Source organism: Dendrobium catenatum, unplaced genomic scaffold (genome assembly GCF_001605985.2).
Source record: "Dendrobium catenatum unplaced genomic scaffold, ASM160598v2 fragScaff_scaffold_1056, whole genome shotgun sequence".
Classification (NCBI taxonomy): domain Eukaryota; kingdom Viridiplantae; phylum Streptophyta; class Magnoliopsida; order Asparagales; family Orchidaceae; genus Dendrobium; species Dendrobium catenatum.
In genome coordinates, this window is record NW_021319518.1 from 6,451,780 (window position 1) to 6,507,484 (window position 55,705).

Below are 55,705 nucleotides of genomic sequence, written 5' to 3' on the forward strand. Positions count from 1 at the left end.
GAGGACTCGACTCAAATTAATCTAGCTACACTTTAAACAAAGCCCAAAATGACTAAAAGAACAAATTCTCTTTGGTTTTATATTCATCCAAAAATTCTTTTTCATCTTTAGGAAGCTAACACTTAAAGGGAGAAAATCCAAATGAGCAAAGAACTAATCAAAGAAAACTACAAAAAGACACTTAAAAAAAAACCTTTCCAACCCAAAAAGCTTCCTAAAGTCCAAACCCCAAATTTCGATCCTTTAGAAACTATGTGATTCAATAAGAAATCCAATTCATGCACTAACCATCGGATTGCTCTAAGAAAAAACTACTAAGGGCTTTACTACACTAAGCAAATTACCAGATTTATAAGAGCCTCAAAATTCTCCATAAAAAAAAAAACTTTAAATTAAGTACCACACAAAACCTTACACAAATTTCCTCCAAAATTCTTCTTTGTTTTCGACCAAAATCCTTTACAAAAAAAGACTAACAAATCAAGGCGCCTCTTTTATATTTGTGTGGGCGGTAGAAAAAAATAAAAAACTTTCCAACAAGGAGGTTTTATAAAACCACCTCAATTGTAAAGCATTCACGAAATTTTCGAACATAACCTTCTAATACAAAAACAAATCTAAAAACCATAATAATCATTTCAAACATAAAAGCAAATCAAGACTTCTAACAAAAATCAAGCTCACAAAAAAAAAAAAACTCTTCCCCCCAAAAAAACCATTCCAAGACAGTTACTTCTTACTCATGCAAAGAGAGTAAGAGAGCCTCTCAAAATTTAACACTTATGGGCCGAAATGCATTTAGAAAAGAAAAAGAAAATTCTTATGCCACTGTTTTTGAACTCCCAAAGTTTAGAGAGGAGAGCATGCTAACCTACAAATGACCAAATTCCATTAAATTCTATTATGAGAAAAAGTTGTTTCTTACACCTCAACCCACCTACCCCACTTGATGCAATAAACTTTACATATTATGGAAAAATAAAGACCGACATAGCATCATAATTTTATTTCATAGAAAATTATAGTTTCAATAAATTTTTGTGTCAAGAATCAATTCTATTAGATAAAGATTTTCCTCCAAAAAGCCATAAACCAGAGAGAACGGAAGTAATTCAAGAAATAAGATATCATCATATGCCCATTCATTACTAGCGAAATGGAATCTCCAAACAAACTCAAAAACCTTTGACTAGGAGAATGCAAACTCTCAAAAATCTAAATGAACTACTAATGTAACCAACCAACTTCTCAAGAAGAAAAAAAAAAAAAGAAGCTTTCACACAGGAAGACTTCACAACATAAAACCAAAAAACCTTTATGCAATTAACCTTGCAGTACTGATAGTCAAGAAATAGGATGAGCTAAGTCTTTCAACAAAGTTAACAAACCTCACATAGCATAGCACCAAATATATCCATGATATTTAAAGTCCCACCAATACATGCGAACAAACATAGAATGGAGTTAGCCACTTTCTACACATTTCATGCTAGGCTCTACTTACAACAAATTTTGTTAACAGAGAAAAGCCTCATTCAATATGATATCCAAAAAATATAATCTTATTCCAAAAGCCTTAAAGCGAAGGCAAGAGCAATAAAGACATGAGATTTCACATAAGCACAAAGTATCACTTCATGCATATCTCTTACCAAATCAAGACATTGAGGTTAAGCATTCATGGTACCAATAAAAGCAAATCTTCCTCGTAGTGACATCCACCAAAACATTTAATATGCGAATTTACAAAGCTAGTATAAACCAAGTTAAATATGAAAACTAACGATTCGGGACACCTGGCTGATTCAACCCAACTAATTGCAAAACCACACCAAACTAGTTCAAAATCTATGCAATGGCTATCTCAACAATTACCCATATATGAAGCAAAAATGAAATTTAAAGCAAGATGATTCTCAGATTTTGCGCAAAGAAGAGGTCCATCTTCGAGATACCGCATTAAATAAATCTCATTTGGATAATAAATCAACACAAATAGTAACCTTTCCAACAAACTGTATAAACCTAGCGTGAAAGGGACATTCAATAGTAAGAGCCATTCCAACAACTTATTCAACTCATCACAGTATGACTTTTTATCATCACAAATTACCTTCATGATAATTTTGATACAAAACAAGTCTTTATGAAATATCTATGAAAGTTTTCTAATCAAAGTCATCATAACGAACTAATAAATGAAATATGAACTAAATAGTAGAGATGCAAAGGCTCCAAATTTCTCAATAATGCCAAACATCTTTCATGTAATAAGATCCCCAAACTCTTTCTAAACATTCAATCTACCATATAATGTTAACCACCCAAGTGTTCATGAAACCAATACGTTGTATAGAATTTTAACCTCATTCGTAGCCTATCTCAACACTTGTAGCATTCTCAACACTTGTCGATCAAGCGGTACCAAATGAATGGAAAAGATATACACCATTCCAATATCAATGCCAAACTCATTTTTTTTATACTTCTCAAGAAAGAACATAAAAAAGAAATATGACCTATTTTATGCCGATGAATAAATTTTATGCAAGTAGCCATTGTAAACACGCATAAATTTAGTTTGACATGCTTTATATGTATGCTCACTGCGATGCCTACAAATATCAACAACCCAAGTTTCATTAATTTAGCGTGCGCATAGCGACCCAAAAAATCTGAAATGGAGAAAGCTTCCACAAATCATGTAAGCCGACATCAAGTCGACTAAAAAAATGCTAGAAGTTATAACATCGACAAGAAGACTTTTTCAAAGTAACGAGCATGAGATGAAACCATACATAATTAAGCTCTCACCAATGTATATTCCAAATGAATTCAAGTCGCAAATTGAAATAAGAGATATCTTGCCCAATAATGATTCACTAAGCGAAGAGAGAAACTTTCATATGTTAAATAATTGTTTGCCACAATGCCTCATGTTCTATATCACATCAATTTCTACAGTTCTGAACAGTAAGTATGGAGCATTTCATCAAATCACAAAACAAGAGCTACTTGACCAATAGAAATATGCAGCTCCTAGCCTAAGTTCTCATATAAAATCACATGTGTTTATGCAAAGGCCAAGCAAGGTTCATCCATAGAGATGGTTATTAGTAGAGCATAGTCAATTGAAATAGTATTGGGCCATGACAAGAGAACAAAGCAAACTATCATTTCATCTCAACACAATGCTCAAACTCCAGTTCTTCAACATTCTCAAGAAGTGCAAAGGAAAAGGATATGATGTAGAATTCTTGCATCTGAACACATTCCCTTTGGTCAAGAAAGCAATTATCCAAACATCACAACCCTTCCTCAATGACATTTGAACAAACACTTGATATGCAATGCCCATTAAGTCACCTAAAAGAAGCTAGTAGATAAGATTCAATTGCACACCTAATAGATTTTGCATTCTCTAAAGTAGTCTAAGCACAATTGAATCTCATGACTCTCATGACAAATCAGCTCAATAAGGGGAACATGAACAAGTATGAACATAAAAAAAAAAAAAGGTGAAGAGGATTTTTTCTCAGATTTTGCAAAGGTTTTGGAATGCTCCCATGAAACTTATCATAAAGAGTATGCACTTTTCACTAGAAATCAAAAGAATCAAAGTGTTGATGAACATACCGCAAGCCATAAGTTTCAATCCAACACTTTAAGCTTAACCAAAAAATAAGATAATATAAAATTCTCCCAGGATGGCTAACTTGCTGCCTCATTAAGAACTATCTCATAAAAAATTTTAAATTAAATGAGAAGAAATCATGGTAGTTAGAGTATGAAGAAGAAGAATAAGGCAAAGGGGAAAAGAAAGGGAGAGAGAAGAGGTAAGGAGAAGGAGAAGAGGGGAAGAATCTCTGCCTTGCAAAGGGAAACGACCTAAGCGAAGTTGATGGCGTTCGGGCTCGGCTAGAGTAGACGACGGAAGGAGGTGCTTTGGCTTGCACGCGAGGAAAAAAGGACGGGGAAAACGCTCCCGGTGAAATGAAAAATCAGTACTGGGGATGAGCGACGTAGGCCGGCTTGCAAACACGAAACCAAGAGCCGGAGTTGGAGGAGGGCCTTCGCGGGTCGCGACAAGGCCATAGTGTTCGGCCCTTCTGCATAGAGGCCTGGCGGCTAGGCTTCGTGAGTAAGTAGACGAGAGGGAGAGGGCGCTCGGCTCTTGGAACAGGAGGGATGCGACTGAGAGCGAAGAGGGACGAGATCAGGATTCACGAACTGGGAAGGGAGCAAGATAGTCTTCGGATCACTTCGTGCTTCTTGGTCCCAAAACCGAGAGTAGAAAAGCGTCTGAGAGATGGAAGATTAGGGGTCCGTCGTTCAGGTCCTCGGGGACAGTCCTGGAATCGCGAACAGCAAGGGGAAACCAGGGTGGCTTCGGCTTTTGGAGCTCATGGAGGATTCGGACAAAGCCTTGTGGCGTACCGACCTCCTAGGCTGGGGCAAACTGAAGCATAAGAGGGGGAAGGAGCTCGGGAGAGAGCGGGATCCCCACTACAAAAAGGAAACGAGAGGTCCCACTTTTCGGGAGAGAGAACCCTGCGTGAATCAGGTCTTCACACCGCGACTGAAAACTGCGCAACGTCGACTCGGAATTTTGGGGAAATTGGAGTCGTCGATGCGATTACCAGATTAGGAAAATTAAATTCAACATATTAGCCAAATATATGGAAATTTATTTGAATTTAATTGAATTGATTTGAATCTTAGATTTGGGCTCAAATCGATTGTGATTTGAAAGAACGATTCGGGTCAAATTAGAACTCGGTCGCCAGTCAAAAAAATAACTCGGGCTTGAATGAATACGGATCCAAGTCAAATTAATAACCAATTCTGGATGCGATTCGAGTTTTGAATGGGCTGGACGGAGGTCTTAATCAAGTTGATCGTAGATGCCGCTCTTCAGATGGGATAAATCGAAGGTTCAACAAACTTGCGGGGTGACAATGCGACGCCAATATTGGCGTTGCATTGTTTCTCCCGCGCTATTTTGCTCTCTTCAACCGGAAAAACACGCGAAAGAGAGAAGATCGTTACCTTCGCAGAAGCACATTAAAATGGCGTTCGATGGAGCAGCACCAGGCATTTTGAGTTTTGTTGGTATTTTACCGTGAAAAATGGAGTCTCCCGTTGGAGATGCCCTTAAGAGCTAAACATACAACTTCTCCAAATTAGATCTTCTATTATGCTATAAAACTATTTACGTTATCTTATTTGTTGTATGTCCTAATATATAGCCAAATTTTATAGCACTTTAACCTCCAACACAATTGTATAAATATGAATTCTAAGAGTGAGCTCTTGTTTTACACTTTTGTTTAATTAGAGCAAATTCAACAATGTCAAATATTATATTTGTTGCGTCCTGAAAAATTTCGCGCGGTTAGAGAAAATTCATAAAGATTATGCCTACTTTGTACGAAGACCATAACACAAAGCAAGATGAAAGAGCTGAGGGTGTAGCCCATTTCATAAAAGACAATCAGTGTTTTTTACGTTGGAAACCCCTAAAAAGGGGGAAAAAAACCACGGGGCTTGGCCCATTTGAATGAATTCCACTAAGCTTGAATTGATTACAAATGAAGCCCAATCCTGGGAGGAATGGCCTTAGCATCGAAGTAACTAAATATTACATCATATGAAAATGGCATTGAGTGTGAGAAGTTGGAAAGAATCAAGTTGATATGTTGTTTGGGGCAGCAAACCATAGTCGACGAGCGATGAGATCGGAAGAACCATATTCGGCGTGTGACGGAAGCCGCGTAAGGATCGTAGTCTGTGAGCGACATAGGTCAGAAGACAGAAAAGACGGGACGTTGTATTGCGACGGAGGTCTGGAATGGATCATAGTCACCGGGTGACGGAGGTTAGAAGGACTGCTTGTTAGCAGACACAAAGGTCAGAAGGATCTAGTCGGCGGGCGACGAAAGGTCGGAGGACCGTTAGTCGGCTAGCGACGAAGGTCGGAGAACGTAGCGTGCGGGCGACGGAGGTCGGGAGGAACCATAGTCGACGAAGAATGTAGTCGCGGCAAGACGACGGGAGGTCCCGATAGAACCATAGTCTGTCAAACGACAGAAGATTGGAAGACGGTAAGTTGGATGACCAGTTGGTTGTGGAGGACTATAGTTTGGCGGACAGCGCAAAGTCCTGCGAGTGTTTCGCAAGACTGGTGGAATTCCGATGGCGGACGGCGAAACTTGAAGTTTAGCGATATCGACGAGCGAAGAGATTTGTCGCGGACGGCAGTCTGATGGAACTGTATAGAAGTCCGGCGGCGATCTACGAACTGGTGGATAGTCGACGGCGGTCGGGAAGAACTCCAGCGGCGTGAAGTCCGGCTGTGGCTGGCGAACTTGGCGGAAGTTCGTTCGGTAGTCGATTTGATTGGCTTGAAGTCCGTCGGTGGTCGGGAAGGGAACTCCCGGCGGGTAGGTCGGTCGGGAAAATCGGCGATGGTTGAGAGAATACTGGCGGTGGTTGGCAGGAACCTTGCGGGTCGGTCGCGCGGGAACTCCGGCGGGGTCGGCAGGAACTCCCGTGGAAGTTCCGGCGATGGTTGGCGGCAAGAGAGCTCCAAATTCCTCCCTTCCTTCTCCTCTTTTCTCCCCCTCTCATGAGAGAGTGGGCGGGGCTATTTATAGTTTTTTTTTAGAGTGAGCATGACTGTTAAATTATATGAAGGATCAAGGTAAGTTGGGAGTGGTTGGGATGGACGGCCCGATTGTTGAATCCTTTTGAGCATGAACCGTTTGATGGACAGTTTCAATGTCTTAGTGATGTCGGCAATTCAGTGATTCTTTGCGGGCTCGTTGATTTTGTCTCGTCGAGCCGTTCAATTCGACTATAACTCGCCAAAATCGGAGATCGTTTTGGTAACTCAAATTGTGGTTCTAACCTTCCAACACGCTTTAGGTCTTTGATTTGGACTCATTTGGGTCGGATTGAGTCAAATTTGGGTCGTTGGGTTCGTACTTTGAGACGCTCAGTTTGACTGTAAGTTTTGCTGAAATCGAAGCAGTGACTCCGGATTTAATTTTTGAAGTTTCCAACTAGCTTTTGCCTCGAGATTCGTGCCCGATCAAGATTAATTTTGCATGACGTAATAGTTAGCCCCCCGTATTTTCGGACGCTCGATGCTTCAAAAAGTCCGAAAAATATATATATTTGTCCCTTTATTGAGCTTCTTCCTGAATAATAATAATTATTATTATTATATTAAAGCGTATGATAAATTGAGACTTTTGCCTCATTTTTGTTTAATATGTGATTTGATAACTCTTTATCATTAATTTAAAATAGGTTATAATATATATAATATATATATACTATATGATTATAAAATTAACCATAGTATACATAATGATATTATAGAATATATAAGGTGTTTGCAATTGTTACAAGTGCGTCAGAAAAAATACAGACTATTTTTTAATAATCCGTCTTATATAGTATTATATATAGGTTGGAACTCATCTATATCCTTCAGAAGATAGTTATAATTATGAACGGTGTATGTTTTTATAAGTAGTATGCATATGATAAAATACTACAGAATATCGACGTATTAAAACTCTTACCATATAATATAGGAATGCAGATAGATTATATGCATATATTACAATAAATTAATAATCTTCTGTTATAATTATAGTTTTTAATGAGCTTTTAAATTAATATTAAATTAATTGAAGTTAATACCCTACCGTTATAATGTATAGTGATAACAATTAACTTAGGCCTTTTGGCTTTCAGCTTTTGAATTGAGGGGCTTGTTATGGTCCGCTCAAAGCCTTTTTTTTTTTTTTGTGACTTTTTAAAATTCTGCCAAAATAATAATAAGAATTATGAAAATGACTTATTTTGAATTCTTATTATTTTATTCTATATGAGGATAATGAATTTCTTATCTCTTTTAAAATTATTAATTATTATTATTATTATTTAAATGAAAAACTTTCATCTCCCTTCATGCAACCATAAATACCCCTAAGGGTATAAGGAGAAAATCACAATTTCTCTTGTTGCTGGTCAAGTCTTCTCCTTGGATTGGTAAGCTCGGTGGAGTTGGTCAGGCGATCTAAAACCTTGCTTACTTGTGCCGGTTCCAAGCATATTCCTCTGGATTGGTAGGCTCTGGAGAGCGGTAGGTGGAGATCAAGCGAACATGACGGGCGTACAAAGGCCTTAGTTCTCTTGTGCCCGTCCAAAGTTTTTACTTGGATTTGTAGCTCGGGAGCATAGGTGGAGATCAAAAGCGACATTGACGGCATCAAAGCCGTAGTTTCTCTTGTACCGGTCCAAGTTTTTTACTTGGATGGTAGCTGCGGGAGCATAGGTGTGTGGTCAAAGCGAACATTGGCGACGGATTCAAAGCCTGGGTTCTCTTTGTGCTTGGTCCAAGTTTTTTTACTTTGGATTGGTAGCTCAGAATGTGGTGATGATCAGATAGTTTTTTGCCCTCTTGTGCCGGTTCCTTTTGTGGATGCGTAGTTCGGAGGGTGCGTACGACTATCAAAGCATTGCCGCTTCTTGTGCCGGTCCTTGTGTGGATTGGTAGCCTCGGAGGGCATTGAATGACGATTGAAATTTGCTTTCTTGGCAAAAAAGGTGAAACAACTTCGAGCGGTGGCTTCCCTTGAGAGAAGGATTTTGGCCAATAGAAATTGCATGAAAGAAAATTTGGGATTATAATTAGCGGACAAGTAGAACTCTGTAAATAATGTGGCGACTGGTTGGAAGTTCGATGCAGTTCAGGTGAAAGTCTGACATCGATCGAGGCAAGAAGTAAACGATGGGAAGAAATTCCGCCGCGAAAGTCCTGTTGACGGGCAGGAAATCTAAGATGGGAGAAAGTCCAACAACCAGGAAGAATTCTAACAAAAGTTATTGCGACGAGCAGAAGTCCCAACGACGGGTGAAGCCCAAGTTCGAGAGGAAGTTCAGCATCAAGGAGATATTCAGACAAAAGTTATGTGACAAGTTAGGAAGTTATAAGATGCGAGGTGGAAGTTTGATTGGCGGTCAGGTGAAAGTCTAACAGCGATCGGACCTTGAAATCCAACGTGTGGTCGAAGTAAATAGTTTTGAATGCCAATGGAAAGGCCCTTTTTGGTAAGCTGGTTAGGCGATGTATTCTGACGTTAGAGGAAACAGTACGATGAGTCTGATGATCGCATAATTAAGACTGATTTTATTGAAGATAAGAAAGGCATTGTATGATGACATGTAACTTGTATGAAAATAATGAGAAAATCCTTCAAGGATTGATGACCTATCCTAGGTGTTTGTCATAATTTCACTCGATGACGTTAACCTGTATGGAAGTGAGGTCGAGGAAATCCACTAAGGATGTAAGGACCCATCCGAGGTTATATGTCAGATGCCTTGCTCGATGACGTTTAACCGTATGCGAAGAGGTCCAGAGAAATCCCACCAAGGATGTAAAGACCTATCCGAGGGTTTGTATTGTCAGAGGCATTTTGCTCGATGACGTTTAACTGCTTGTGAAAGAGGTCAAGAAGAATCCACTCAAGGATTGTAGGACCTATCAGAGGTTGTATGTCAAGATGCCTTTGCTCGACTGACATTAACCTTGTTGGAAGAGGTCGGATATCGCGATCCCCTGGGATCAAATTTTGCTTGATTGGGAAAGGGCGAAAAGCCACGTTATCTGAATTCAATAGGTGGAAGAATGGTCTGTCTTTAGGGACCGTTACTTGCTTTTGAGGGTCGAATATTAAAACCCTTGCTAAGGAATAAAAATCCGGCAGGGGATTGTATATGGCTAGAAATTATAATCGGAAAAAATCCTTGTATTTGTTCGGGGAGTTTCCTTATATAATCATCCTTTATTTTGAAAGTCTTGAGGTATCTTCTTTGGACAAAATTGTAGTCAAGGTTTGGCCCCCAGTCTGGATTTGATTAACCATAAAAATTGATGAATCATAGCCAGTGAGAAAGCCTTTTGAGTTGTGAGGAGAAATAGCCCCCCCCAGTCAGGAAACCCACCATTCCCACAGACGGCGTCAAACTGTTGCGTCCTGATAAAATGTCGCGGGGTAGAGAAATATAAAGATTAATGCCTTAGCTTTGTACGAAGAATCCAGAACACAAGCTGATGAAGAGAGATGAGGGGTGTAGCGTTATAAAAAACATCAGTGTATTTACGTTGGAACCCCTAAAAAAGGGGAAAAACCACGAGGGGCTTGGCCCAGTTTTGAAATGAATCCACTAATGCATTGTAATTGCATTATAAAATGGAAAGCCACATCCTTAGGAGGGAAGCGCTTAGCTCGAAGTAAAAAATACATCATATAAAATGCATTGCGATGGTGGACAGGTTGGAAGAATCAATGTTGATGATGTTTAGTTTGGGGCAGCAAACCGATAGTCGAACGAGCGAATGTTCGATCGGTAAGAACATCATATTCGGGCGATGCTGACGGAGGTCCGATAAGGATCGTAGTCTCTGTGAGCGACATAGGTCAGAAGGACCGTTGTATTGCGACGGATGGTCGGAAGGATCGTAGTCTGTGAGCGAATAGGTCAGAAGGACCGTTGTATGCGACGGGACGGTCTGGAGGATCATAGTCACCGGGTGATCGGAGGTTAGAAGGAACTGTTGTTAGCCAGACCAACAGAGGTCAAAGGATCTAGTCGGCGGGCGACGAAGGTCGGAGGGGACCGTAGTCGGCGAGCGAACGAAGGTCGGAGAACCGTAGTCCGGCGGGCGCGGAGGTCGGAGGGACATAGTCGGCCGAAAGAATGTACGTCGGTAGACGACGGATGTCCGAAGAACCATAAAGTCTGTCAAACGACAGAGATTGTAAGGACGGTAATTGGATGACAGTGTTGGCGGGACTATAGGTGGCGGACTAGCGAAAAGGCCTGCGGTGTTTCGGCAGACTGTGAATTCTTGATGGCGACGGCAAACTATGAAAGTCTACGAAGCATACGGCGAGCAAGCGGGTGTGCCGGCGCAGCAATGAACTTGGTAGAAGTCCCGGCGGCAGTCGTGGGATCGGGTGGAAGTCCGGCGGCGAATCGCCGTCGAACTGGTGGAAGTCCGGCGGAGGTCGGAGGATGGGTGGAAGTCCGGAGGCGATCGACGACTGGTGGAAGTCACGGCGGTCGGAAGAACTCCGGCGGAAGTTCGGCTGTGCGCTGGCGACTTGGCGGAAGTTCGTCGGTAGTCCGATGGATTGCTGAAGTCCGTCGGTGGTCGGGAAGAATTCGCTGGTCGTCGCGGGAAATCAGGCGATGTTGAGAGGAATACTAGCGTGGTTGGCAGGAACTTGGTGGTGGTCGGCGAACTTCGCGGGTCGGTAGCGTCCCGTGAAGTCGGGATCGCCGATTGGCGGCAAGAGCAGCTCCAAATTCTCCCTTCCTTCTCTCTTTTCCCCCTCATCATGAGAAGGAGTGGGGGGCTATTTATAGGTTTTTTTAGAGTAGCAGTGACTTTGTAAATATATAAGGATGATTAAGGGTAAGTTGGGAGTGGTTGGTATGGCGGCGATTATTTGAATCCTTTGATCATGAACCGTATTTGATGACATTTCAATGGTCTTAGTGATGTCAGAATTCAGTGATCTTGGGCTCGTTGGAATTTTGTCCTCGTCGATCCGTTCGATTTGATTATAAACTCGCCAAAATCGGAGATCGTTTGGAACTCAATTGTGGTTTCAAAACCTGGTTCGAACCTTCCAACAGCGCTTTAGGTCTTTGATTTGGACTCATTTGGGCTCGGATTGAGTCAAATTTGGTGTCGTTGGGTTCGTATTTTCGAGACGCTCAGATTGATTGTAAGTTTGCTGAAATCGAAGTTCAGGAACTCCCGGATTTAATTTTTGAAGTTTCCAACTAGCTTTTTGCCTCGAGATTCGTGCCCGATCAAGATAATTTTTGCATGACGTATCAATATTATGTCAACTACAGTGGAATTTCTTGCCATTGGCAATGAGGTAATTTGTCTCGAACATTTTAAAAGTTTATTCATAATATTCTTAGCTCGATATGTGACACAAAGAGAATAATATCTTTGTATGTATATAACTATAACAAATATTTGTATATATAATAAAACAATTCAAATAAATCAATTTTAAAGATATAAATAAGGGCAAATCAAAACAAATCATTTTTTAATCATAGTAAAATAATCTTTAAACTATTGTTAAACCATGATCTAAACATCATCAACCTATGATCAAAATATTTTTGGACCATAATCAATATATCTTTGAACCATCTTTGAATCTTCTTCAAAGCATAATAAAAAATGTCAATCAAACATTGTTTAATTCATATTTAAACATTATTAAAACATGGTTTAAAAGTGCAAATAGGCTTTAGAGATATTTTGGATCGAAAATAGTTTAATTAAGTTTGAAGTGGCTCAACTATGGTTTAAGAATGGCTTGACCATGATTCGAAAATAGTTGATCATAATTCAAAAATGATTCGAATATATTGCACAATTATACAAAGAGAGTTTTCGTAATAACTCCAACTCATAACTCTCGAGATAGTATCCACTTTGGCCTAAGTGCCTCACGGTTTTATCCTATTTGTGTAACTTTTCAGGAGTTCATCCATCCCAGGATTTTTGTGGGACGAGAACACTTAACTGTGTAATTTATTAAATGAAATTTTGACCATTACACAAAAAAGGTGTCTATATGTTTAAGATTTTAGCTTCTTTTACTTAAAAAGATTTTATAATCTTTCCCAATTAAGTAATTAACAATTTTGTCAGTATCTTTATTCCAAAATCATCCATCAGGCATATAGAATTTTAGAGGTGACCCCTACAAGTTCAAGTGGTGACTCTCGCAAAGTATTTTGTCCCATATAGAGTTCAAGAGGTGGCTCCTATGGCTTAACACTTTATTTTGTATTACACCTAATCTGCATCTTTCGATTGGTGTGTTACTATGATACAATTTGTAATAGCCCAAACTCTTAATTATCAAGATATTGTTCACTTTGACCTAAGGGCCTCACAATTTTGTCATATTTGTATAACTTCCCATAAGATCACCCATCATATGATTTTTCTGGGATGAACACACTAACTGCGAAGTTTCTTGAATAAAATTTCGACCGTTGCACCAAAAGACGCCTATATGTTTAAGAGTTTATCTTCTTTTATTTGAGAGGTTTTATAGTTTTGATTGATATTTATAAAACTGATATTATTTTGATCAAAATGTACTACCAAATATATATTTTCCATAAATAAAATAATGGTTATAAATTTATAATTAGGAATATTATAAGGCATTTAAAGTTAAATAAAGGTTGAGAAAATTGAAGAGAATCTTAAAAATTAAAGGTTCGATGGCTCGGGTAAATCTATTTGCATAATAATAATATAACAATTATGTAAACATATAAAATTTTGACTAAAAAATAAATATTATTCATATATTCTATAATTTTATATTTAAACACAATCAATCTTTAAATTTAATTCACATTTAATATAAATTTATTTAACATATAATTTTATAAATTTAATAGAAATTATTACAACTTTATATTATATGCAAATCATATTACCTAATTAGTATATATTAATATCCTAATTAATTATTAATTAATTAATTATTATCTTAGTAAAATACAAAACTTAATTTATTTATTTTATTGATCCTAAGTATATTAATTAAAATTAAATAAAATTAAAAACCTGATAGATTAATATTAACATTAATTATCAAGATTAATTTATTTGTATTAAATTTGCATAAGTGATCTTTGGCCTATCGTTATTTTTTTCATTGTCACCATTTTTTCGTTGTTGCTTTCGCGTGCTTTGTGTGAAGTAGCTTTTTAAACTGAGTCAGGAAATTTCTTTGCTTTCTTCACCAAGGTCTAAGGTTTGTTGTTTTTGTTTCGTTTGGGGCATCTTTCTTATTATTTTCTGAAACAACATTATAGTACAAAAATTTTCAGTTCAAGAAAAATTTTTGCACTAAAAAGTTGCTTCAAAAATTAGTAAGAAAGCCATCACAATCAAATCCTCCACCTTTTGCATCTCTTTGTTATTGCTGAGCTTTGTGTGAGGTTGAGTTTTGAAAGAGTCGAAGCTTCTCCATCTTCGATGATAGCGTTGTACTGTTCATGTTAGATCGGAAGTCATTGCTGGAGCTCGCCACGAAGGTATCGATATTTCTCCTCTTTCACGTGCTTTTTACGCTAAATCCTTAAATTTGCAAAAATAATCAGATTTACGAAATCTGAGATTTAGGTACGAAATCTGATATTTAGGGCCAAAATGTCAAAATCCCTGTTGTGAAGCGGGGCTTAGACTTACCATGAGCTTTAACTTCGCATTTTTGGCAAACCCCATATGGCCCATCATCTAAAAATAGAAATTAATTTAATTTAGGGTTGATTTAGATGCTTTCTCTTGCGATTTGGTGATGCTTTATGGTTACTCTCCCTTGGATGTCCTAGGTGTGCCGCCTATCATTGCCAATATGGTTAATTACGAGGATTTTATTGATGTGCATATCTCTATTATATCGAAGGATGATCTAATATTCATTTAGCTTTAAATTTGAAGGAATATGATGTGGATCATTCAGATTAGCTAGAAGGTTGTTCTTCTTTGGATAGCCAGAGTGATGTGAATGACTTGGCTGAATCTACGAATGATTTGTTTAATTTGAAGGTGATTCATATTGAAGATGATGATTCCATGCATGGTGGTGAGAAGCCCAGTAGGCGGAAAACAAAAAATAAAGCTAACAAAAAGTAATTCTTTGATTGTAGTCGGTTTGTTTATGGTTCTGCTAATCATGTTGATGCTTGGTTGGCGTTGGTTCATGGTTCGTTTCTTTTGGCTTTTCTTCTCAACACTTCTTTATAGGTTGCTCTTGATTGATTTGATGTTACACTTGGTCATGTCCTGTTGTTTTTTGTTTGTGGTTGTTGTGGTTTTATTTTTATTTGTTTGCTTTTTGTATTAGATTAGAACAATTACTCTTAGGTTTTATTTTAATTGATGTTTTATTATGAGCTGTTGTTCTATTCTAGGCTTGTAATTTATTTTTAAATTAACTCGTAGTCTCATTTGGTGGGTTTTATAAAAAAAAAGAAATTAATTTAATTTAGCTAATTAATATTATATAAAATATTAATAATGAATTAGTTTAATTAAATAATTAGTGATATAATTAGTAGTATATTAAATAAATAATTATAATTTAATTAAATAATTAATAAATATAATTAGCTCAACTAAATTATGAGACAATTAATAATTAAAACTATTAAAAATACTTAAATAATTAATTAAGTTATTAGTAGTATTAGGTAAATAATTTATTATTTTAAAAAATGATTAAATAATTAATTAAATAACAATCAATGTAATTAATATTAATTACTTATTAAATTTTTGATAATTAGTACTACAATCACTAATTAAATTATTAGTTGCATTATTTGATAATTAAATAATTTTCTAATTATATTATTTATCATTATAATTTATTAATAATAATGAAAATACAATTAATAAATACTTCATATTTAGCATATAAATTAAATTAAAAACATATTAAATTTAAATTTTAAATAAATTAACTGCATTAAAACTTGGATTACGTTTTTAACAACCAATGTTGCCAAATAATTTTAAAAATTTAACTTTCTCAAAATTTACTAAATCTAAATTTACAAAATTAACTAAAATTAAATCCTACGTGTTGCCAAACCGCCCCTTTTTAGGGTTTAGACCTTTCGGAACTTCAACATACTCAACTTTTATTTATTTTACATCATTGATTACCGCTTCTCTGTCCACAGTGTAGTTCCATCTCGCGGGAGGCGGGACCTTATTTCTCGATGGGAAAATCCAGAAGAAAGACAAACGTTGATGCATCTCCTCTATCTTCAGTAGATTTTAATGATATATTCGACTGTCTGAGTTTCACTATTTTTCCTAAGTGCCAGTTGCTTCTGCGCAGGTTGCAGAAGCTACGGTGCCGCTTCCAGCACCAACGAAGGCGGCGAAAAATGGTGTAGTCTTTTATTTTTCAATCATTCCTTCATATGTTTTGGTTTGTTTATTTTTTGTTTAGATAATTCAATTATTCCATTTGTTCTTTGTTCAGACAAGAGGCGTGTAGAGGAAGCACCGGAGGACAGGGCAAGCTCCAAAAAGAAGAAAATTGAAACAGAGCAGGTGGATCTGAGTAAGAAAAAGGTCAAGAAAATGAAGAAGTCTTTCACTGAATCCCCAGGAGAAAAGAAAGATGAAGGCAGAAGTTCAGATTTTGAATATGGGGTAAATATTACTTGATTTTGTTAAAGAACAACATAGCTTAGTAGTCATTATTTATAGCCCAACTTGCCCTACCAATGAGTCCAAAAATAGCGTAGGAGTTCACATATTTTTATATTTCCTATGACCATGTTCAAACTAGCTAGTATGTAGATATATGACGTTTGATGACTTGTAATCACTCAAGGAGTCTAGAAACTTATGTTGATAATTAAATCGCTTATTAGATGCATGTCACTTCAACTTGATATTCATTTTTAGTTTCCCATGTTATGAAATGTGAGTGGTTGACATAGTTCCTCATATATGCATGCTTGACTTAATCCAAATTGTAAAATTATGTTACTTGAAGAAATTGATTGAAGCATATTGTGTAGTCTAATTATGTTTTTTGAGTAATTAGAGAAGAATGACTGGTTAGAGTGTTTTACGAAAAGGTTATGCATCCCAAAAGGCTAATCAAACTATTACAACAACAACATCAACAATAACATCAAGCCTTTATCCCACTTCGTGGGGTTAGGCCTAACCGGGACAGCAGCAGCTTGATGTTTTATGTGACCAAACCATCTAAGTCGACTCTCGCTAATCTTATATGCCATTGAAGCCACTCTAACCTTTTCACATTCTGTCTTTAAGTGTAAAGCCACTCATACACTTAAGCATCCTCATCTCTGCAACACTTAACTTAATTTTATTCTTCTCTTTTAATGACTAATTGAACTATTAGTATATAAAAAGCTAGTATTATGGAATGCCAAATTTTATTGATTTATTTCTCTATTTTTCTTTGGTCTTCTCTCAATAATAAAGATAAAGAATATTGAGAAAAGACCATGGAAAGCATAACTAGAGATTCTCTATCCACACTAACTAACCAAAATACTTGACACGAACTCTAAAATGACCGAAAGAGCATAACATAATGTTAGGGGAGCTCCTACTTGAACAATTTTTATATGGGAATTCTGTAATAGCGTGTTGAAGAAGGAACAATATGCAAATGTTGTAAAAGTGATGTACAGACGTCCAAGATCCAATTACACCAAAGTAATTAACCTCATAATATTTAAAAATATGAAGGCTGACTTTAGAAGTTTAGTAAATTTAAAAAATTACTAAAATTAAATCATTTTTTTAACTAAAATTAAATACTACATGTTGCCAAACCGCCCCTTTAGGGTTTAGACCTTATAGAACTTTTATTAAAATAAACCCTCCAATACCGTAGAATGTTGCTTTCCTCTCTTCACTATTCTCTCCCATGGATCCTAGTGCCTAAGAATTCCATGTCCAAGCTGCATAATAGTATTGATAGACAATAATGAAATATTTATTTATTTCCCATCATTGATTACCACTTATCTGTCCACAGTGTAGTTCCATCTCACTTGATCTTATTTCTCGATGGGAAAATCCAAAAGAAAGGCAAACGTTGATGCACATTCTCTATCTTTATTAGATTTCAATTATATATTCGACAGTCTGAGTTTCACTCTTTTTCCTAAGTACCAGTTGCTTATGCGCAGGTTGCAGAAGCTACGGTCTGGCTTCCACCAACGAAGGCGGCAAAAAATGGTGTAGTCTTTTATTATTCAATCATTCCTTCATATGTTTTGGTTTGTTTATTTTTTGTTTAGCTAATTTAATTATTCCATTTGTTCTTTGTTCAGATAAGAGGGGTGTAGAGGAAGCACCGGAGGACCGGGCAAGCTCCAAAAAGCATACAATTGAAACAGAGCAAGTGGATCAAAATAAGAAAAAGGTCAAGAAACGGAAGAAGACTTTGAGTGAATCCCTAGGAGAAAAGAAAGATGAAGGCAAAAGTTCAGATTTTGAATATGGGGTAAATATTACTTGATTCTATTACAGATCAACATACGCTTAGTAGTCATTATTTATAGCCCAACTTACCCTACCAATGAGTCCAAAAATAGCATAGGAGTTATGTCACATATTTTTATACTTCCTATGACCATGTTCAAACTAGTTAGTATTTAGATATATGACGTTCGATGACTTGTAATCACTCAAGGAGTTTAGAAATTTATGTTCAATCCCATGATAATTAAATCGCTTACCAGATGCATGTCACTTCAACTTGATATTCGTTTTTAGTTTCCCATATTATGAAATGTTAGTGGTCGACGTAGTTCCTGATATATGCATGTTTGACTTAATCAAAATTGTAAAACTATGTTACTTGAAGAAATTGATTGAAGCATATTGTGTAGTCTAATTATGTTTTTTGAGTAATTAGAGAAGAACGACTGGTTAGAATGTTTTACGAAAAAGCTATGCATCCCAAAAGGCTAATCAAACTATTACAACAACAACATCAACAATAACATCAAGCCTTTATTCCACTTCATGGGGTTAGTCCTAACTGGGACAGTTGAAGACTGATGCTTTATGTGACCAAATCATCTAAGGAAACTCTCGCTAATCTTATCTGCCATTGGAGCCACTCTAACCTTTTCACATATTTACTCATGTCACATTGTCTTTAAGTGTAAAGCCACTCATACACTTAAGCATCCTCATTTCTGCAACACTTAACTTAATTTTATGCTTCTCTTTTAATGACTAATTGAACTACTAGTATATAAAAAGCTAGTATTATGAAATGCCAAATTTTATTGATTTATTTCTCTATCATGCTTTGGTCTTCTCTCAATAATAAAGATAAAGAATATTGATAAAAGACCATGGAAAGCATAACTAGAGATTCTCTATCCACACCAACTAAACAAAATAATTGACATGAACTCTAAAATGACCGAAAGAGCATAACACAGTGTTAGGGGAGCTCCTACTTGAATAATTTTTATATGGGAATTCTGTAATAGCGTATTGAAGAAGGAACAATAGGCAAATGTTGTAAAAGTGATATACAGACATCCAAGAACCAATTACACCAAATTAACCTCATAATATTTAAAAATATGAAGGCTGACTTTAGAAGTTTAGTAAATGTAAAAAAATTACTAAAATTAAATCTTTTTTTTTAAACTAAAATTAAATCCTACATGTTGCCAAACCGCCCCTTTAGGGTTTAGACCTTTTAGAACTTTTATTAAAATAAACCCTCCAATATCGTAGAATGTTGCTTTCCTCTCTTCACTATTCTCTCCCATGGATTCTGGTGCCTAAGAATTCCATGTCCAAGCTGCAAAATAGTATTGATAGACAGTAATGAAATATTTATTTATTTCCCATCATTGATTACCACTTCTTTGTCCACAGTGTAGTTCCATCTCACTGGACCTTATTTCTTGATGGGAAAATCCAAAAGAAAGGCAAACGTTGATGCACCTTCTCTATCTTTATTAGATTTCAATTATATATTCGACAACCTAAGTTTCACTCTTTTTCCTAAGTACCAGTTGCTTCTACGCAGGTTGCAGAAGCTACGGTCTCGCTTCCACCAACGAAGGAGGCAAAAAATGGTGTAGTATTTTATTATTCAATCATTCTTTCATATGTTTTGGTTTGTTTATTTTTTGTTTAGCTAATTTAATTATTCCATTTGTTCTTTGTTTAGACAAGAGGCATGTCGAGGAAGCACCGGAGGACCAGGCAAGCTCCAAAAAGCATACAATTGAAACAGAGCAAGTGGATCAAAATAAGAAAAAGGTCAAGAAACTGAAGAAGACTTTAAATGAATCCCTAGGAGAAAAGAAAGATGAAGGCAAAAGTTCAGATTTTGAATATGGGGTAAATATTACTTGATTTTGTTACAGAACAACATACGCTTAGTAGTCATTGTTTATAGCCCAACTTGCCCTACCAATGAGTCCAAAAATAGCATAGGAGTTTGTCACATATTTTTATACTTCCTATGACCATGTTCAAACTAGCTAGTATGTAGATATATGACGTTCGATGACTTGTAATCACTCAAGGAGTTTAGAAACTTATGTTAATCCCATGATAGTTAAATCACTTATCAGATGCATGTCAATTCAACTTGATATTTGTTTTTAGTTTCCCATGTTATGAAATGTTAGTGGTCGACATAGTTCCTGATATATGCATGTTTGACTTAACCCAAATTGTAAAACTATGTTACTTGAAAAAATTGATTGAAGCATATTGTGTAGTCTAAGGGGCTGTTTGGTTGCCTGAATTAGGAGTGTAAAGTAAAACAAATACATGTATTTATTAAATTTGATTGTTTGGTTAATTTTGGACGGAAGAAAAGAAAATCCTCACAAGTATTAGGGGTGTATTATAGGACCTGTTTTGCGTGAATTAGAAACACGCTCATTTTGAGCGGGTTTTAAATACGCTTGACGACGCGACGTTGCTGTTCGACAGCGAACTTCGGCTTCATTGCTTCGAAGGAGGTGTAAGATTGCACGAGTGGCTTCTTCGGCTCCTTCCTTCTTGTTAGACTTCGCTCCTTCCACGCGACGACCCTTTCCTGTCCGATCCGAAGTTGCGACCACGACGGGAGCTCGCAAGTTCACATCATCTTCCTGTTCATTTGACCCATTGATCGCAGGAAAGGAACTCTGCTGTTGGTTGTTTTACATATTACAGAAATTGCCATCTCCAACAAATCCATAAAACTGCATCGTGAAAGGGTGATAACCTGATGGTTCAGCCATAACTGTTGGGCTGGCACTGGAGATGTTGGCAGAACATTGCCCAAATAAGATTGAGAGATGATGGAATTTGTGGATGACGGAGAATGTGGAACACCTTGAGGGTGCATAACAAAAGGGCGAAAGGCAGCCACCTGACCACCAGGCACAAAGATGCCTATTCCAAGCGGAGGAGGAAATACAGGAACACTAGAGGCATGTTCTGTCTGGAGGAAATAATAAAAATACAAAATTTAAACAGAGAAAGAAACAATCTTAAATGGTTTTCCTTGGAAGGTATATCAAATTATTAATTGATAAATATCAGAAAAAAAAAATGCCCATTTCATTGAAAGGAATAGATTTCTTACAAAGAAAACAAAAAGAAGGTTTGAAGGTAAATTTCAATTGTGGAAAGAAAAGCATAAATTTGCACAACCAGATCACCACACAGGATGATGCGTCTATTTAATCAAGGATGAAATGCTTTCAGATACACTGTTAAATACTACTGAGGATGAACAGTTATAGATATCCAAGGTAAAGAGCAGAGGCAACAACAAATTCAAATAAAAAAAAGTATTTACTGTTACAAAAAAAAAAAAACCCTATTCTCGGAACGATCTAAATCCATTAGATCTTAAAGGAATATGAACATAACGGAATAGTCATTGTAACATCAACACATGTAGAAAGCAGATTTCTAGGCACGATCAGAAAATAAGAACTGCACTGAGGCTAATAAAGTTCTACGTGATTTCTTTTGTTCGAGGTATATAAAAAGATTTGGCTAGTAAAGTGATAACATAAAAATAACACGAATTAGAAGCCACCATGAATCCCCATAATAAACGTTTACTTATAATTAGAACCTCAGAGGCCACTTGAGTATATATCTTGAGCCGGCCAATGCCAAGGAAGGCTATCAAGACGAAGAGGGAATCCGATAACAAGTTCTGGGATTTTGCAAGGCAGTTCTTCTTTGGCTTGTGGGGTTTCAGACAGATTAGTAATGGCATATCTTAAAACTTAAAATTTTTAATTAACTGTTCATTTGTTTATGGTGCAGCTAACATTACACCAAACAGGGAAGAAGAAAGAGGAAAGATTCTGATAGGTGCTATAAATGAAAACTGCAGATGAAATAATTGTCTCATTTGTGGATTATCACATAGTAAAATTTCCTCTATTTTTTGTTGTATATAATTCTAATTATTTATTATACTCAAAAGTATCATCATTAGTGTTGTTTTATCTATTTTTGAGATAGGAAGAATTAATACTAAATGCATCAAGATGAGTTTCAAAGCTTTGAATTTCAACTGAGATTATTGCTGTGAAATTTAGGATAATTTTATATCTTATAATCTAAAAAAATTTATAATAAGATCGTACAATAAATGAATATACTGATTTATATTTTATAACATCAAATAATACTAATTATTATAAATATATTATTTTTTAAAATATACTAATTGTAATGCTAGAATAAATTATTATAAAAAAATTGCTTTTACTTTACTTTGGATCTATCAAACCAAACAAGGGAAACAGTTCTCCTGCGTTTATTTTGCAGACAACCAAATAGATACAAAGTATTCAGAATGCACTACATTTACTTTACATTGCATTTACTTTACACTGCATTTCTTTTTCAGGCAACCAAACAGCCCCTAAATATGTTTTTTGAGTAATTAAAGAAGAATGACTGGTTAGTGTGTTTTACAAAAAATCCATGCATCCCAAAAGGCTAATCAAACTATTACAACAACAACATCAACAATAACATCAAGCCTTTATTCCACTTCGTGGGTTTAGTCCTAATCAGGACAGTGGAAGATTGATGCTTTATGTGACCAAATCATCTAAGGCGACTTTTGCTAATCTTATATGCCATTGGAGCCACTCTAACCTTTTCACATATATACTCATGTAACATTCCGTCTTTAAGTGTATAGCCACTCATACACTTAAGCATCCTCATCTCTGCAGCACTTAACTTAATTTTATGCTTCTCTTTTAATGACTAATTGAACTATTAGTATATAAAAAGCTAGTATTATGGAATGCCAAATTTTATTAATTTATTTCTCTATCATGCTTTGGTCTTCTCTTAATAATAAAGATAAAGAATATTGAGAAAAGACCTTGGAAAGCATAACTAGAGATTCTCTTTCCACACCAACTAACCAAAATACTTGACACAAACTCTAAAATGACCGAAAGAGCATAACATAGTGTTAGTGAGCTCCTACTTGAACAATTTTTATATGAGAATTATGTAATAGCGTTTTGAAGAAGGAACAATAGGCAAATGTTGTAAAAGTGATGTGCAGACGTCCAAGAACCAATTACACCAATGTAATTAACCACATAATATTTAAAAATATGAAGTTGATTTTAGAAGTTTAGTAAATTTAAAAAATTTACTAAAATTAAATCTTTTTTTTTATAACTAAAATTAAATCCTACATGTTGCCAAACCGCCTGTTTAGGATTTAAACCTTTTAGAACTTTTATTAAAAAATAAACCCTCCAATACCGTAGAATGTTGCTTTCCTCTCTTCACTATTCTCTCCAATGGATCCTGCTGCCTAAGAATTCCATTTCCAAGCTGCGGAATAGTATTGATAGACAGTAATGAAATATTTATTTATTTCCCATCATTGACTACCACTTCTCTGTCCACAGTGTAGTTCCATCTCACTGGACCTTATTTCTTGATGGGAAAATCCAAAAGAAAGGCAAACATTGATGCACTTTCTCTATCTTTATTAGATTTCAATTATATATTTGACAATATGAGTTTCACTCTTTTTCTTAAGTACCGTTGCTTCTGCGCAGGTTGCAGAAGCTTCGGTCTCGCTTCCACCAACGAAGGCGGCAAAAAATGGACCGTTGCTTCTGCGCAGGTTGCAGAAGCTTCGGTCTCGCTTCCACCAACGAAGGCGGCAAAAATTTTTTTTTTTTTTTGTTTAGATAATTTAATTATTCTATTTGTTCTTTGTTCAGACAAGAGGCATGTAGAGGAAGCATTGGAGGACCGGGCAAGCTCCAAAAAGCATAAAATTGAAACAGAGCGAGTGGATCAAAATAAGAAAAAGGTCAAGAAACTGAAGAAGACTTTAAATGAGTCACCAGAAGAAAAAAAAGATGAAGGCAGAAGTTCAGATTTTGAATATGGGGTAAATATTACTTGATTCTATTACAGAACAACATATGCTTAGTACTCATTATTTATTGCCCAACTTGCCCTACCAATTAGTCCAAAAATAGCATAGGAGTTATGTCACATATTTTTATACTTCCTATTACTATGTTCAAACTAGCTAGTATGCAGATATATGACGTTCTATGATTTGTAAATCCCTCAAGGAGTCTAAAACTTATTTTCTATCTCATGATGATTAAATTGCTTATCAGATGCAGGTCACTTCAACTTGATATTCGTTTTTAGTTTCCCATGTTATGAAATGATAGTGGTTGACATAGTTCCTGATATATGCATGTGTAGCTTATCCTAATTTGTGAAACTATGTTACTTGAAGAAATTGATTGAAGCATATTTTTAGTCTAAATATGTTTTTTGAGTAATTAGAGAAGAGTGGCTAATTAGAGTGCTTTACGAAAAATCTATGCATCCCAAAAGGCTAATCAAACTATTACAACAACAACATCAACAATAAAGCCTTTATCCCACTTCATGGGGTCAACCCTAATTAGGACAGTGGATGGCCGATGCTTTATGTTACCAAACCATCTAATGTGACTCTCACTAATCTTATCTGCCATTGGATCCACTCTAACCTTTTAAGTGTAAAGTCACTCATACACTTAAGCATCCTCATCTCTGCAACACTTAACTTAATTTTATGCTTCTCTTTTAATGACTAATTGAGCTATTAGTACATAAAAAGCTAGTATTAAGGAATGCCAAATTTTATTGATTTATTTCTCTAGCTTGCTTTGGTCTTCTCTCAATAATAAAGATAAAGAATATTGAGAAAAGGCCATGTCAAGCATTACTAGAGATTCTCTATCCACACCAGCTAACCAAAATACTCGACACAAACTCTAAAATGATCGGAATAGCATAACATAGTGTTAGGGGAGCTCCTACTTGAACAATTTTTATATAGGAATTCTATAATAGCATTTTGAAGAAGGAACAATGAATGAATGTTATAAAAGTGATGAACAGACGTCCAAGAACCAATTACTCCAAAGTAATTAACCTGATAATATTTTAAAATATGAAGTATGACTTTAGAAGTTTGTATTAACTATCAAACTGAAGTGGTTGGGGATTGAACGAGAATCTTTATTTTTTAGTTGCAACTGATGAGTTGTGGGAGGAAATTATTCATGTATCTCTTCCTCTGATTAGTAGCTTAAATGCAAGAAATAATAGTTTCCTAGTACTAATTAAAAATTTTGAATAATAGGAGAAGCGCAAGGTGGGCTGTTTTCACAAATACCCATTCCATCAACATTAAATATTTGAAAAGACATGTCTTAAGAACGTTGCAATTGAGATAAGGCCGCGTTCCACTTGGATGTCACGACCTACGAACAACATCGAAGAGGATGGAGTTCCAAATACTGTAGATGATTTCATGTCGGTCCATGGTGTTAGCTTTGCAGATGAGTGCAACGTTATTATCACTCTACTTGATGCCGAATTCGATGTGGTATTAGAGAAATCACTAGATTCATGTCTTATGGTAGGCTCCAAAAGGTCTAGTGATGATACTGTGTATACGAAGAGACGTACTAAGGAGAAAGGAGATAAAGAAACATTGAATAAAGCTGAATGAAGTGATCCTTACACAATAACAAAATGCTTGGTAAAACTAGGCAACATCAAGAATATCACTCATGTAATCCTTGCATTTCATGACTCACTAAAGAAAAATAGACAACAAGGCCACCCTATAGACATGGGATGATGAACTTCTTAAAAATTGGATCGAGTAGTTGTAATATGTCACCCACATTTCTATGCATCGCCAATGTGGCTGTAATAATCTTATATGTAGTTCTTATTTCATCACATGTGTTCTGTCATTTTCCAATGCACTTTTATGTTTATTTCATCATCTGTTGTATTTCTTTACTTGTGTTTATTTCACTTAGGAAAAATAAAAAAGATTTGGAATGGCTTGGCATCACTTACTATTGAATAGCTTATTTTATTTCATTTAATCTCATGCAATCATGGCTAATTACTTAGGTGGGGTACTTTCTGATTCTCTTTGTGGCATGGTTGATTTGTAATTATAAATAAATGAAATAATTTCTGAATTTACTCCATACATCTTGGAAGATAGTAGCTCTTCCGGGGAGGAACTGCAAATAAGACGACCTATAATGGATAGGTTATACACGGGTCATCAATATGTGGAGGATGTGTTAGTTGGTCATCTAGTGAGACCTTATCAATGTCTTAGGTTGTCAGTTGAGTCTTTTGTTTGTCTGAGGGATCTACTTTGCTAGTTGTGACTTTTTAAATGACATATAGAAATATGATCGCAAGTCGCAGTAGAATAACTTGGCATTATTTTTTTAGAGGAGTCCATACTCATAGCTATAAATAAATATATGAGTTTTTCTAACATTCACTAGAAATTATAAGTAGATAATTCAATCAGGTACTACATGCTATTGTCTCGTTATCAGATGAGTTTGTTAATTTACTGTCGTAAAATGCATGATGTCATCCTTTTATAGGTTTAAATGTGCAATTTTACTTTTGCTACAAAAATATAGTGGGTGCCATAAAAGGTACGCATGTTCTTTCAATAGTCTGTAGTAATCTACAAAATCGATGTTGTAGTTGAAATGGGTTTATATCTTAAAATGTAATGGCAGAGGTGTCATTTGATCGACAATTAGTCTATGTTGCCTTTAGGTGGGTGGATTTTGATGCGGATATGCATGTGCTTAAATGGGCAGTGGAGGAGAAAAAATTTGAAGTATCCCATGGTAGTTATTATTTGGTTGACTCTGGTTATGCTTACACTGATATAATCATTGCACTATTTTGGGGATATCGATATCACCCGAGTGATTATCGTGGAAATATTTCTAGAAGATATATTGTTGTGCAAGGGTTATATAATCACCGGCATATTGCGCAACATAGTTCAAAGAACTTTTAGGATTTTGAAGGAATGATTTCTTGTGTTAATTCACATGCGAAAATTTTCTTTTAGTGTTCAATTTGATATCACGCTTGCATGTGCAGTTTTGCACAATTTCATAAGTCGGTACCATCGACAAGATCTATATTTCAATATGTGACAAGCGGAAATGCAACATGATAGTCAATACAATGAGGTTGAAATCTCTGATAAGGATCCCAATATAAATGTAACAATAGGAGAAAGAATTAAAGGGGAAGCGACAAAACATACTATCGCCATGAATTTGTGGGATGCTTGGGTAAGAATTTTGACTGCAACAGTAAGAATACAATTTAAATTTAAAATTTAATTATTTAATTATTTTTATTTTAGAGGTTGAGTCAAAGACGCCGCTCATCATTATTAATTTACTATGAACTACAAGATATATCATATCGTCTTCAACATGCAAGCATATGTAGTCATTTATTCTCCACTACTACTTAGTCTATGTGTTCATCATTATTAAAGTATTATGTACTATTTGTTGATTTTATCATTTTTGTTATACAAATTTATGTTGGATTTATAATTTGGTTATTGATGTAATCCATTGATATAATGTAAAAAAAATTAGTTCTTATGCATGCATTAAAAATAAAGGAAAAAAAAAAGAAAAAAATATCCGTTTGAAATCTTGAGATGTGTCGACTGACAATTTGTCATAATTTAATATTTGTCATGCCAAACAATTTTCAAGTTTTAATACCCTTAGGATTTAGTAAATCCGGATTTACATGATTTACTAAATCTTACTTGTTGCCAAACAACCCTGTAGTCTTTCTTATTGTTCTGTAGTGTAACTTCATTTTCGCTCAGAAATCTTGCCAAGGAATATGACACCTTCATATGCAATATCAGAATCATTAGACTTCGTTTGGTACGGATGTGTTTTGTTGCGTTAAGCCACAAATAAACTACTTGCTTTTATGCAGTTTGCAGAAACTCCTATTACGATTCCACTAACGAAGGCCGCAGCAAAAGGTTTATTTATTTATTTATATATTTCTTTTGTTCTTTTTGTGTGATTTGGTTTTGTTTAGATCATTGAATGATTCCATTTTGTTATGTTTTTAGGTAAGAGGGGAACAGAGGAGGCAACAAAGAAACAGGCAAGCTCAAAAATCCAGATATTAGAATTAGAGAAGGTGGGTCTGAGTAAAAAAATGGTCAAGAAACTAAAGAAGACTTTGATTGAGTGCCCAACGAAAAAGAATGATGAAACATGGTGTTCTGATTTTGGAGTGGAGGTAAATTTTATGTTTTTCAAAGCTTAGATGATTATAGCAATCCATGTTTTCATAAATAAATTTTTTTTCATTTAATGTTATATTTCTGCCTCTTTCACCAAAAATACAGTGATGTTATGCTATTTTGAGGTGTTTGAAATTGGTTATGAATGTCCATTGCTACTATGCAAGCGATTCATTAAAATAAATGATGGGGACATCGGAGCTTGGAAAGTTTATCAGAGACGTGGCAGCAGATCTACGGCCATGATCATGCCAATATATTTTAAGTCTTCATATGTATTTGTTTTTATTTATGCGTGTTTGTATTTGCTTTAGTTGTTTTCCCTTTTTACCCCTTACATAAGGGTGGTCATGTGTAAGCCCAAAGGGCAAAGTCGTCTTTTATTTTTCGTCAATTATATGAGGCTATATATAGCCCTTATATTCTCTTATGAAGGTTAAGGAATGAATGATTAAATTTTTTACTTTTTGAATTCTTGTGAGAGCTTGAGAGAAGTTGGAGAGAAACCTCTTAGAGAGGGAATCAGATCACCCACCAATCTTGGAAGAGTTTGGGTTCGCGGTTAGTTTATCTTTTCTTTTCTAATCTTCCTCTAATCCACGACTCATCTAGCCTCAACCGCCGGATCCCCAAATCTTTTTCCCTTCCACACCCGTCGGTTTCATCCCACCACCACCATCCCAATCAACTTCATCTCCCTACCTAGCCGCTGGCCCCCTCACCCAAACCCCCTAGTCCAAGCCGCCGTCCCCCCCTTTGGTTTTCCCTCCATCATCACTTGCCTTTAAACCCTTCATAAATTAGCTCCTCATATTTTAGGTATCTCAATTAATTGGCAAATTCAAATCTATTTGAATTTGAAATTATTACCTAAAAATGGCTAAAATACAAATCCTATTTTAGGAAAGTTTCCAAACCCTACCCTATTTAAATTTTAAATTAAATTGGAATGACATATCTCTTTCCAAATTTAATATCCTAAATCAAGAAAGCATTAAATGTTTTCCTAAACCTCTCCTCTCTCTCCCTATGCTGTCGGCCCCATCAAATTCCCTTTGGAATTATTTCCAAAAGTCAAGTTGCTCTCTTGGAAATAATTCAAGCCATCCCCCTCTCTCTTGGCCGAAATTCCCAAGGCCCCACCTCCTTTACTTCTTTCCAAAATCGCACCTCTTTTTCTTTTGGAATTAAATTCCAAGCCTCCTCTACTCCACGAGAAATTTTTGTTTACGCAATCCGAACGCAGAGTAAGGTTCGGATGCTGCGTATTTACTGCTTATTTTACTGCGAATTTTTTGATACATAATTTTTCTATGTATTTTTTGCGTATTTATTGTGTATTTAGTGAGTATTATTTGTTTGCTACTTATTTGCCACGAAAAAATTATGTATCAAAAAATACGCAGTAAAATAAGCAGTAAATACGCAGCATCCGAACCTTATTCTGCGTTCGGATTGCGTACAGAATAATTTCTCCTACTCCACCCACCCCCTCCATGCTTTCATACCTCCTTTAAATTCTTTCCAACTCAAGAGACTTTGATCTGGAAATTAATTTCGGCCTTTCCCTCCAAAATCCTCTCTTAAATTCAACTCTAACTCCACCAAAAATCTGAACTTACTTGTCCTAAACCTCCTTCATTAGGCTGGCCGCTTCCCTCCCTAGTCTCCACCTCAATCCGCGAAAGAAACAAGAGTCCTTAAGGGAAGCCAAGACCTTCATCCACAATACTACAACTAAGGAATCGATGAATGGCCGATCCCGATCTTGATTCCAGATTCGTTTACAATGAGCAAGGGAACGTCGACATTCTCCGGTCAACATTCGACGTCAATCTGGAAGTTGACAACTCTGTCGAAGAATATTTAGATCACATCATCTTCACAATATCCGAACCAATCGAAGAACAGCTTGCCAACGTTCAATGGCAAATTGTTTCCGGTCCTCAAGTGTGAACTTATTCCCCTCTTCATTTATCTTCTAAATCCTCTGATCTTTTAGGTGGTGATTCAAGCACAAGGATTCGTGCCAAGCTCTCTGCATTCGCTTAGTAAACGTAGGATTTTGAGTTCTTGATTTTCTATATTCTAATCTCAATGTTAACTTAGAGATTTTATTGAATAACTACTTAATTGACATTCTGTTGAAATTCTAAATTACTTTAGTGATTCTAGTTCTAAGCATGTGATTTGGCCTAAGCGTAGACACCCCTCTTTAGTTTTTTTTCATCGTTTCGTTGCTAACGTTTATCATTATTAATTGCTTTTATTCACAACGTGCAAGTTCTTATCGCATTCATCTTTACATGCTTAGTCCTGCATCAATAAATTCCAGGATTTTTTACTTCCATAGCTTGTTAGTCACTTTGTTGCAGCCGTTCTTCTGGTTCAGTGGGCCAACTTCATTTTCGTTTTCATATCTTCCTATGGAACTTGACATCTTCATAATCCAACTTACAATTTTTAGAATTTGTTTGATAATGTTGCGTTGTGTTGTGCTATGCCATGCGAACAATGTTCATGCTTCTCTTATAGGGATGTACAAGCTTATCTGCATGATTGGAGGTGGTGCATGTGCTTGGTATGCAGTTTGTAGTATGCTTCCCAGATATGACTAGGCTGGCATGAGTATAACAAATTTTGGAAAATAAAGGATGCTGCAGGATAATTCTTGAGAAGCATAGGACTTGGACACAATATTTCTTGAATAACATAGAACATGAAAAAAATATCAAAATGGTCCCTTAACTTTTTATGGACCAAAATAATCCTCAACTATATTAAATGACTATTTTGGTCACTCAAGTCTTTAAAAATAAATCCAATTAGTCTCATTGTGGGACTATTTTGATTCCTCTTTAAGGAGTTAAGGGATCCAAATAGTCCTTTAATATAATTGCAGACTATTTTAGTATATCATAAAGAGTCAAAGGATCATTTTGATCCTTTTCTCTATAGAGCATGCACATTGACTCCTATATATAATAATCAATCCATGGACAACAAATCAAGTACAACAAAAGATAGGAATAAAGTTTCAGTTCTTATAGTATCCACTTATAGATTCACGAATTTCAAATATTAAAAGGAATTTAACATAGACTATAATTACTGTATTCGCAAGCGGAAATACTCAGGCAAAACTCAAAATATGGGAAATATGTGCCAATGACTGGTAGCATATGTGGTCTCATTTTTTTCGTCCCAAAGAGAAAGTACGGTTTTGAAATTCCTAAAAAAACCCTAAGAGAAGCTATATTAGTGGCAATGTCCAATGCTGTTGTGGCTTTCCCTTTTTTTGTTTTTCTTTTATTATTTGCCTGCTGAGACTGAATATGCCTACTAACATTCCTGTCGTGACTTCCCCCAATAAGCATCCTGAGTTAGGCATTAGCTCATCTGACAGTGAATTGGATGTGGAAGATTGGGTGACCATGACCAATTCTTGTATGAATACTGATTTACTTGCTTTTGGTTTCAAATATGAACTTTGAATTTCATTTTTGTTCTTCATTTGCAGAAGTCTGGTGCACCCAAAACCAAGCCTGTTAGTGCTTCTAAGAAGAAGCCAGAGTTGAATGATGGCTCTTCCAAGAGTGATTCTGATGAGGAAGTTGGGGTAAACATCAGCTCTTCAGTTAAATATATACTGATATAGGGAGATGCATCTTATGTTCTGTGGCATTAATCTAAAAAATACTTTTTTCGTGCAGAAACCTGTTAAGTCCAATGACAAAGCTGCTATAGCTGTCTCTAAAAAGAAGGGAGACTCCAGTGATAGTTCTTCAGAGAGCGACTCTGGTGAGGAAGTTGAGGTGAACTTTCCAATGCGTTCCATTTTTTGAATGAATACTCTTTGCAGTAAGGCATAAGGCCTAAAGAAGTGCATGGCAGTTGCTTTAGTTCTGCCCTTTTTTGTTTTGAATGGGAAGGATTGTTTTCAAGCAGAAACCTCTTGCAATCCTTCCAAAGAGAATTTAAAAGCATATTGTTTCTTCAAGAATTTGCCTCAGAATTAGGAAAAAAAATTGTGTGAGGATATCTTGATGCAAAAAGCATCAGAATGAGCTTCATATCCCTTAGATTTGTAATAAGATTTGTATAATTCAAGATATTATATACAATACTACTTATGAGCACAAATCAAGGGTGAACTTATCTTCTCTTCTGAGGGTGAACAAGTTTATTATGATAATAAATTAATATAAAAAAAGAATGAAATGTATGATGTATACATCCTTCCAAGGAGAATTTAGAGGCATATTGTTTCTTCAAGAATTGGCCTCCTAAGGATTACCAAAAAAAATTGTTTGAGGATATCTTGGAGCAATAAGCATAAGAACGGGCTTCATAGCTTTTAGATTTGTACTAAGATTAGTATAATTCAGAATATCATGTACAACACTAATTATTAGCAGAAATCATTGGCGACCCTATTATCTGTTTTGAGGGTGGACAAGCTTATTATTCTAATAAGTTAATATAATCAAAAGATTGAAATTTTAAATGTTTAATTCAAAACAAAGTCATGTATTTCACAAATTATATTATGATTGATGAATTGAACAAATGATTATAGGATTCCAAGCCCAATTTGTAATTTTTGATAATGATGCATAATAACTTTATTGAGAAGTAAACAAAACACTTCTTTCTCAATGTAAGTTATTAGACAATTGTTGCAACTCATCTCCTATTCTACTATGCAATTAATGCTTGACAATCCTCATCATAGAAAATGCTATCTCTATTGTAATAATAGCAACCAGTAAAGTTATTGTCATAGCAACAAGCTTGTATACTAGAGAATACATACCATCTTTACTTTTGCCATTTTTTTGCAAGTTCAACAATTCCACTTAAAGATGAGAACCCATCATTAGGGAGCATATCAATAATTTAAGTAGAAAATTGATGCTTAAGATTCATAAGCTCAACTATGAAAAAATCAAATGAACATAACTCTACAAGGTGACCTAGTTTCCCTTTGTTGAAAGCAAAAAATGAATCAATGGGTTTTAAGAATGCCCTAGAATGAAGATTTGAAATTCCTTAAGTAGAATAAGGCTAAATTCTTAAGCATTGAGACGCCTTTTGGTGTAATGGAATACAATTCTAAAGTTATGCATGTTCATATGGGAGCAATCCTAGGATGGGTGAACTAGAAGGCATGCTGATAGATAGATGTGTCTAGGGGTGTAAATGAGCCGAGCCAACTCGAGCTTGGCTCGTTAACAAGCTCGCGAGCTTAGCTTATTGAGCCTCGAGCTCGTGCTCGAGTTTAAACTCGAGTTTGTTTATTAATGAGCTCGAGCTGGAGCTTAATGATGCTTGGCTTGTGAGCTCGCAAGCCGGCTTGTAAGTAGTTAATTATTTAATAAAATTTTATATATTAAAATAATATCCAACATTTATTATATATTAATATAATATTATATTGTAAAACTCGCAACTGTACATATTTTAAAAATAAATCTTAAATAACTATTACATTTTTATTTTTTAAAGAGAAAGCTGCAGCAAAATTTATTATCTTTTAACTTTAAACAACTATTACTTTAAATAGCTATTAAAGCAGGTCTCTTTTTGAAACAAAGGTCACTATCCTTCTTTTCCTCTTTTTTTTTTCCCGAGTTTTCTTCTCTAGCAACCACGAATAGCCTTTCCGATCTTCATTATTCTCCACCGCCGTCACTTCCTTGTGAAGACAAGGCAAAATCTTCTACCTGGATTCCATCTCGAGCCGAGCTCTCGAGACTGAGAGAAAATGGATGAGTTGAGCTCGAGCTCATTCTTTAGGCTCGACATGAGCTTTCTTTTGAGAGACAAGTCTAGCTCGAGTTTGCTACTTCTCGAGCTCGACTCGACTCGTTTACACCCATAAATGTGACTGCACTTTCAAAACTAGCACATTTGGTGCAAAATTATCTGGTATAAGTGAATGTGATGCCCTAGATTCAAACTGGTTTCTTAAGAATATAAATGATTCTTATCACCACATTGGGAGATTCGTGAGCCTCTTGCTGCATCATAGCGAACACACAAGGTGAAATCACACGTTTGGACTATACCTGAGGTGGGTTTGTGATGGTTAATACTACACCATTGGTTGTTGCTGTTGATGTAGCATTGGAAGATGCTGTTGTTGGTATTGTAATGCAGGCAAGTACTCTTGATATGGTTGAGGTGCCAGAAATTGTTGTTGCCGATGATGCTTAAGTTAATAATGTCTTGTCTATCTTTTGTTATTTTGCTTGTAATTGACCTCCTTGCTAATCTTGCCAACTATTTCTATGTTGATATATGATGTTATTATCTCATAATACTATCAAAGTGGACTACTCGTGCGTGTTGAGTTGGCAATCCATAATATTGTGATTAGTACTGTAGCAGTTGAAGCACTTTCCAACAATTAAATTGCATTGCCTAGAGTGCCTTTTACCATAATGGGGATGATGAGAATTGCTCTTTAAGATATCTTTAATGATTTTTATGCTAGTTTTTCTTTGAGTCTCCCTGTGCCTAAATGTATGTGCTCCTTCGTTTTCCCACTATTTTATCTTCACAAGCATTGATTTTTATTTATGCGTGTATAGCCTGGCCCACCAACTTGCATTTGACAACAGATAAGCATTTTCAAATATCCTCTCTTAGTCTAAAAAGAATTTTAGATTTTTTGACATTTGTGCCGACTAATAGAAGGAACAAATGTGAATCCTGATAATATGGGTCTTATATTCTCGAACATTTTTCATCCCTTGCTCTAATTTCCTTAAGTTGTTCATTAATTGGCTCATTCTGTCTTGGGAAGTACCAGTTTAGAAATAATCGCTTGAACCCTTCCCATAAAATCGCTATATCCCATCCAAAACTATTGCATTAGTGGCTCTCACACTAATCATAAACACATTCTCGTAACTGGAAAGTAACCATACCCACCTTGCGCTCTGCGGTTCAATTAATATTTTGAAGTCTCTTCTTAGTATTATGAAATCATGTATCCTATCCAATGGCCCCATTGCCCCATTGCCCCATTGAAAGTAGATTGATGACTTTCAGAACTTTATCTTTTACTCGATTTATCATCCCTCCATTAGCTTGGAAAATCCGTAGCATTTCAATTTTGACATTTGTATGAACAACTAAGTCAACTAATGTCACTTGAGTTATTTGAGCTTTTAATATTGATTGATTTGCCTGAATTTTAGTAAAAACTGGTGCGCTTATGACTTCTTATTGTATAGTTGAGTTGGTTGTGGTGCCGGCTGAGCTGGTTGAAATGCTAGCTGAGTTGTTTTCTGGATTGTTTGTTGTTGAGCACGACACATTGATCTTCATCGTGACAAGGGCAACAATGTTAGGAGTTGGGTTAGTAATATTAATGATTATACGAACATTGGCTTCTAAGAATGTGTATAGCTTTTTCTGTAGCTCTAGAGCCATCAGTTGTGAAAACTCTGGTAGCACCTCTTATTCTTGGTGCCATTATGAATAAATAAACACAACAAATTAAAATAAAATAAATTAACATATATATAATTATCAAGAATAACCAAAATTATCCCACAATCCAGTTTAAATAGAACAATAGATATTAAATACAAAATATATGTCTTTGATACCACTCTGTCTCACTCCAGGTTCGGAAGGTGATATATCCTAGTAATATGAGATGTTATGAAGAGATATGAAATCTGTTTTGTGCTCACAAAGTTCAATTTATATACTAATGGTATAAACAAAGCATATAAGAGTGAGCAACATGAATTAAACTAATATTTTGTTACATTTACATAAGTCATTATGGAAGTACATGAATGAAGTATGAACAATAACAAATGAAAATAAAATTGAAAGAAATAATTATATAAAGAACTTATTTAAAACTAAAGGAAATACAAATAAGCTACTACAAAACTTAAAATACCAAATGAGTTCCTCTACTGATAAGTTTGCTTCTGTGGTCATGGTCTACCAAACACTCTGATGGAATCTGCTATAAGAAATGTTAATAACAAGTGAGTTTGAGAGTTCATACCAAACAAGTAATTACTATATAGTAAAATATAAATGACAAAGTACCGAGGCATGCAGCATGAATAATAAAAGAAGCATGAGTGACTATGTTCTTGTAGTGTAATCAAGTTATTATGTTAGAATTTTATTACATTGCATAAATGAATTGCATCACATATTATAAGTTGGTTTTCAGGTGATCTATAATGTTGTTTTGTTCATCGTTATTTGTATGTAAACTTTAAGTAATGCATTTTAGGTTTACATTCATATGTCATCACATCATGTATTTTCATATACATCTATATATGATTCAACAGTCATTTATTTTTAACTGATCATATTTGTATATATATGTATGCACCGATCCTATGAAAATCCTATAAAAAATTAATGATTTCATTGAGGACCCGTCAATCAGTCAATCCAATCCAATAACACAGGGCTTAATGCGGACATAAATATCACAGCACAAAAGGCATACAATCTATTCATGTTTTATAAGCAAGTTTTCAACTTGTATTCCATACGCAACATGACAATTATTTATTTCCTAATCAAATATGATTTGTAGACATGACATTTATCATATTCAACAAGAGTAACATGTATTCAAATTAGATCTTATTTTTATAGGAAATCACCATGATATAGAAGTTTGTGCAGTAATAACTGAAGGCAAACTATCTCTATCACATTATATTTCCATTATGAGCATTAACAAGCTCTACTAAAATATTTGGATTGGTAATTTAAATATTGAAAATAGGATTGACAACCGACAATATCTACTAACCTAATTCAAATAACAATGATAATGGTCATAATAAGGAAGTGTATATGTATCCGTCAATAAATAATAATTAGTTTCTTCAATACAAATGATACGAGATTTTGAATTTAATTGAAATTCAACTAATTCATACTGGATAAAAAAACAATTCAAAGGCTCTACGCAATATAAACTCCATTCAATTAATTATTGATACGCAAATGATAACATTAAAAGTTAATAAATTATCAAAATATGTGCAACATAATTACGGAGATTTTCTCACAATCAAGCTTAATTAAATATTTTTATTGTAAGGATTCAATCTATTTTATGAATTAAATCATTATTTTCTCAAATATATTATCATACACTTATATAACACCTAGGCTAACTAAAAAGTACAACTTAATCCATACAAAGTACCTAAAGTTAAGCTGGAATAATTATGATATTCAAGGAATGAAACCAATAAAATAAAATCATAAATTTAATGTTAGCATTAACAGACCGCAAATAAAAAAATGGGTTATCACAAGCTCTCCTACTTTTGATGATGGTGAAGCAAATGAGTCATACGAAGAGGAGAGTGCTCGCTTCAAGAGTGATACTGAAAGCTTGCGGTTGTCTTACTATTGAAGGAAGAAGAAGAGTAAGAAAATGGGGAGGAAGCTTTCCATTGTTCAATTGAAGGACGGAGGTGGCATAGTTGGCAGATGCTTCCCTTTTTTCAAATTTCTTGATCAAAACAGAAAAGAGTAAGAGGAGACAGGCGTACACACAGATGGGGTTTGGCAGCTGTGATGGGGTAAGGATGTAATGCTCTAGCTTTTGATTTCCTTCTTAAATCGGGAATTGAGCCTTTTGATTTTCTCCTTAAATTGGGAGTTGAGAGGCAGGGAAGGAGTGAGATTTTTGGGTTGATTTGAGTAGAGGTAAAACGAGCAGCTCATGCAAGGGAGAGGATGAAATCATGAAGTGTTGTATCACATGGAGCTAATTAAGAGAAGGGAGATCCAATTGCAAGATCTTCGTCTAGGACTTTATTAGAACAAAAACTCAAGAATTATTATTATCTTTATGTGAATTTATTGTTTCATATATAGTAGTAGAAGTGCCTTTGTAAGTATTATTGTATTTATGTGTTACAATAGGCCATTTTAAGTTGTGTTGTGTTAATCATTTTAGTTAGCCCAATTAAATGTCTAATTTGGAGTGGAGTAGCGGCCTATGCGTGGGATTAGTGGCCAAGTATGCAAAAGTGGGAGGAATGGTGGTGATTACAAGGTGGTTACACTTAGTGGCTGCCCCCCCTCGCCATATATCTTTAATTTTAAAATTGTCCTCTTATGTTATATTGTAAACAGTGGAATGAAGAAGCTATTGATGTTGTATGATTGAAATTGTAGGAAAAATCCTTTGGTTGGAACTCGACGGTGGCCAAACTAGAAAGAGTTTAGTGATCCTCACTAGGACTACTACTTTGATGATTAGTTGAGTTTTATTTATGTTTTAATTTCTACAATTTTCTTTTGTGTTGTGTTTATACCACCATCTCCCACTCTAGAAAAATATAAACCTAATTTTCCTAGCAATCAAACTTATTCATTTAAGCCTTTTGTGTGAATCGACCAAACTAGATCAAAACTAACCTAGCTATAATTTGCCTTCATTTGCATAACTTAAACTCCTTTGAAAATACCAAAAGCTCCATATACATATTAGACATCGCAAACTTTGATTTTCATATATTTATTAGGGTTGTTATTCACTAAAAAATCCAAAGATCTTGAAGCCCCAAGTCAAATTCAGCCTGTAGCTAGAGAGGGAAATTCTCAGGTTAGCCTTGGCAAGAATTCAGGGAAAATATCAAAACTCCACCAAAATTCACAAAAATTCATCAAATTCTCTGGATCCTAACTCAACACATTTTCTCTTCTATTTGATTTTTATTGAGAGGAAGTTGTAGTGGGTAGAACCAAGGGCTCTAAGATCTTGGCTAGTTGCTAGAATTGGGTTGGCCTCCACTAACACCTTCCTAAACCTATTTCCACCCAAGATTAAACTCCTCCAAACTTATCCTTACTCATCTAGGCATCATAGGAGAGCCCCCATCCACCAATTTGATCACATTAATGATCTAAGCCCACAACAACAGCAACCATTCATCACCACTAAGGCTCGGGTTAGGATTTGCATCAAGATGTCATAGAGTTGGTTGTCCAGCTTGTGTTGCTCATGTGGCTTAGTATAGGGTTTATAGCCTGATTCAGGATATTATAAATGCCCCTCTTTAGACTTTGAAATTGAGCTAATTTAAACAAATCCTTATAACCTCTAGCACTTATTTAAAACATTATTTTGATCTTCTAACTACTTCTAGTCTATAACATGCATTTATATCATATCATCATATCATATGATAGAAGTGCATTTAAGTGTTATTTTTCTTGCTACATGTGTTTTTAACTTGATATGACTGTGTAATCACAATAAATAGTAAATAGGAAAATGATTAAAATGGTCCCTTAACTCTTTATGAATGACCAAAATGATTCCTAACTATATTAAATGATCATTTTGGTCTCTCAAGTCTTTAAAAATAACCAAAATAATCTTATGGTGGGATTAGTTTAATTCCTCTTTAAAGAGTTGAAAGATTAAAATGGTCCTTTAATATAGTTGGAGACCATTTTGATCTTTCATAAAGAGTCAAGGAATAATTTTGATCTTCATAAAGAGTCAAGAGACAATTTTGTTCCTTTTGTCAATAATAAATTAAACACTTTTGCATCAATATCTATTTATCTCATTTTGTATTTTGCTGAATAAGCTATTAACCATGCCTTACCGAAGTTCCATGCTGGGGCTTGTGCAATAAGCTGAAATGAATTTTTTTATTTTCATTTCGTGGAGCTTGATTTCAATCCTCTAACTTTTCAGGAGACAGGTAACAAAAGGATGGACCTTTTGCCCGATAATGCTAAAATCAAAGATGCTCCTAAAATATCTGAAAAAGAGGTAACTCAGTCTTGCTTTGTCTTCAATTTTTCCCTCAATTATGGATGCGATATGCTTATACGTGTTACATTATAAATGTAGCCTGAAACTCCTGCCAAGCGAAATGAGGAATCTGGCACAAAGAGACTGTTTGTTGGAAATTTGCCATCTGAAGTTACAAAAGATGATCTGTATGGTTCTTGGCCTAGTTACTCTCTCTTCATCCTTAATGCTTTCCCCTTCGTTCATTCCCATTCATCTATATTTGCCCCTCTCTTTTCTGCACTCTATCTTGACTTCCCTTGCCCACCAGCACCAACGTGACCGGCCCATGCAATCCAATGCATCCACCCACCCACACTTGTGCGTGCGCTCGGGCACCAACTAATATCAAAAAGAAAAAAAAAAGCAAATCTAACGTTTCCCCACTCGCCAATCTATTCTTGTCACCCTCCTTTCCTTTCAAGCAGTTTATGCTTCTCATGATTAAAAAAAATTATTAATGTAGGTTGGACTTCTTCAAAATGTCTGGGGAAGTGATGGAGATCCGGTTAGCTGCTACAGAAGATGGTAGCTTCAGGGGTTTCGGGCATGTAGAGTTTGGCACTGAAGCAGGTGCTCGAGCGGTAACAAACTGCCCTTTTCTATTGTTAATCTCATTCTTGAAGTGTACCTTGTTGGTGCAGTTTGTAATTGTGACGCATATAAATTTTCTTGATAAATTCTGGTTTGTTATATACTTGTATATGTTAGCTTAACAACATTGTTATATACTAAATGGTCATGATTTGTTTCTCATTAATTTAGGCACTTAGGATGAATGGCTACATACTTCTTGGTCGCCCTGTGATCATTGATTTGGCTCGTAAAAGGGGTTCCTATAACCCCCAAGATGGGTATTTTTCTTCTTCGACTCTTTGTAGTATCTTATTTCCAATGGCAGTCCTGCCTGCATCCTATATGCAGGACTGTGTTGCTGTTTGAGTTATAGCTAGCTTAAATATCTGGAGGAAATGTTCATGTTACTGTGCCCATGACCACTAAAAAGCATGCCTAGAATGCTTTAAGACTTTCTATAGGTTAATGGAGCAATACAAAATTTATATTGATTTTGCTGCAAATTATAGGAAGGAAAATGCTTCTAACAGAATAGGCGCGCAAGATCTAGGTCAAGATCCAGGTCACACGGTTTTTGTTAAAGGCTTTGCCAAATCACTTAAAGAAGATCAGGTGTGTACTCGCTTCATTAAGATTGTAGGAAAGTTAATTTCATAGAGTAAGATTGTAGGAAGGTTAATTTCATAGTAGTCCTTTTACACTTGCATCAATGGCAGATTCGAAGCTCCTTGATGGAACATTTTGGATCGTATGGCAAGATTTTACGCGTTTCTATTCCACAGGACAATATGACCGGTCGTTCTAAAGGGTTAGATGTTTTGCAATGTTGTATTAAGAGATATTGTTTCAAATTTCTTGCATGTTTTTCTGCTACAATGTTAGTTACTCTTCTTTGCTAAGCTTCTATTTATATGCTTCTCAGTTTACTACATACTTTAATGTGTAAAGGCTACCCCATGAAATTGAATCAGTTTCGTGAAGAATAACTGCCATAATTTTTTTTGGTTTCAGGTTTGCATACTTGTTGTTCAATGACCAAGCCAGTGTTTCCAAGGCTCTTGAGCTCAGTGGTACTAAACTTGGGGGCTATACCTTGACTGTTCAAGAACCAGCACCTAAGAGTGGTTCCGGTGATGGTTCATTTAGTGGGGGAAGAGGCCGGGGAGGAAGGTCAGCTGGTCGCGGTGGGGGTCATGATGATGGTGGCAGGGGACATGGCATAGGTGGAAGGGGATCAGGAGCTTCTTATAACAAAAATGCTACCACACCTAGCGAAGGTCTGCCTTCTTATCTTTGAAACTTGGTTTCTGTTTGGGGATTCATATGAATTACATGACTTCTTTTTCTTGCTTGTATGGAATAGAACGTTTGAGTAGAGACTGACCTGTCACATCTGAGTCTGAAAGATGGTACATCTTGACTCCACGGTACAACAACAACAACAACATCAAATCTTTATTCCACTACCTTAGGTTGGCTACATGAATCCTTTTTCTCCATTGTGTCCGATTAAGAGTCAAAATTCTCATTTATATCTAATAAAAAGATGCCACTTCTAATATTTTCTAACCAAATCTTTTTAAGTCTACCTCTACATTTCTTAACATAGGTTAAATCTAATACATCTACTCTCCTAATTGGGCCATCAGAAGGCCACTGTTTTATGTGATCAAACCATCTAAGGAGATTTTCAAATCTTATCTGCCAATAGAGCTACTCCAACCTTTTCACGTATATGCTCATTTCGTGTCCTATCTCCAAGAGTAGAGCCTCTGCAACACTTAACTTAATATTATGCTTCTATTTTAATGGCTAACATTCTGCGCCATAAAACATTGTAGGTCTAACCACCATCTTATAGAATTTTCCCTTAAATTTGAGTGGTACTTTTCTATCACACAACAAGACCGATGTGTTCCTCCACTTTATCCATCCAACTTGAATTCTACTAATAATATCCCCACATATTTCATCATCACTCCGAACAATAGACCCAAGATATCTAAAATGTGTACGTCTTGACTCCACGGTGTTGGGAAAAAATATAATTTTCTTATATAGAAGCATCTATGAGGAACAAATAGGATGAACATAAATCAAACTAATAAAATCCACCAAGATTTATATGATAAATCGATCAAGGTAAATAAAAGGCACTAAGATATATATAGTTTTATCAAAATATATTTGTACATAATTATGAGAGAGGAAGAACTGTTTCGCTATTAACTATGGTTTTGAAAATCAGACCGAACATTAAATCGGAAAAAAGAGATGTTAAAGGTTCAATGGTTTGACTGGGGTTGAACCCGATGATGTAACAAATATTAAAATTATTTAAATACTATCTAAATGAAATAATAATGCTATAATAATCATGTGAAAATATAAATTTTTGACTATAAAAAAACATACATAAACAATAGTTTCTATAATTTGAAATTTAAACACATTAAATTTTAAAATTTTATTCACATTTAATATAAATTTAATTCACATGTAAATTTATAAATTTAATATAAATTATTATTAATTTATATTATGTGTTTATATATAATGTTAGGGGCGTAAACGAGCGGTTTGAGTCGAGTATGTATATAATCGAGTTGAGCTCGTTTAGCTGTCATTGAGCTCAAGCTTGAGCTCATTTATTGAACTCGAGCTTGACTAGTTTAAAATGTTTTGAGCTTGAGCTTGGCTTGATCGCTAGAGCTTGTTTAAGAAGTTCATGCTTGGCTCAAATATGGAGCTCGATTTTCTAATTTTAAAATTAAATTTTAAGTTTGATATGACACCATTGGAAGGAATTCAAATCCTGTTAAGGAGATTGATGAGAATATGAATATTAGGCATTTATTTTTAACACTTACAAACTATAGCAAGCATCTAAACTTTAAACTTAATTTAATGGCTTCCTGAATTTAAATCCTGTCAAATAAACATCCAAATCCTGTAAATAATGATATCATGAATTTATATTTAATCGGTTCCTGTCACTACAAATATAACAAACATTTAAAATTATATATTTATAATAAAAACATCTGTGTTAGACTTGGGGGTTGTGATTATCATTGCTTATGGATGAATAAAATGATTAGATAAAGAAGCTGAACCAAAAACCACTTCACTATTAGGCGCCTAAAAGAATGTTAGGTTTAGGTCAAAATAGGAAAGAAAGATCCAGCGTAGAAACATACAGTATTGAATATTGATAAAAGAAACTGATAATAATTGCATGACATAGTTTTTGGTTGTAAAATGACAAAAGGAGGAATTACTAGGGCTGCAAACGAACCGAACTTTAGCATGTTCGAGTTCAAGCTCGTTTGTCAAAATCGTGCTCAAGCTCGGCTCGAAGCTTCTTGGATAGCTGTTCGAGCTCGACCTTGTTTAAAATTCCCATGTTGGAGCTCGGCTCGTGTTTATATTTTAGCTCATTTAATTTCAAGCTTATCGAGCGTTTCGTTAAACGAGCCGAGCCGACCATAATTCACAAAATAAATTCTTTTATTAAACCCGTCTAGCCTGCAACCTAGAGAGCCCGCCCAGACCACCAGCTACCTGCTTTCCAACAAATGGCCTTTAGATGCATTTATTTTTATATAGGTAAAAATCACTTTTCTCCATGTGGTGTGAGACTAAATCCCCACAGTTTTTTTGGGTCTTTTGATGCCATGGAGGAGAGAGAGAGAGATCTAGAGGAAGGCGGGAAAATGAAAAAATGCGAAACATTTATAGAGAGGTGGGCGGGTCTGGCGGGAATTTAAAAAATAATATATAGATATAAAATAAATGAAATAAAAATATTTAATAAAATACTTCTAATTAGCTAGATTAGTAAAAATGAAAGTTTAAAATATGTCTAATCAAAACGATTAAAGTTAAAAATATTAAATTAGTAAAAATAAATTATTAATAGTATTTATTTTTTAAAATTTTAATTGAGCTCTAATCGAGCTTCTTAGCGAGTTTGTTCACGAGCTTAAACGACAGTATTCATGAACATAAATGAACCGAACGACAAGTTAATCGAGCTTGTTCATTTAGCTATCGAGTATTTATCAAGAGTGTTCAAACTTGTTTGTTTATCTTATGAAACAAATATGAAAGAGCTCATATCGAGCTGAGCCACGAGCAGCTCGTCGAATGCTCGGTTCATTTGCAGCTCTAGGAATTACTCATCATAAATAACATTTAATTGGGAATTTTAAAAATGCTAAAGCTAGTGTTAACTACCTCTACTACCTCATGTGGGCTTCGAAAATTTTGCCCCGGCCTCCCCGCTGCGCTGTTCTTTTTATTCGGCGAGGGAGTTTTAACTGAATAAGTTCCGAGGTAAATTTTGGAAGGCAGATGGGTTCGTAGATAAGACACTACCCAGAGATTTCGCCCTCATTTTGTGAGGTCTTTATGATCTGAGTTCTGGTTTCATATAGGCGCAAGCCCCTATAGTTAATTACTCCCGGTGACGAGAGAGAACTTTCGATTAAGGCTAGTCATCGATCAGATACGTAGAGATACGCGTTATCTGGCATATAGTAGCAGCATACATTTGGGATTTGGAATTTGAATATTTGGAATCTTGGAAATTTGGAAAGTTGGGAGATTTGATATTTAAAATGAAAATTTCACCATCTTGCACTTAAAGTGGATGGTGGGGGAATGGATGATAGACCCGATCAAGATCCCATGGTTCCGTCGTCCCGGGCCATCGTGGTCCTTGGTCTACTTAGTCAGAGGAGGTAGTCGACCCAACCTGACAGAAGGATCCTTGTCGGTAGCCATGGGTTGCTTCGTCCAAGGGGACCTTGTAGACTGGGGATGGATATTTGCCTAAGGGGACAAATTTGAATCCACCTTTGTGACAACCGGTTCTTCCGGCCGGTTCAACTGAACCGGCCGGCCCACCCTTTAATACCGCGAACAGATATCGGGCGGACGGTCGGGACTTCATGCGAGAGCAAGGTAGGATTCGTTTTCTTCCAATTTTAGCAAACGAATGCGATGGAGGGAGAATTTTAACAACTCCTTTTCGTTCTTATTGTTATAAAAACAAAGGTTGGAGAGAATTTGCAACGAAAGGAAGAAACGGCCGAGGAAAAATAAGGAAAAAGGTTTGTCGAAATTTTTTTCGGATTTTCCTATAAATTTCGTCTCCTACTTCATTTAAAGTGAACAATATATTTCTTGAAGGTTATGGAAGAGATTGTAGCGAAGAAAAAGGAATTTGGGAGAAAAGGGAATTTGAGAGTTTTGAGAAATTCTCATTCGTAAGTGAAATTCTTTTTATATAAGTTTATTATGGGATTATAATTTTAAGTTTTACATAAAAGTTATTGTTCGAATTTTAGGGTTTTAGAAAGTGAAAGATCAAGTTGTATGTGTTGATTCCGCAAGGATTCAACAAGAAGAGAAATTGATTCAAGAGTAGATCAAGCATCGAAGACCTGAAGAGTTCAAAGTGGGTAAATTATATTATTTTATGTTTTATTCATGTTTTCAATCTTCTAAATAATTGATTAAAATATTGTATTATAAAATGTTGAAGACAAATCCTTATGATTTTATAGTCTTAAGAAAGAATCCATCTATGATAAGCTTATGAGAAAAGAAAGGAAATAATTATAAGAATACATGTGATATATGTTATATGCAATGGTATTTATAAGGATGAAAATGAGAAAAGAAAAGAAAAGAAAATAAAGGAAAAGGGTATTGAAAAATAACAGGAGTCACCCCCTTATGGTACTGGCTGGGGACGCCGTACTCGTGTACGAAAAGGAAAAAGAAATTTCTATGGAAATGAGAAAAGGAAATCAAATGGAAAAGGTTGTACCTTTGGGTACTTTAAGACGGTGCTCCTGCGCAAATCAAATGGGAAAAGGAAATGTAAATGAAAAATTTAAGATAACATTGTTTCAAAATAGTATAACCTGATTATGACTGTGTTGAATGCAAATTTGGTGGCAAAACCACTCGGTTCAGAGGGCCCCGGGTCATAACCGTTTATCCTGCGGTGCCATTTGGCGGCGAATCGCCAGTTAGAGGACACGTACCACGTCCTTACTGGCAAGAGATTGTTTGAGAATGGATCCTAATGATATTTTCGACTAGGCATTTGACACTTTGTAAGCTGGAGTAAATTTTAATTTGTCCACCTCGACAAACTGTTACGGAGGGTTGATGGATTTTGCTTTAAGTTGGTGGATGAATTTATTTCAATTTTAAATATTTTTGGATTTTGGAATAATTTTTGAATTTTTGTGGGTATTTGAGTGGATCTTGGAAGACATTTGAAAGCATTTGAATCACCCCTTCGGTTGAGATTTGCATTCAACACGGTCATCATCGGGATGTTTGAGGTCATTTGAAAATATTTATGTTCTGAACCTTGTCAACTCTGTCGTGCTGTCGACAGAGGATCGGGTTTCGTAGGTTTTATGCCCTTATTTATGAATTCTTTTGATTATAGACCTTGAAGGTCTAATATGAATGTATAAAATAAATATATCAGTCGACCTCACGACCAGATATTTATTTAAAGGTTCGAGCCTTGTCAACTCCTACTTGCCTATACAGGAGGATCGGGCTCGAACTTGAATTCACTTATAAACCCGCGCAACATCTCTAGACGTCACGTGTGTACCAATAACACTCTCGCCGGGGCCCATGCGGGTGTTTGGGGGCACTTTATAATTATTTGTTGAACCTTGTCGACTCCTACCTACCTGTTTAGGAGGATCGGGTTTCGTAGGCTTTATGCCTTTGAGAGTGAATTCTCTTTATTTTAGGTTTTGAAGGCCTAATATGAATGTATTAAAACAAATATTCTGCTCGCCACGGCCACATATTTGTTTGTTGGTTCAAACCTTGTCGACTCCTATTGATCTGTATAGGAGGATCGGGTTCGAACTTGAATTCACTTATTGACCCGTGTATCATCCCTAGACGTTACGTGTGTACCAATAACACGCTCGCCGGGGCCAATGTGGGTGTTTGGGGGCATTTTGTAATTATTTATTGAACCTTGTCGACTCCTACTTACTGAGAAGGATCGGGTTCAGATTTAATAGCCCGCGCAGCATCGCTAGACGTCCCGTGTGTACTAATAACACGCTCGCCGGGGCCCATGCGGGTCGAGATTGTATTTTCTCCTTTAGTGTACCTATGTGTATACAAATTATGGTGCATGTGCAGGGGTACACTGAAATAATTATAGTTGTGCAAGTTATCGCCATTTGAGTACACGACAGTTCATTTGAGAGCTCATACACGCCTTCTGTCCGCTAGTATGAGTGTTGCAGATCCAGTGGCATGGCGTAGCAGCTTCTTAATTGGGTTGTTCGCTGCTTCGTACAGGTAGATTGTCGTGCACTACTCGTTGCTTTCTGCAGGTGGATCGTAGTGCACTAACGAATATCCTGCTTTACATTTGTAAACAATTGCATGTATTTGCACTTGTCGTATCTCATTTGCTTCTGCCTGCAAATAACATATAGTATGTATGATGAATATTCTACAACCCCTGAGATATTTGTACTTCACTATACATTATCTGTCCTTGCTTATAGAGGGCTGGTGTATTTGACTGATGTTAGACAATTATCAACCATGGAGGTGTTAGTGTCTTTGCCATAACAATTGGTAGGTACATTGAATGTGCAACGAATATGCTATCTCTTCCACCATCCTTCATGTACTTGTTTATAGACATGCCTCTATAATCATTCGTTGACAAGTTGTATCGCCTTGTACTGTTTATATCTCTTCGTTAGTACTCTTAGGTGGATGTAGAAAAGATTACTACATCGCCTTACGTGATTGTTGTGTCGACTGTATCAGCTTTAGCTTTGTTATTCGCAAGGCAATGTTGCAAAGTATTCGTCTAGCACTGAATTGCTATTGACTATAGAAGTATCTCTGTAATCATTGCATGCTACATTAAGTGTGTTGGTAAGAGACTTTATTGCTTGCAATGACCACCTTGTTTTCTCGCATGATTGACAAGGATATTTCTATTATTGGCATATGATTTGTAGAGTTTGTTGAGATATTCATGTGCATCTCCTTTCAATTGTATCACATATACTTGCTAAAAAAGATTGATTATTGCTTGCATTCCAACTGGCAATGATACCCTTTAATACATATTGCATGCCTTGCATCATTGCTTGCAAGCAATTTCAATAGGCTCTTCATACATTAACCTTTAACATTTGTCGATAACTACTGCATTTGTCTACGAACTAGTTATCATTGATTGGAGGGAGATCTTCATTTCATATTCTTCATATGCTCTTCGAGAATATGCCATCCATGATTAAGATGAAGAGCATGCACTTATTTTATATACCCCCTTTAGGTTGATCGTATATGATGAATTTGATATCATTTGCTAAATAGAATGTGCACTTTCATCGATGTGATCACTTCTCAATGTTCCATTAAAAGTCTTGTATTGTTAATTACAAGCATATCATTGTATTCTCCTCATGATCCTTGCTTGCATGGTTAACTTTATCATCTTGCCAAATTACAAGTCTCATTTTAAGCATTGAATTACATTCCATGTTGTGCCTTCAATGTTCAAGTACTTCGATTTATTGCTCTTTGTATGTAACAAGTTCAAAGCTTATGTATTCCATACAATTCTTTGGTCGTCTTGTAAAGTTCATATATGAGTCTAATTTGAGCTCATGTCCACAACACCTAGTTCATTTGTTGCTCATCATTTGTTTAGGCTCACATTTAATTTTAATTTGAATTTTTATTCAATTCAAGTTCAATCTTGTTCAAAGGTCCACAAGTTCAAATTCAAATACAGTTCAGGCTTCAAATGAGCCTCTTCCCTTCATTCGAGTCCCCTGTAGTCCAACTAAAGTTCTTTGCTTGAGTTCAAATGTCAAGCTCAAGTTTTATGTCCACAAATTTGAGCTCAATTCGAATTCACCTCATTTAATGTTCAAATGAAGTCTCATTATTATTTACTTAAGTTCGAATTCATATGAAATTTGAGTTCGCTTAAGTTCATTGCATTCAATCAAGTCCAATTTCATCATTTTTGTCCAAGTCCTCTGTTTCAGTCGAAATTTTGACAGTCTCCTGGCATCTCCCCCGTTTAGGGGAAAAAACCAAGAGGCAACCTTCCCATCGACGCTACGTGAGCGCTTCAGGTAGGTGTCAAAATGACATCGCGGTCGCATTTTATATTTTATCCCCGCCTGCTACATGAGCGTTTAAGTTTTTTTTTTATTGTTTATTTATTATTATTTTATCCCCCTCGCGCTACATGAGCACTCCAGGGATTACCCATCTCGTCACGAGCGCCGCACAGGTTTCCCTCCCTACAACGCTACGTGAGCGCGCAGGGGGTTCGTCGGCCCGTCGCGAGCATCGAGAATAGGATTTTAGGCGATTTTCCGTCTCGTCGTAGGCGTCGCACTAGCTTCCCTCCCCACAACGCTACATGAGCGCGTAGGGGGTTTGCTAGTTCGCCGCCAATGACGAGAATGAAAATCTGAGTTTAGAGGTTATACCTTTGCATGTCGGCAGCGGAGATTGCAAAATGTACAAAAGAACCCCTCTTTTTATTCTTCTTACTTTTTTTTGTGTAACTTCTCCCCCTCTCTTTTTTTTTTACCTCTTCTTTCCCCTTCTCTTTTTTTTTAAACTCCTTGCACCTCTTCTTCTTCTTTTATTATTGTGCAACACATCCATATGTACACATACATATTCCAAATGACATATGCTAACAGGAATTCTAACAATGTTAATCATGCTAATAAAGGAAAACAAATTAGTTAAAAAAAAGGGTCACTGTTTTGTTTTGGATTCCTGTGAGATAGATTTTGAGTGGAGCAGGTTGACATTGCAGGCTTCCAATGGATGATAATGGGCTGGAATGGTGATGCAATGGGCCTTGCAAAGTGTACAGCAGATTAGTTTGAAATGGGTTGTTATTGGGCTTAACTGGTAGTTGACTTTGGAGTGCAGAAAATCTTCTTTTTGGCTGTGATTTGTAGAGTAGAATGGGCCTTTAGGTGGGTAGTAAACTGCTGGTTTGTTGTTTGCTGAAATGGACAGCAATAATGTGAGAGGAATTGAGTTTGGTTGTTTTGTTGGATCAAAGTGGAAACAAGATATGCAATGGGCTGTTTGCTGTAGGTTTTGGGCTGTATGAGAAAGATCTAATTTCACATAAATTAATGCTGTTTTGATGAACTAAGCCTGGACGGTTGGGAGTGTTGTATCTATAGAGGGAAGATAAGCCGGCTGGGGCAGCTTTGCTGTGGAGATCTGCTCGTGTGGAGCTGGCCTTCTTCATCTCCTTCAACTTATCTCATGGACAACAAGCGTAGCCATCTACACCTCCTTAGTAAAATAGTCGTTATAATTTCTGGAGTAAATCATGCTTGTAATCTTTGCCCAAGCGTGAGGACTGGCAACTACGGCTGGGAGATTGCCATCAAAATCATCCATGTCTAAAGCCAAGCCGTTGAAGTCAGGACATCCAAGGCCACCAATAGGCCAAAGGAAGAGTGGGTCCTCATTAAGATTCCTCTCTCACCCCACATGGCAGTAAAAGAGCTCAGCTCCACTCTCACATACACATCCGATCTCCAATTGAAGTAGAAGTTCACTATTGAGGTTTGGAAGATGAGAAACGTTCAATGCAGCGAGAACGCATGGCCGTAGGCAGTAGAAGGGGAGGAAGAGTAGCTTCAGCTGGAGGTTGCAAGAGGTGGTAGTCATATTCGAAGTAGCAGGTGAAATACAGGGAGTGAGGAACAGGTGTTCTGGCGTCGAGCTTAGTAATGCTTAAGAACATTTTCCAAGTGACATCTCCAACTAGCATTTAGTCTCTATCCTCATCTTCAGTCCCATAGGATCTCCATCCGTATTCTCCTTAACAAAGGAAGATCTCCGAATATGAATGGTTTCTCTTTCACCATCATTACCACCAATACCTTTCTTATCAGCATTGCTGCTGTTTTTAGGAGGCAGAAAAGACATGTCCAAAACAATTCTTGGAGGCTTGTTGCGGCTGCCAGGAGGAAGGAATGGTTTGAGTGAAATGTGATCGGCTGTTGGAGAGGGTGACGGGAGGTTCGTGTATGGATGATTGTTGCTTTGCTAACTGCAGACAGCAGGCTTAAGAGGATCGAATGAGAGTTGGCTTTGCGGGTTCCATCTGAATCAAAAGCTTCAGGCTTGGCTCCAGAGAAAATTGGGAGTAAGGGTCATTCGGCTACTGGATCAGAGGGTAGAGACGTTGAAGGATTTGGGTAGAGTGCGGCTACATGGACAGGTTGATTCCTGCGGTAGAGGCAGATACGTGAAAAGTAGTTGGAGGAGTGGAGAGCTTGGAGCTTTGCTGGCTGGAGGAGGAAGACAGTGGAGCGTTTGTAGAGGCGTGAGGAAGAAAACGAGATTAGTGGCTCTCAGATGTGGAATTTTTGGCTGAGAAGAGAAGACCTGTATAAAGGAGTTTTGGGGGTAATATTATGTGCTTGCGTATTGTGAGAAAACAACCGAAAAGAACGTGGCTTGTTTTAACTCAACAGCAAGAGCCAGCTGTTATACGAAGCTGAAGTGACCAGGAGCTAGACAAAACGAGGTGACAGGCTGATTAGCTTTTAATGCATTTGACCCTTTTCTCTATTTGGCATCTGTTATTTTATAAAATTTTTATTGGGTTAATGCTATATTAATATTTAATCATTCCTGCATTAATTTGGAATGACATACTGCATTAAAGAAGTCAATGGTTGCCTCGATTTGCATGATTCCTTCTTGATTTGCATGCCGATCTCTCCATTTAACATGTCGAATTTGTCGAATATTAAAATTAAACAAATTGACAGTGCATTTAGCGTATTTTCGACGTTCCGGTCGCAACGACGCAGTCCACTTTGAGATCGGACGTCGTTTGGGCGACACTGAGGGTAATTTTTACTTGGAGCCGCCTTGATTTACGTGCACAATCTCAATTAAACAAATTGGTAGTGCATTTAGGGTATTGCCAATGTTCCGGTCGCAATGACATAGTCTGTTTCGTGATCGGACGTTGCTTGAGCAATGCCGAGGGTAATTTTTACATGGGGTTGCCTCGATTTGCGTGCACAACCTCAATTAAACAAATTGGTAGTGCATTTAGGGTATTGCCGGTGTTACGAACACAACGACGCAGTCCGTTTCACGATCAGACGTCGTTTGAGCAATGCCGAGGGTAATTTTTACATGATGCCGCCTCAATTTGAGTGCACAACCTCAATTAAACAAATTGGCAGTGCATTTAGGGTATTGACGGTGTTCTGGTCGCAACGACGCAGTCTGTTTGACATTTGGAGGTTATTTGACCTTTTAAGTGATGCGTTTCGTCAATTTACGCATTGCCTAAATCATCGTTTTCGCCTCTTTTTGCATGGTTATATGTGTAGGAGTCAACACCTCAACATGTGAAGATGAAATTCAAGAGTTTACAAATAAGAAGAAAGCGTCAAAAAATCAAATTAATAAAATGTGATATGATGTTGGATGATGATATTTTATGTGTCGGACCATAAAAAAGATACCATACAACAAAATCAAATACGTCTAGTTAAAATTTAATGACTTTTATGGTTTAAAAAAATAGAGGACTAAGAACTATTGTTTCTTTTTTAACTCAAATTTTGTTAAAATGATGAAACAATGAAAGAGCAAAATGCGAAAGAGATGAATGCTGATAGATATGAGATGGGAAAGAATATTCCAAGTATTTTGTTGATGAGTTTATGATACTGATATTCCTTTTAATGCAGTTAAGTATGGTAGTTTTTCATTAGTAATTGAGGCATTTGGAAAATTTGGTCCTGAAATTAGTTGAGGTGCGGGTTTCATACTCGCATTGGCAAATACATATCAGCTAACCTGCATTCGCTCGCCAGACATATAGTGCTTACTAGCCAAGCGATGGTTCCTCGTCTCCTACTAAATAAAGCCTTTGGTCTTCTTATCTGACACAAAATATTTGAACAATTCATGGACACCTTATATGACGCACATCAGTAATTTTGAAAATTCAAAATAAGTGATTGGATATCTGTTAGGCCAGCCCAAGAGGGGCCAGCTGTCCCTGGTGAACCGGTCCCTAGTGGACTGGTTTTATTCTATAGCTGGCCCAAGGAAGGGAGAGGGAAGGGGCCGGCTGCTGCTATGGGGCCCACACCTTGATTAATAATTTCTTTGGAGGGAAATATTTGAATGAGGAGCTGTTTAGGGATTTTGTATTCCTTCTTTGGCTTTAATTAGTTGCTAATGCTAGAATTAGAATTTCATCTTGAGTTTGAAATCAAATTTGAGATATAGGGTTTGTTCCTTTGGACTCTAGGCTTGGCTAGAGATTTGAGGAGCTGTTTCTTCCTCTCGATTGAAGAAATTTGTTTCGTTTATTGTTTTTCTTGTTCGTGGATTGAATATAAGAAGTTTCATTGTATTTTTCTCTTCAATTTCCTGAAAATTCTGCATTCTAGTGCTGATTTCTCTGTGAAATCAGCAGTTTTCTCGCTTTTTCTCTCCAATTACTGTTAGGTTTGCTTGCGAACTCAAGTATTTCCCTTAGGGTTACTTTCCAACTCAAGTATTTCTTATCAATATCATATTGAACACAATTTTTTTACTCTCAAACTTTTATCTTATTATGTATCGCCTCATTTATTGAAAAATAATTTCAATTGCTTGCAGGTAAAAAGACGACTTTTGACTACCGTGATTAGGGGGGAAGTGGAATTTCAATTATTATGGCTCTTCACGTTGCAATAGTTTCCTTCATGGTCTACTCTAATATTAATTTATAAATTTTGCTAATCTGCATTACTCCAGTCAAATGCTAGAGCATAATCTACTCTAATCTTATATTCTGGTATGGTTTCTGTGGTTCAAAGATAAAGAAAATATAATTTAAAGCTGTGGAAGCCACGAGAGATGGTGAGCAAATGCAACTATTGACATCAATGCAATTCTCATAATTTTCACATTGTTGAAATAGGCTATTTTGATTGCTTAATCCTACATTTCCATGGCTTCATAAAATGACAGCAAATGCTTTTTTTTTTTTGGATTATGAGTAAATTTAATCATTAATTTATACACCATATTTATGTAAGACCTCGAATTTAAGACCTCTTTATAAAATTCCTAACCATAAGGTTAAGATAGGCTTCATAATGCATTTTCTTCCTTTCCACAGTTCTAAATGGTTGTTTTATGAATGCTTGCCAAAATTCATCGTAGAAGATGACCTTCTATGACTGGTAGGCAACAGCTATTCATTTGGTAGATGCATAGCTATTTCTGTAAGTTACCATGGATGAGCATAAGCTTCTCCTCACTATAAGCTGCAGCAAATGACACTACCAGGTTTGGGAGATGATGCTCTAACGATATTGTAACAGTCCAAATTCTTAACTATCGATATATTGTCCGCTTTGGCTTAAGAGCCTCACGATTTTATCTTATTGGTATAACTTCTCTGTATATCACTCATTCCAGAATTGCTCTGGGATGAGCTCGCTTAACTGTAGTGTTTCTTACGGAAGCTCCAACAATTACACAAAAATGCGCCTTGATGTTTAAGAGTTTAGCTTTCTTTTACTTAAGAGATTTTACATATATGATATGAGAGACACTTCAGTCCTTTCTCTCTATCATCAAATGACACAAAGTGCAGTTTTTTCATTTATATCGAATTTATTTGATCACAGATCTCTTATCAAAAGGACAGTTATAATAGACCTAAGGAATGTCCATTTGAATATGTTCTTATTCATCATTTATCTAACTGATCTATTTCAGTGCATGAGTCATAATTAAATAGCCATAGCAAGTGTCAACATCAGGAATTTGTGAAGAAATACTTAAGAGAAAAGTAAGCCTTGATGCAGAATGAGTGCTAGATGAACAATTATTAGGTCAG

The 55,705-nt window shown here is 36.0% G+C and overlaps 3 protein-coding genes across 4 annotated transcripts; all 3 read left to right on the forward strand.

Annotated features, from left to right (window-relative positions):
* The first annotated feature begins 15,764 nt into the window (after positions 1 to 15,764).
* LOC110103403 (H/ACA ribonucleoprotein complex subunit 4) lies at positions 15,765 to 24,116 on the forward strand. 2 transcript variants are annotated; one of them, XM_028698158.1, is made up of 9 exons: positions 15,765 to 15,897; positions 15,993 to 16,044; positions 16,140 to 16,312; positions 17,839 to 17,887; positions 17,983 to 18,155; positions 19,710 to 19,758; positions 19,854 to 20,026; positions 23,746 to 23,794; positions 23,914 to 24,116. In XM_028698158.1, exons 1-9 carry the CDS (start codon positions 15,871 to 15,873, stop codon positions 24,099 to 24,101), a joined length of 933 nt encoding a protein of 310 aa, XP_028553991.1. In that variant the 5' UTR covers positions 15,765 to 15,870; the 3' UTR covers positions 24,102 to 24,116. The 2 variants fall into 2 exon arrangements, with proteins under 2 accessions (XP_028553991.1, XP_028553992.1); XM_028698159.1 differs by lacking the exons at positions 23,746 to 23,794; positions 23,914 to 24,116 and adding an exon at positions 23,593 to 23,651.
* A 4,028-nt stretch (positions 24,117 to 28,144) lies between these two features.
* Positions 28,145 to 40,935, forward strand: LOC114578364 (nucleolin 1-like). Its single transcript, XM_028698160.1, has 6 exons — positions 28,145 to 28,336; positions 31,861 to 31,959; positions 32,054 to 32,155; positions 40,072 to 40,149; positions 40,231 to 40,319; positions 40,637 to 40,935. Exons 1-6 carry the CDS (start codon positions 28,154 to 28,156, stop codon positions 40,884 to 40,886), a joined length of 801 nt encoding a protein of 266 aa, XP_028553993.1. The 5' UTR covers positions 28,145 to 28,153; the 3' UTR covers positions 40,887 to 40,935.
* On the forward strand, positions 40,915 to 42,058 carry LOC114580482 (nucleolin 2-like). The gene is made up of 4 exons (XM_028698161.1): positions 40,915 to 41,024; positions 41,256 to 41,358; positions 41,463 to 41,554; positions 41,758 to 42,058. Exons 1-4 carry the CDS (start codon positions 40,945 to 40,947, stop codon positions 42,041 to 42,043), a joined length of 561 nt encoding a protein of 186 aa, XP_028553994.1. The 5' UTR covers positions 40,915 to 40,944; the 3' UTR covers positions 42,044 to 42,058.
* The last annotated feature ends 13,647 nt before the right edge of the window (positions 42,059 to 55,705 follow it).

Excerpts from the sequence above, each read along its gene's own strand:
- LOC110103403 (XM_028698158.1), top strand. The coding sequence starts at position 15,871 with ATGGGAAAATCCAGAAGAAAGACAAAC. Across the intron at positions 19,759-19,853 it reads AACGAAGGAGGCAAAAAATG|ACAAGAGGCATGTCGAGGAA; the intron begins GTGTAGTATTTT and ends TTCTTTGTTTAG. Across the intron at positions 20,027-23,745 it reads GTTCAGATTTTGAATATGGG|GTTGCAGAAGCTTCGGTCTC; the intron begins GTAAATATTACT and ends GCTTCTGCGCAG.
- LOC114578364 (XM_028698160.1), top strand. The coding sequence starts at position 28,154 with ATGTTTTTAGGTAAGAGGGGAACAGAGGAGGCAACAAAGAAACAGGCA. Across the intron at positions 31,960-32,053 it reads ATTCTGATGAGGAAGTTGGG|AAACCTGTTAAGTCCAATGA; the intron begins GTAAACATCAGC and ends TTTTTCGTGCAG. Across the intron at positions 40,150-40,230 it reads CTAAAATATCTGAAAAAGAG|CCTGAAACTCCTGCCAAGCG; the intron begins GTAACTCAGTCT and ends TTATAAATGTAG.
- LOC114580482 (XM_028698161.1), top strand. The coding sequence starts at position 40,945 with ATGAATGGCTACATACTTCTTGGTCGCCCTGTGATCATTGATTTGGCT. Across the intron at positions 41,025-41,255 it reads TCCTATAACCCCCAAGATGG|GAAGGAAAATGCTTCTAACA; the intron begins GTATTTTTCTTC and ends TGCAAATTATAG. Across the intron at positions 41,555-41,757 it reads ATGACCGGTCGTTCTAAAGG|GTTTGCATACTTGTTGTTCA; the intron begins GTTAGATGTTTT and ends TTTTGGTTTCAG.